General features: G+C 42.9%; 1 long non-coding RNA gene across 2 annotated transcripts; it reads right to left on the bottom strand.

Annotated features, from left to right (window-relative positions):
• Nucleotides 1-28,360: 28,360 nt before the first annotated feature.
• LOC116595621 lies at nt 28,361-70,425 on the bottom strand. 2 transcript variants are annotated; one of them, XR_004287776.1, is made up of 6 exons: nt 69,136-70,425; nt 55,261-55,349; nt 47,107-47,216; nt 45,436-45,562; nt 42,491-42,541; nt 28,361-29,469 (listed from the first exon to the last, which is right to left on the bottom strand). It is a non-coding gene; the product is annotated as an uncharacterized LOC116595621 (long non-coding RNA). The 2 variants fall into 2 exon arrangements; XR_004287777.1 differs by lacking the exon at nt 28,361-29,469 and adding an exon at nt 41,027-41,197.
• Between the last annotated feature and the right edge of the window lie 1,664 nt (nt 70,426-72,089).

Raw genomic sequence — 72,089 nt, 5'->3', positions numbered from 1 at the left:
AATTAAAGGTTGCAGTTTTTCTTTCGTTACTTTCCAACCCTGGAGTTTGAGAGGGTGGGTACGCGGCTTTGCTTCTCATCAGACCACGTGAATGTCGCGAGGTCTAAGCCCTTGGAAATGAATGTAGGCGAATGTGCACATGTGTGTGGTACCCATTCCACAGGGTCACTTTCAGAACGACCTAAGACTGACTCCTGGACAATGACTGATGGCTGAGCACTCACTTCTTTCCACAGGCGGAAGCAACCTGCCCAGAAAAAAGCCCTGAACATGCCGCTGGATAAAGGTTTAAATGGGCTTTCTGCCAATGCACAGCATTTGATAGTTGTGTGGGTGCAGCCCATGGCAGGAATCCACACAGCTCACAGGAGATCTGTGGGGCCCTGGGGTGTTGCAATGTCACTCTGTCTGGGTAAGTGACAGCCAGGATGTGGGATTTGGTGATTATTTTTGGTTTGGTTTGTTTCTAGCTCAGAAGAAAGACTATATATAACATTGAGAGAGGCATAACTTCTGGATTGTCAAGGTTGGCGCTAATAGTGAATGATACGCTAATATATGTTATATGGAACCACAAGCTTGCAAGGGCAATGCTCGTGCACTAGATGAAAGGATAAATCTTCTGTTGTGTAATGGGAAAAGAAAGCTGGCAATGGAAATGCAGTCTTAATTTCTTTTTCCAGCATTGCATGTGTAATTAGGCATTCAGTGACTTCCTCATCTAAGGAAATTTGACTTTAATGGGAGCTGTGTTGGTAACTATGGAAGGAGTCTTCAAAATGTGGGAATGGGGATGGGAAGGCATTAAGCGGTAAGATAGATTATTTTCCTGGCCTTGAAACAAACAAAACAAAACAAACAAACCCCCTCCTCCACCACCACCAGTCTGCAAAACTGCAGATAGATGCTAGGCTCATATTCCAAACCTTGAAAGTTAAGCCAGGAACAGAATGGTCAGATAATTTCCATCTCCAAATGGGTGTGTCCTGTTTTGATCATATAAGATCCCCCTCCAATAAGGGCTTCTGCCTTAAATAAATGCAATTTCATGCACGTCTGGAAATTGCACAGTTTAAGATGCAGTGTCGTGTTGTCTTGAGAAATAAAGGCATGACATTGGGTAAATCCACAGTTCACCATCAGGAAGAATCAGTTTCTAAAACACAGTTTAACCAAAGCTGATACAATAAAGGCACTCCCCATCCACTGCCCACCCCCACCCCTGCAAACTTTCAGAGAATCACTGGGAACAGCTGGGAGCAGTAACAGCCAGACCAGGAGGAGAGCCAGATCTAAGAGTACTCCGCAAGTGTGCCAGGTTCCAAGGAGGAGAGGGTTAAGAAAGACAGAAACTGAATTAAAGGTTGTAGGCTGTGGATAGTCCTCAAAGGCAACCGCTCATTTCCACAACCCCAGATGCCCCCCCATGGGGGGGCAACCATCCAGAGGGGACAACAGCACCGAGTCACCCCCAGCATATGGCCATAGGGCCAGGATCCCTACGTGGCTTCAGTACATGGTGCTTAATAGTTAGTCTATTAGGGAAAGGAATTCTTTCTAACTAATAGTAATTTTAAAAACGTTTTGGAAGAAAATATATTTACTGTTCCTCTTTGGGCATTTTACAGGAAATATTTTGAGCCGTCAAAAGGGGGCATCCTTGCTTTTCCAGACAAGAGAAAGAACAATTTGAGTTTGTTTTTCAGAGAAGCCTCGGTGGGAGTGGTAGTCTGTAGCAGGACTTGTAGTGGTTTCTAAATAGAACAGGTGTGCTATTAAGGATACACCTGGGGGCACGGCGCCTGGTATCTACAAACTCCCTCCCCAAAGCATGGCTACGGGCCAGCAGCATCGGCAGGTATCGCGGGGGATCCTGTTACAAGTGCGGATTCTCCGGCTGGGCCCAGACTCACTGCGTCAGAACTTGTATTTAATAAGGTCCCAGGTGGTCAGTGAGCACCTTCAAGTTTGAGAAGCTCGGCTCAATAGCCCCATTTCTTAAACTTCTAGGGGAACAAGAACTACCTGGGGTGCTTGTTAGAAACAGATTCCTGGGCTTCCAACTCTAACCTCCTGACCCAGGATTTCCAGCAGACAAGCCTGGTAATCTGTACACTTGAAAATGTTGCAGGTGACCTTGGTCATGAGTGAAGTGTGAAGACCGCCACAAGATACTTCTATATTTTTGAAAGAAATACATAGTGATCTTAAAAAGAAACTGCTTCCTCCAGGACACTTTTGAAAGATGCGGTCTCCTTTTTCCTTCTTATTCCTACTCTTGAAAACAGAAGCCTAATCCTGGGGAAGTGGGAAGCGCAGAAGGGCCAGACTGGCTGCCTGCTCCTGGCAGCAGGAGAGGCCAGAGGGGAAGGGCTCCGGGTGCCCCGTGAGGCTGCAGGAACAGAATTTGTCAGCAGGGGGCAGCAAAGCACGCCTGTTGTAGGACCCTGCAGCTAGAGCGGTGCCGCCCACCAGATGGAGAAGTGGAACTGACCTTATGCTGCCTGCTTCTGGGACTTTTTGGAACTGTTGGAGGGCACGCGGGTCTGGCTGGACCGACGCCACGTTGATCAAGTCAGAGGGGTCGTAGTAGACTCTAGCTGGGTCTGAATGGGAGCCGCTAAGGTCTGAGTCAGTGTTGCCAAATAGAAATAGCATGTGAGTCACGCAGATTATTTTAACTTTTCTAGAAACTACATTTTTTTATTTTTTAAAAAGGGACAGGTGACATTAACTTTAATAATACATTTTATTTAACCCAACATACCCAGGTAGGATCATTTCCACATTTAATCAATATAAAAATTACTGAGGTAGTTTACATTCTTTTCCCCGTACTGACTCTTTTGAAATCGAGCGTGCCTTTTACACACAGAGCCCATTTTGGTTTGAATCAGCCACATTTCAAGCGCTCAGCGGCCAAGTGTGGCCATGCCTACCATACTGGGCAGTGCAGGTCTGAGTAGTGGAAGAGCTGAGGGGAAAATGACAGGGCTCAGAGTGAGGGGGCAATTAGAACCAAAACCAGAGAAGAATTAAAATCGGGCCCAGGGTCAGACATAAACAACTATTCACTGAGGGTTTACATTTCAGCTGGTTCCTGAGCACGTACTCTATGCCAGCTAGGCTGGAGAATGAAGACACAAACACAGCCCCCGACACTGAGGACCCGGAGCAGACTCGTGGGGAGACAGCCCATTAGAATCTCTCTCAGCCCTGTGGCTTGGCTGCCGCAGCTGTCTGAGCCGGTGCTAGATGGATCCCGAGACAAATCATTTTGACCTGCCCTAGAGGAGAGGCTCTGAACGACAACAAAGTCAGAGCTGGGTTGGTTTTTTTGTTTTTTGGGTTTTTTTTTTTTTCCCTCCTCATAATCATTTTCAGGTTTGCTCAGAAATTGTTTGAAATACACATTTGTTTCTTCTTGTGGAAGAAAATCTGGCTGAGGTGAAAATCCCTGAGCTGCTTTAAGGCTCCCTGAAAGGAAAGCAAGGGCATCCTTGGTTAACTGCTACGCGGAAGCCATCGGGGGCATCCCTTTAACCTTTTACCCAAGGTTGGACCCACCACATGCAAGGTCTCTTGTTCCCCCAGCAGTGCTGTTCTAGGTTAATGCTATTTTGGGAGTGCGGTTCTTCATTTCAGCGTGAATTTCCTCATCTTTCCACACAAATTGAGTGAAATCCTTAGTGCATTTTTTTTCTTAGATGGATGGAAGCTAAAAGAGAATGGAAGGCCTCCAGCTGTTTGAGGCTCTGTCCTCAACGACAATCAAAATTCTCCATCTTTTCTTGTTCTTGGCACTTTCTGATTGAAATAAGATTCCAGCATTTATCTGCACCTGCAATTTTGACAAGAAAGGAAAATTTAAAAGACAAGTGAAAGAATTCTCTGAGGGAAGTCAATGAGTCGACAGTAGTCAGACGCCTGCGAATCTCTTTTTGCATTCCTCCGTCAATTAAGCTACAGTCACATATTGGAGAGCAGAACTTAAGTCTGTGAGTAGAAATGCAAAAATGTGCGTTGATCAGTAGCAGGAACCTTCCTTTGGAGCGAATATTACTTGGAGAGTAGCTGATGATCCATTTGGCATTGAAATGGAGAGGATTTCGAGTCAAAGAGGCCACTTTAAATTATAGATTTGAGTTTAGTTGAAGGTCAAACTTACCTTGCATGAATAAAATCTTCAGAGATTTTGGAATATACTCAGAAAATGCAGGCTATCCTGAGCACATAAGCATTTCCTTCAGGGGATAAAAGCAGTTTAATATGACTGCCCTCTGCATAATTATTGGTCGTATTAGCATAGCAGATACTGAAACGGAAGGCAGAATAACAATCTGATGACCACTTTGATTCTCAGCAGCGCCACGGTAAAGGTTAGACAGGAAGTTGCCTGGGGGCCTGGAGGATTGCTTAGGGAGTTTGGTAGTGGCCAGCAATTTCTTTTTGGCTCAACAGATGGCAAAAACGACCCCCTGAGAGGTGAAAGATTAGTTAGCTGATCCCACATGACAGAACTAATCTCCCATCTCCAGGAATTTGGGAACTATCTGTGAGATCATAATGTTGATTTGGTATCTGGATGTGTATGTCACCTGACTCCAAGCTTCCTGGCAGCCAACACGAAGAGGGAAATGTAGTGAGTTACAAGCCTGTCATTTGGGTCAGGGAGAAATGTACTCAGCTCTCAAAGGAAACTGGGATGTTCATAAGGATGCGTTCTAAATACGAATACTGTTTGATTCATGGCTGAAATATGTTTTTCCAAAAGGTACTGGTTCACCTTACAGATTCATGATTAGGATTTAGGAAAGCACTTTAAAGATTTGTGAACCTGTTCATATGAATTAACTTCTTGCTCAATTCCTCCTCCCCGAATGCTAATCTAAAGCCTCTGTGTTTTTCCTGGGCTTGCTGAGTTAATTGGATTACAGAGATAATCCCCCTCCCCTAAAAAGTAACCTCCGCAGGTTTTGGAATCTACATTCTGCTACATTTTGTAGGATTATCTCTCCAAGGCAACAGATTAGAAGCACTGGTGGTGCAAATAAACTGAAGTTGGTGCTATAATCCCTTCCAGGGAAGATGAGGCCCCTGGGGAGGCTTCCGGGTTACCGTGGGTGAAAGAATGCTGGATTAGCAGTCTGAACACCTGAGTCCTAATCTCAATGTCATCTATTAGTAGTGTAATGAGTGGCAAGTCACTTTTTTTCTTTGAAATCTGAAAACGAGAAGACACTACTAAATCAACATTCCTCAAAACACACTGGTGCTTCAAAATGTTAATAGATATTCCATGAACAAAGAACTGAAGATCAAGTACGTGTGGGGAACTCTGCATACCATGCTCTCCCTCAAGAGCATCACCATATCTATTAGAATAAAACATGGTTCTTGAGAGTCCTGCAATAAAGAAATGCTTTTATGTGTGTGTATCATGTATTTTACATACACTATATAGATATGTATTTTTTCTAATAAAGTGCTATTTCTTTTTTTAAAAAATTTTAATTTCAGTGTGGGTAATGTACAATGTTATATTTGTTTCAAGTGTACGATATAGTGATTCAGCAATTTCATTCATCACTCAGTGCTCATCCAGATAAGCATATATATATATAAGCGTGAGGGCATTGGAGGGGCAGAGGGAGAGAGAGAAAATCTCCAGCAGACACCTCACTGAGTATGGAACCCTAAGCAGGACTTGATCTCACAAGCCCTGAAATCATGACCTGACCTGAGCTGAAATCAGGAGTCAGATGCTTAACCAACTGAGTTACCCGAGTGCCCTTTATATACATACATACCTACCTATATTTTTTAAGATTTTATTTATTTATTTATTTGAGAGAGAGCACAAGCAGTGGGAGTGACAGGCAGAGGAAGAGGGAGAAGCAGGCTTCCCTCTGAGCAGGGAGCTTGATGTGGGACTTGATCCCAGGACCCTAAGATCATGACCTGAGCTGAAGGCAGATGCTTAACCAACTGAGCCACCCAGGCACCCATACATATATTTTTAAATGCAGGAGTTTTCAACTTTTTTTGGCCATAGTCATCTTTTCTAAAGCAGTCTTATTAACTTTAGAAATATGGTTGGCAAATGTTGGACTAGATGAGAGTTTCACAAACTTTTTTCTCAAGACTTTTAAAAATTGTTGAAAGCTCCAAGGATGGAGCCTTCAGGCTCCATCAGTTATTTCATAGTTATATATCATATTAGACATTAAAAAGGATATGTTTTAAATATTTACATATTAGTTTAGTAAAAATATAACAATAAAACATTGCATGTTATTATAAATAACATTTTTTTAAAAAGTGACTGTATTTTCAGAACCCAAAAATATTGAAAGAGTGGTATTGTTTCACTGTCTGGGTTGGTAAAAGATATCCGGATTCTTATATCTGCTTCTGCATTCAGTCTGTTGGGATATATTGTTTTGCTGACGTATATAAATAAAACCCAGCTTAAAAGAGATGTATAACTGGAAAAGTGAGGAGAATGCTAATAAATGTGGAATAGAAAGCAGTATCGATGAACTTTCCAGGCTCTGTCCCATTAAAACCCATCGGTCTATCTTATACTTTGAATGGATGGTTTATTCAGGCAGGATTTTATAATATCATGGTTTGTCATTTGGAAAATATTATAGAGTTAGGCAGATCATCTGATTGTTTACACATCCATTACACAATATCAAATATATGATACAAAATATAGAATATTTAAAAATCACATTTGTTAATAACATCGCCAATCTATCAGGAAAGCCTTTATTGTTAAAAAATTGTTTATTTTTTTAAGAGGAGAGTGGAGGGACAGAGGGAGAGGCAGGCAGAGAATCTTAAGCAGGTTCGTGTGCAGGGCTCGATCTTACAACCCTGAGAGCCTCACCTGAGCTGAAACCAGGAGTCAGGCACTTAACTGACTGAGCCACCCAGGCATCCCCAGAAGAACCTTTAAAGATTGGGAAGCCATCAAGCACACTGTGGTGGGTCCAAGTTTTCCAAATTTCAAACTTTTATTTGAAAGCTTGAATTTTATCCTTGGTAACAAATGCTGTCAATTGTTTTCTGCGACTTAGCAGGCTCATTTAGTTATTTTTGAGATGTCTGCCTCCTATCCAAATCTGAGGAATCATAGCCTCTTAACTCAAGTGTCAGGATTTAGTAAGATTAATAATTTTTACTGCTTCACCAAGGACATTCTTAAGCAACTCTGCCTCTTTTCTTTTTGACTTGTGCTGTGTAGCAATGAAGAATGCAATGACAGTTAAGCACCTGGGTGGCTCAGTCGGTTAAGCATCTGACTCCTCCTTCCAGCTCAGGCCATGATCTCAGATCATGTTGATCAAGCCCCCTGCTGGAGGGGCATGGAGCCTGCTTAAGATTCTCTCTCTCCTTCTACCCCTCTCCCACTCATGCTCATTCTCAATCTCTCAAAAAAAAAAAAAAGAAAGAAGAAAGAAGAAAGAAAGAAAGAAAGGAAGGAAGGAAGGAAGAAGAGGAAAGAAAGAAAAAAGTATTTCCCACACTCCACTTCTAATGGTCCCAAGTCTGCTGAAGATAGTGATTACCTCCTCTCGTTTTTTATTCTTCCCATCTGTTCTTCCCCCTTCTGCCCACAAAACTTTAACTACCTTGGGTGACCTGACCTTAAGACACCCTTTAACAAGTCATTGGTGATTGTAAGATACACCATTGATTTAATTCTAGCTTTTAGGAATGAGGGGGAAAGACGTACATAGACATACATTTTTTTCCACAAAATTATTTCAGTGTCAGAATGTTAAAGTAGAAAAAATCTGGAGTTCTAGAACCAAGGATATATAATACAAGGGGAAGGAGACTGAATGCCTTAATATTTTAGACAGTGCTATTAACACCTATAAAAAAGAATGTATATCTGATAAATGGACTGTACCCAGAACACATAAAGGACTCCTACAACTCAATAGTAAAAGGACAAGTAGCCCACTTAAAAAGTGATCTAAATAGATATTTCCCCAAAGAAGATATACAGATGGCCCATAAGCACCTGAAAAGGCACTCAACATCAGAGAAATGCAAAACAAAGCTGTGAGATATTACTTCATACTCAGCAGGATAGCTACAATCAGAAAGTCAGATAATAACAAATGCTGGTGAAGATGTGGGGAAATCAGCACTCTCCCCCTCAGCTGGTAGGAATGCAAAATGGTACAGCTACTTTGGAAAACAGACTGGTAGTTCCTCAAGAAATTAAACATGAAGTTACTATTTGACCCAGCTCTACTTCTGTCCCATCAAACAAACTTCACATTATTAATTCAGCATGACATAGGGGAAGGGTAGCACTTGGGTTGGGGGACTGGAATTTTCTGGCTTTTGGAAAGAGATAATCCATATAAAAAGAATCAGCTGGTATTCTGACTTACATTTCAGCCTCCTGTGAGTTTAGTTAGCTGGAGTTTACCATAGAAAGTCTGATCATCTTGGGGTTTGTGGATCAAGTCCATTTTCAAATACCACACAGCTGAGAGTCTGGAGCTAGGCAGTTATTTATTCATGAAAACCATCCAAGCAGTGAGGTCCCCTGAAGGCCCAGCAGCTGAATTTCCCTGTACAACATTATGACCTTTCTGCTCACACATCTTTCTAACTATAACCAATGTGGCCTCATGTTACATGTGTTGACATTGTTCATCAGTAGCCCAAGCAAAAATTCTGCCAGTGCTGAGGATCAACCAGCCAGTTTTTAAGCAGGACCCTTACTTGCTGTTGCCTGACCTGACACTGTGAGAATGGACCTGTGGTCATTTGTTTGGCTGCTTTGACTTAAACGAGTGAAAAATGCACTCAGAAATGGAATAGGGTTTGACCCTGTTGGTAGGCTCAATGGCCTAGAACTTGTTACTGAGGCAATTTTGTGCATGTCTCTTCTCTCCGCCCTGTCTTCTTGGCTGGTGAGAGTGGGCAGCAGTAGGCACAGGGAGAAACAATCCCAAGCCAGCAATGAAGAAGGAGATGAGTGGACAATTCAGGACATGGGTGGACTTGCCTGAGTGGGGACGATGGAAAGCCCATTTTGAGTTGTAGTATCACTTTGGGGATTTTCATTTATACAACAAATACTGACACAGTTTCAACCCTAGACAGCAAAGAAGACCAGCTACTTCCATCAAGGAGTTTGTGTTCTGAAATGTGTGTTAGGTGACCATAGTAACTAAACTGCTAGTGGAGACACCTAGTTGGTAGCTTTGTAGGACACATTGGTGCTAAATACTGAAGTCAGGGTGCTACCAGAAGGTTCAGAAGATATGAGTCTGGGGAGGGTGGGAAGGACACAGATGATGATAGAATTTGTATGCTTCACGACCGAGGCTGAGAATCCAGAGTGGGCTTGAGCAGCAGAATCCGGGCTGAGATTGACATGTTGACTCGCATACTCCGTCGAATGCATATACATATCGCATACAGACTACAGTTTTCTGCTCCCTTCTAGAACACCCCCAAAGAGTGCCATATTTGAGGAACCCTGTAATAATCACCTGATTTGCGTAATGTGCATCATGGGCGAGAACACAAAGCTTGATTTTCGAGGAAGGACAGGACCGGGGGCAGTGACTCTGGGCCTGTCAGAGGCTAAGAGAAAAGAACTAGAGAGAATGTAAATTAGTGGAGAATTGGAGACAGAGGTCAAAGGGAGGGGAGAAGCTGGTCAGAGGCTGGGCGACAGGGAGAGAAGGGGCCCTGTGGGGGCTCTTCACCAGCAGAAGGCCCTGCTATGCAATGGAAGGGGTATGCACAGCCTTCTTCTATTTGCTGTTCACCAGACTCTGTTGTTATTTACACTTTAAAATATTATGAGGTGCAGCAGAGAGAGAGGAATGCTATGAAATACAGCAGCAGTTTGACAGTAACAAATATAACTAGGTGGCAAAATGAAAACAAGAAGATAAGAATAGATTAGGATATTAAGAAAAACAAGGTATTTCTTTTTTTAAAAAGAGGAAGGGAAACTAAACTCAAAAGAGGAATTTAAAGAAGATGAATTTTATTCAAGCGCTGGGAATCAGAAGCTGGCGCAAGACAATAATTACTACTCATTGGGGGGCAGACTTGGTTTGGGGGGCCAAAAGCTTTAACAGTTTTGAGAGGGGGCTTTATAAGAGAAAGATGGAAAAATTATGAATACAGAATTTGAAAGAGGCCTTGGAGGGGGCTTGTACTGGAAGTGGGCCCTGAGCTAAAACTGCAGTAGCTTTGGAAGGAATCCTCCCCTGATGTGCTTGGGGCTTGCTGATCTCCCCAGTGCCAACCACCTTATCCCCCAACTCCCATTCCACAGGACCTCCAGCGCCATCTGCAAAAGGTCCCATCCCCTTCTTTCACACCCAGCCATTGTTTCCTGGGCACAGGTGAAGCTCCTCAGTGGGCACGCCAATCCCCCTCGGGGCCGGTCTGGTCCCTCCCATTCCCCATTGCCCATTATAGTTCACCAACCTAACATCACTTGCCACTCTCCCAAGAGTCTACCAATAACAAGCACTCATTCTATTGCCTCTGCCTAGAATGTTCCTCCATCCCCACTCTTCACCTTGAAGAAACCCCAGTCTCCCATCCCGGGCTGGGTTACCTAGCCTCATGCTTTCTTAGAATTTGGCATAGCTTTTATCATAGGACTTTCTACGTGGCATCTTATTTACCTATTATTGTCTGCTGCCTGCCCAGGCCATACACTGAGATGGTAGTTAGGGACATGGGCACTGGAACGGACTGCTCTGCTTAAAACTTTGGTTGTGCAACTTCGAGCAAGTAGCTTAACCTCCCTGATACTTCCTCACTTATAAAAGGGGAATAAAGATTGTGCTTAGGGTTGTGCTATCACTGTTAGAGGAGATAATACATGTAAAGTGTTTATCTGGTACTTGGAGAGTGGCCCTGGGCTCTGCAGTGAGTTATTCTTGGATTCCCTGTGCCTAGCGTATTGCCTGGTTTAGGATGCATCACTGAATTAGCCAAAATGTATACTTTGCATTAACCTCCAGATGACCAATTTAAATAACGGAGACACGAACATTACAAAATGCTCCCCCCCCAATAAAAATAGCTGTTTTCTTGATGGTAAGAACAGGCCAAGATGCAAAAAATACAAGAGTAAAGTAAAACTACCATATAGGTGACCATAGGGTGGCCATATAATTTATCATATAAACAAGAACACTGTTTATATGGTAATTGAATGGGAGTAAACAGGCGTATTCTTTTAATTAGACTGTTTCAGGTACACCGGGGAATAGGGACACCTACATATAAGCTCCAGCCCCCCAAAATGGCCATGGGTAGCATATTTGTTACATTGCCTTCTAGTTTTTTTCCCCCCCCATATATACTTATGCTGTAAATACTATTTTCCAGCCTGCTTTTCTTTTATTTAACATTATGTCATGAGATCCTTTCATATTGATGTATATCGGTCCTTACCGTATTTCTAATGGCTGCATACTATTCCATCTGGAAGTACCATAATTTATTTAATTCATCCTGCAGTGATGGATTGATTGTTTCTGATTTTTGAGAATTATAAAATATTCAAAAAGAAATTCCCTTATTATAATAAGTTGCTTATTATCACTCTGTGAATTGGAATTTTTGAGGGATAATATCCATGAGGCCAATTATTTTCCCTAAGCTGCTTGGCCCTCCATGGTGGCTATGTCTATTACCTCCAGAGGCTCAGTTACAATCTTTGGACTGGCATATGCAAACGGAAGTTAGTGTATCCTCTCCCTCAATTAAATGGGATTTTTAAATGTAACCTTTTTATTAAAGGAACTAAGCACAGACAGTAGCTAATATTATTGACATTTGTATTTAAATGGCTGACACACCATTCATTCAAGAAACTGTAAATGCTGATGTTTAATTAGGTACCATTCTTACATGCTCTTTATTCTATTGCTGCTGCAATGCTATGTTTTGCTCATTCATTCATACATTCATTCATTTAAAAACTGCTAACCATGTTCTCATGCCGGTCATAGAGAAGTCTTCTGCAATCTAAACCAAATACAGCAAAACCTCATTTGTGTGGTTTCCGCTGGTTCATTAGAGAAATTTTACTGTAATTATGTTTGGTGTCATTCATTCAAAGACTTCACTTTAATTGAGAATATTGGTTACCGGTCCTGCCAATTGCATCCTGTGTGGAACTCCGAGGTACAATAGCCTCTGGACGTAGCCAGATGAACTTTACAATCTCCAAATCCAGAAAGTCTGCAATAGCGCTTCTAGGGGATGCAGACAGGAGTGGAAAAAAAGCTGTGCTGAGATGTGCATGCTAGGCTATCAAACCCAACCTAGCAGGTCCCAGTGACGTGGGATACTGAGGATTTCCGTGGACTGAGGATTGAGCAATTGTTTCAAAGCAGGACAGGGAGCCAAGACTTGGGACCATAAAAGACAGAGATCGCCAAACCAAAAATGGGCAGATAGATGTGTGGGACGTATTGGGGGAGAAAGATTAGAGATGAACAAGCTAAACAGGAATGGGTCTATATTAAGCCCTATCTTAAAATTGATGTGATAGGAAGAAGCCCCAGCGTGAGCTCACAGCTGTAGGACTAAACCCATTTTCTTGCTGGATGTTGGCAGGGGTTGCTGTCAGTTCCTAGGGCTGCTCTCAATTCTGAGCTACATGATTCACTCCACCGACAGTTCATAACATGGCCACTTGCTTTGGTTGCTTTTTTGCCGGGCCCAAAGGGAGTGCCTCTTGCTGCTTCCTGTCTCTTTTTAGGACCCAGCTAATCAGATCAGATGCATCCAAGATAACCCCTCTTTTGATTAACTTGAAGCCAGTCAACTGATTAAGGACCTTAATTACATCCGCAAAATCCCTTATGTTATATGAGATACCATCCTCTTCATGGGGATCGACAGAAGGGTGTTATAGGATCTGTACACCAGGGGGCAGAAATCTCAGGAGGTACCTTTGAGTTCTACCTACCACATGAGATGAACCAAAACAACTAGAAAAAGCATTTTTATTGTGGGCCTTAAAGTGACTTGGGTTCTTAAACAGGAATGTGGTAAACACAATACATGCTGATATGGATGTTTTGGTGATAGCCATTACAAACCTTTGAACAGCATAATAAAAATCTCTAGGAGCCATGTCACCGGGCCATCCCTTTGGTTAAAGTGTCAGGTTGAAGGGGCAGTCAAGGATGGGGAATGTGACAGAGTTTGAGTGGAGGCACAGTTCCAGTTCTTTCTGCGGGGGCCCAGTGAGCTCATTACCTAAGTGTACTGGTTTAGTCCTGAGGGACCATTCAGGGGAAAGACCACTGGGAATGCCCAGGGCCCCTAAGAGAAGGTCTTCAGGAAATGAGCTCCTAGCAGAGGGTGGTCAGGATGGTGTGTGGTTTCTGGGGCTAGGCAGGTGTGTATGGGAGTGGGGGTGATGGGGAGACGTGGAAAATGTTCAATTTAACCTTCAATAGCCAAGACAGGGGTGCCCACCCTTAACCTCCACACTCACTCTTGATGGGCAGACATCGGAGATTTTGCATATGAAAAGGCCACTGACAGGGGACGTAGCTCTATCACTGAGCTGTTGTTCCCTCTTATCTGCCAGAGGTTCTTGTGGATGGACCAGTGAGGTACCATTGTGGAAGCTTTAAGAGTACTGGTCACCATTGTACACAAGACTATGTTTTCTCTCAAACTTCAACATTCCTTCCGTGGCCAAAACTGAAGGAGAGGGGAAGTAAGGGGGTGTCAGGCTGTTTTGATTCTGAAGAGATGCCCTGCTTAGCCAGACTCGAGCACGGAAGAGGGTCAGGGAGGGGAGCAGAAATCCTGGTCATCATGGGAACCACTTCGATAAATCCGAATGTAAAGACTCAGGCTTTGAGTTAACCACACTGGAGTTAACGGCCTCTGAAACTCCTCTCCCTGGTAGCCGCTATCCTGTGCTGTGGATTGAACTGATTCAACTCGGGTTCGCAAAGCCAGTGGACAGACTTCCATTTACAACTACTGGGTGCTGTCAGCATCACAAAAAGATCTTGGCGGAAACAAAAAGCAGCAAAATTCTGCAACACCAGGTCTGAAGAAACTAAAGCACCCACACAGGTGGAGACTTAGAGAACGGTGAAGCAGGGGAGATGCCTGCGGGGGGTGGGTGGGGGTGGGGTTGTAATCTAATGCTGGGCAATTGGTGGGCCTCACTTATTGGAGATGTTAGCACCCTCCCTGCTCCAGTGAACAGTGAAGGTCAATTCCTTTCTCTGCCTGGGCCTGTGCTAAGAATCAGAAGGGAGAAGGGGCCCAGCTCCATGCCTGTCCTCGAATGTCTTGCTGTCTGCTGAGGGCTATTGTAAGTGACGTCTGTAGGTATGCTTATCCCTATGTGACAGATGGGGAAGGTTAAGGCATACACAAGACAACCATTTGAGGTCATTATGAATAATATGTGGCAGAGCTGAGATTTGCACCAGGTCAGTGTGGGGTCAGAGTCCTTGTGCTCAGGGGCCAGGCTCTTCTGACCTCCGGCCATGCTGTGCTGCCTTATTCGAAGAACAGAGCCTTCACAGAACTTGAACCTGTTTCCAAGGCAGGTAATACTCACACCCAAACAAGGTAAGAAACATCTAGTGGACAGAAGACTGGAAAGGGGTATGTGGGGTGCCTGGGTGGCGATGATGAGCTGAAGGAGGTGTCCTTCTTTCTCTTCCATGCACACTACCTGCAGGATGACTGCGGCATTCCAGAAATGCCACTCTCCCCTTCAGGGCCGTTGGTACTCGCAGCGCCAGATGGCTGTCCTCAGGGTTCACTGCAGCTGAGCATAAATACAAAGCCCGCCATTTCTAAGGGAGGCCCCGACGATGCCCAGGTGTGTGGTTCCGGAGCCATTTTGCCTCAAGTAAATCAGTAGGTCCATATTAGGAGACACGTGTTAATTTATTACAGCAAGATTTTATGTCTTAGTCGGTCATTAGCAAAATTTCGTACCAGAAATTCTTTCCTCTTTAATCTTGGCGGGATTGGTATTACACATAACTCGACTATTAAGACAAGAAAATCTTGCAGATAGGGAGGTCGTTAATCTAAAGGGTTTTTGCAGTGTGAAATGCAAATGCTCAGTGACAGGTATGCTGGGATCCCCCAAAGCCTTCTTATTCCGCCATAAAGGGATCTAAGGAAAGGTTTGATTGTTTTGTTAACACAAATAAGAAGCCCTTCTGCAGCTCAGCTCTCTTTGTGGCTCCAATTCCTTTACCATTTGTTCAGATAAACTTTCCAGCCCTTGGAGGGCTGGCTCATCAACACCTTCTTTCCCTCTGTGTTCCCAACAGCAGACCTGGGATCCAGGGTCTACGTTCCCAGAAGGTGAGGGTAAAGCAAAGATGTGCCCTCTCGCTCTCTTCCCCCCCCCCCCATCCCCAGTATCTCTTCTGTGGGCTGCTGTGACCAGCTCTTTCTCTTGGGCTTCTCCTCCCTCTGGGGGAGCACACCTGGATCCTTCCACATATTTCTGGGTTGATGGCACCACTGGTCAATTCTGAGAATTGAGTAGTGTTGACACGTGAGTCATCCTTGCTTCAGGCCAGAAGTTAGGAGGCCCTGATTCTAAACCAGCTCTGCCACAACTACGGTTGTGTGACCTTGAGCAAGTCATCCCTATTGCCTCAGTTTCCCCCGATGGGCCTGATGCTTGCTGAAGCCCTTGCAGCTTTAAATGTGATTCTGCAACCTTGACTCCACAACACGCAGAGGCCTTCAGTGAAGAATCTCCTAGTTCTCCATTCACAGTATGGTAAGCCTTCTAATGTGTGTGACAACTGCCCAGACAATGGGGTGGTGGAAAGTCCGTGTTAAAAGGGTGGGCTCTGGTGTTGGACAGCCTTGCTCTAAGTAACCCTGGGCAAATTTTGTGACCTGTCTGTGTCCTAGTTCTTTCATCTAATAATAGTACTGACCTCACAGAGAACTTGTGAGGTTTAAATAAACAAATGAGCATAGACAACTTGACGGAATTCTTGGTAAATACTACATGTTAGCTGAATTGTTAATTTCACTATTCTCTAGAGTTTGGAAAAACTATGGACTTAAATTTCTATTACAAATATAACCAGCAAACCACTCGCCCTATCCAAAAAAAAAAAAAAAAAAAAAAAAAAAATTAGTCTTTCTTTAGAGACCTGTATAGGAAATTGTTGAACTCCCTTTTCTCCTCCCCCATTCCCCAAGTTCTTAAAAGAGTTTTGCCCTCACTTGGGAGGATGAAGGTGAGAACAGGAACTTTTTTGAGTTCTGCAAGCAAGCCTATCTGAGGCTGGCCAGTGATCTGCTCCAGCCCTGCCTTTTTGAGTTCACAGATGCCCATCCATGTTCCACAAGTGCCCCAACTATGTGTAGTTTTTTTGGCTTACCTACTCTCAAAACCTATGGAGCACTTATAGCATCTTCAATGGTCTTGAGGCCGTAAGGGATCTTTGTACTTTTCTTTTCCCCTTCACCATTTCCTCTCCCTCCTTCTTGGCTCTCTCCACCCCCTACCATTTTCCTCCCCAGGGAGTGCCTTCTGGTTCCTCTCTCCGTCTTCTCCTCATCCCCAAAGAGTCCTCCAAGGACTCATCTGCAATGGTCTCGGCTTAGTGCTTTGCAAAGAAAATTCTGTCTTTCTGCACCTTTCAGGAAAATGATCAGCCCAAAAAGTTTAGGGGAAAAAAAAATCATTATCTTTAATAGATTTTGTTACCAGCCCTGGCCAGGAGAGACCCGAGTTCCCAGGAAATCTAAATTAATAAATGCCCTACCAAGAGGCATAGAGGGGGGTGAGCAGGGAGGCCAACCAAACCAAGATATGATTTCTTTTTGAGCTTTGCCATGGTGAGAGTCTTAAACAGAAAACCTAAAGTGCTATCTAGCTAGGAAAAAGAATTTAAAGCATCCCCGAGAACTCCAGGACTGTTTGGAATCCATTTTGAGTAAAGTGGAAATATTTGGATGAGGGAAACGGCTGCTCTCTTTTAATTGGCATCTGGTTGATCAGGGACTGCTATCTACGACCAAGAGAGGGTTGTCAGGAAAATCAGCGTATAGAACATTTCACTAACAAATTCCTAATTTCATCTGTGCCAGCCACAAAACTTATTGTGCTCATTTTGGCTCTCGAATGAAAGAGCAACTGGCGGGTACCTCTGGGGTCTTGGAAGAAGATTTAGAGAGGTTTGTTAGTCTATTAGAAGGCAGAGGGAACCGTTCTTCCCTTCAGCTGTAAACTCGAGAGAAGTCTATTAGAAACTCTCCATGTGGGGCTCAAATCCCCTTCCCCTTTGATTCAATCACCCTGACTCATTAGGCTGGTTGAACACCGCTTTAGACTGTGCACTATAAATAATTAAAGCGTACAAACATGTACGGTCACCTGATTCAGTCCCAAGAGGAAGTGGTAATGCAGAGGACGTTTGACTTTGTGCCGAGCTTCCTGCTGATGGCTAGGATTTAAAAACTGTCTCCCGTCCTAGCCCAGTCCTGCGAGCAACAGCCCTACATCACACAAGCGCCATCCTGGCATTTGCTGCACCTGACAAACTCTGTCGAGTGAAGCTTGAAATCGCAACCTACTCCTCGAGGTCGACTTGTCCTTCTGATGTGACATTGCAGGACCAGATGTCCAACCTTCAAGCCACTGAGTATGGCCGACGGTATTCTCTAAAAAGCGCTCAGTATTAGTTTCCTATCGTTGCCCTAACACATTACCACCTATTGCAGAAATGCAGTCTCTCACTGTTCGGGAAACCAGAAGTCCAAAAACAAGGTGTTGGCAGGGCCGTGTCCCTCCAAAGCGTGATCCTTCTTTACCTCTTCCAGCTTCTGGGGGCTCCTGAAGTTCCTTGGCTTGAGCCAGCATCACCCTGGTGTCTGCATCTGTCTTCACACGGTATTCTTCCCTGTTCCTGTCTCTTCTGTGTCTGCAGATCATCTCCTCTTTTTAAGGACAGCCATCACTGGATTTAGGGCCTACCTTAATTCACTTGGACCTCAACTTACTTACCTTTGCAAAGACCTGATTACTAAGTAAGGTCATATTCTGAGGTCCGGGGTGGATGCGAACTGTGGGGTGATATCATTCAACCCGATTCAGGCTGCAACAAACTTACCCCTTCCATTTTTGCTTCCAAAACCTTGTCACTCTCCCATTATGAGGTGAAGTCTAGGCTCCCTCCCTTTGACATGGGTGGGCCTTTTTGACAGCGGCAACTAACGGAATGGCAGAAGTGAGGTTGTATGGCTTTTGAGGCCGGGTCATGAGAGGATATTCGGCCCCACCTACCTCTGTCTCAGAATGAACTGCCACGCAGTGAGGAAGCCCAGGCACACAGAGGAGACCACCCTTCCGCCCCAGCTGAGCTCCCAGTGACTGCCAGCACTGACGGTCCAGGTATGCGAGTGAGCCATCTAGGAAGAGGGTCCTCCAGTCTTCAGGCAGCCGCCCCTGCTGACCCTTCATGGAGCACAGACAAACCTTTCCTACCAAACCTTGCCCAAATCGTATATTTGTAAGTAGAATAAAGATTGTTGTTTTAAAACACGAAGTTTGGGGTGGTTTTGTGTGCAGCATTACACATCTGGAATACGGAGCCTTGTCACTCCTCTCCTCTGAGTCTTCCTTTCTAGCTCTAACCTGTTAACCTGCACGTTTCTTCCTCCCTTCTGCTCTCACCTAGCTGGGCACTGAATTTTTTCACTCTGGATTACATCCTTAGTGTCTTAACTGGTCTCTGGACTTTGATCCCTACTTTCTCCATCCTACTAAGAGATGTCAGTCGCACCTTTTGGCCTTGCCACTATCCTACTCAAAATTCAGTGATGCCTCTCCATTGCTTGGAGGCTTTCCCTAAGTTCCTTACCTGAGAGATAAGACTTCATTAATCTGGTCTCAATTTACCTTTGCTGCCTTATCTTTTATACTTTCTCTGTCTTTTTAGGCTTCCAACAAACCAGACTATTCTAAACACACCTTGAGCTAACTCTTCTGCCTCGTAAACTTGGTTTACCTTTTCAACATATAATGTTTTTTGAGTACCTGTTCATGCCAGGCAGAGTGCAGGAAACAGAAATACTGGACCACCACCACTTCATCTAACTGAAATTCTTTCCTTTTCCAAGGCTCAGCTCCAAACCTCACTTCCTCCATAAAGCCTCCCCAGATCCCGAGCTTAAATGATCTTAGCTTTTCTCTGAATTCTTCCTACATCTTCTTCACCAAAAAAACCAAATGACTTGCAGCTCTCTGACTACACCAATCTTTCCCAAGCCTCTTGGCCCTTGTGCATGCTGCATGTTTCTCCTTCACCCTTTTCTACCTAGATAACCCTCACTAACCTTCATACCTCAACTCAGATATCTTTTTTTTTTTTTTTTGAGAAATTTTCTGTAATTCTACCTGGTCTGGCTTAGATGTCCCAATGTATGATTCATCTAGGCCTGGAATGGATCCTGTGTCTATGGCCTGGAAGGCATGGACTGGGTCTTTTACTCCTGTATCCCGTGTACCCAGCCCACAGAGAGTGCATCATAAATATTTATTGAATGGCTGAATCTTGACTACTTGGGAAACTCACTAGAAAAGTCCCAAAGACCTATCAACATGGCTGGATATAGGGAAAGGATTTGGAAATGAGGCTTTGTTTAGCCATTAAATGTTCATAGCTGTATTTCAGGTTCCTTGAGCTGGGTTTTTGAGCTCAGCTCCAGGTAGAGGAACTCTACACACCCCTTCATTGGTGCCCAAGCATATTTTGATAGTGAAGAAACATTTTAACTGGAAGACATTCAATTTAGCGTTTTGCTAATTGTTCTTTGTCCTCTGTGTAAAAATCTTATCTCGTCAACAAAATTATAAAATTTTCAGCATAAGAACTGCATATTCTATTTTTTGTTGTAGTTCTCCCACAGCCCCTATTTTATATTGGGAACACATAAGCTCCTCAATATTTATTCAGCAGATTTTTGTGGGGAGATATAACTAGCCCCCCAAATTACTGATGGTTTCCTTTGAAAATCACTGTTCTTATGTATACCAATCTACAAAGTTGCTTCCTTGCTTTGAATGGATAATGAGGCTCCTAGACTCACTGGACTCTGGGAAGAAGAGAATTCTAAAGAGAACTGCATTCTGGGAGGAATCCTCCATCTCACACTGTTTAACTTGTCTTTCCTTTTGGGGGTAAGATTGTGAACCCAGAGTTTCCTGGGATGTCATTATACCTCCTGGGGTTTAATCATCCAAGACTTGCCCCACCCTGCTAAAGTGAGCCTGGGGACCATGAAGACATTACTGCGGAGAGAGGTAGCTTCTTAAAAAGAATGGATTTCTTTTTAGGAATCCAAGTCTCAAGTGATAGTTAGACAACCTCTCTTAGGCTCTGATGTTAAATCTGAGACTCTTGAGAACATTTGCGGAGGGAATCCATCATCCTTTTATTTTGTGTTTCCTGGGTCTTACTCAACATTATGACTCTAGGAGAAAAAAATGCCATGACTAGTACTTGAAATGCTGGCACCTATAGTATCTTGAGTTAATGTTACTTGCAGCTTTATCCACGAACAATTCTGCCGTGAAATACTCAGCTGTAAAAGAAACGAGACTACTGAGAAGGATTCCTTTGAGTGTCTCTGGCATGCAGAGAGGCGATGGGGATCTGTGTGTGTACGTGTGGGAAAGTGAGGGGGATGATAAATAGTGCGCTACCTCTCCTTTAAGAGCACGTCCTTTTATTCCTGACACTTAAAAAGACACTGTCAAAAAGATGTTTTACTGATTTGACTTTCTGTGCAGGAGAACGTGCAACAGTTACCTAGTAAGTGGTTTTATAGGGAGTTTCACCCACACGTTATAATAAACTGAGCCCGAAGATAACATATCTTTTGTGCTTTTACAGTGCTTGGATGATAACTGTGAAAAATTATCTAGTGGAGGTTAGCAAACTGTACCTGTGGTCTTTTTCTCATGACCTCTGTATGATAAAGTTTACTATCTTGGAGCATGAAGCATTGTCAAATAATAGGTTTGCTTGTCTGGCCAACAAGAAGTAATTGAGGAGTGTTATAGTTTTACAATCCATGTTTCAATGACTCTGCGGCTTTTGAGTTGTTAGACCTGAACAAAATGGGTCAATGTTGAAAGAATGAAGTTTTTTTTTCTCTCCCTCCCTCCCCCATCTCCTACCTTCTTTATGGAGGTGTTTTTGAAAGGGAGGGATGGGGTCTAGGCCTTGGCTAGGATAGTTCTCTGCCTTGGCATCCCCAGCTTCCAGTTAGGGTTTGAGGTGGGAGATCTTGGTTTTTCTAGCTTAATGGCTGAGAACAAATCTGGATTTTACCTAACAACAAATAACTATGGAGCACCCTCGTATTCCTTCTGTCTTCATATTCCTTTCATCCTTTATTTTGGTTTAAAGAGTCTTTGGACCTCAGATGTATGTCTTTAAGGAACAATCTTCCCCTCACAGTCTTTAGATGTATTGGGAGCTGGGGCACCCGGGTGGCTCAGTCAGTTAAGTATGTGTCTTTGGCTTAGGTCATGATCTCAGGGTCCTGGGATTGAGCCCCGTCTTCTTCCTTTCCCTCTGTCCTTCCACCCTCACGCATGCTCTCACTCTCTCAAATAAATAAATAAATAAATAAATAAAATCTTTAAAAAAAAAAAAAAGACAAAACTTATTGGAAGCAAATCAAAGCTTGGGTGATGGGACTGAGCCTGGGGCAGGTGACACATTAAAGGTTTTTGCCACATTCTATTTTCTTTGGGGCTGGGTCTCACCCAGCATTTTACAGAATGTGTTATATATAAAACTAGTTGCATGAGATGCTCTGTGGTGAAGTGACTTTGGAAAACATAGCACACCTAACCTGAACCCTTATTTTAGTGCCTCACAATGAAAATTAGCTTGAGGGAGTCCAACTGTAGAGAAGCACCTTCACTCTAGCATTTCCCAAAGATTACTACAGAATCCCACCCACCCCACCCCCAACACTCTGCAGAACTAGTGTGCTGCACAATGTATTTGGGGGGAAATTAAAATAAACTGAGGTTTTGGTGATTTATAAATATAGTTGTCATTCTTTCCAGAAAGAAACCATGGGGAGGCCAATCACTGCTTTGCAACCTCCCTTCCCCCACCAACATATACACATATACTTGTTTTAGCAGTGTTGTTGTTGTTGTTTTAAATAGGGCTATGAAGGGACACCTGGTTAGCTCAATTGGTTGAACATCTGCCCTTGGCTCAGGTCATGGTCCCAGAGTCCCGGGATTGAGCCCCACATCAGGCTCCTTGCTCAGGGAGAGTCTGCTTCTCCCTCTTCCTGCCATTCCCGTTGCTTGTGCTCTCTCTCACTCGCTCTGTCGAATAAATAAAATCTTTAAAAAATAAATGAATAAATAAATAAATACGACGATGGAGAGGAGAAACTGCAAGTTTCCTCATGTGTTATTTCATTGTTATGGGGACCAAAGAGCTTCTTACGGTAAGTGACTAGGATTTATATTTGTGTAAGAATGTTTGATGGACTTATTGGTGTTTGCTGATGATCATGGTTACTAAAGGTGCAAGGAGGTTGTAAAGGACTGGTATCTAAAACATGCAAAGAACTCTTAAAACTCAACAGGAGGAAAACAAACAACTCAACTAAAAGTAGAGGCAAAGACCTTAACAGACACCTCACCAACAAGATAACACAGAGAGCAAATAAGCATATGAAAAGAAGCTCCACATCCGGTCATCAAGGAAGTGCAAATTAAAACGACAATGAGATATCTCCACACATCTATTAAAACGACAATGAGATATCTCCACACATCTATCAGAAGGGCCCAAATCTGGAACACCGGTAACACCAATTGCTGGCGGGGATACGGAGCAACGGGAATCCTCGAACGCTGCTGGTGGGAGTACAAAACAGCACAGCCACTTTGGAAGACAGTTTGGCATTTCTTACAAACTAAACATACTCTTACCATATGATCTAGCAATCATGTTCCTTGGTATTTACCCAAAGGAGTTGAAAACTTATTTCCACACAAAAACCTGCACATGTATGTTGATAGCAGCTTTATTCATAATTACCCAAACCTAGAATCAACTATGATGCCCTTCAGTAGATGAATGGATAAACAAACCGTGGTTTATCCAGGCAGTGAAACATTTTTCAGCACTAAAATGAAATGAACTATCAAGGCCTGAAAAGACATGGAAGAACCTTAAATGCATGTTACTAAGTGAAAGAAGTCACACTGAAAAGGCTACCTATGTATGATTCTGACTGTGGAACATTCTGGAAAAACCACGAAGACAATAAAAAGATCAGTGGTTACCACGAGTTGGGGTAGGGGGAGGGATGAATAGGAGATGCACACAGGATTTTAAGGGCAGTGAAAATACGCTGTATGATACCATTATGATACATACACGTCATTATACATCTGTCCATACCCATAGAATATATGGCACCAAGAACAAACCCTAAAGTAAACTCTGGGCGTGGGTGATAATGATGTGTCAGTGTAGGTCTATCGGTTGTAACAAATGTACCATTCTGGTGGGAGGTGTTGACACTGCGGGGAGGCCATGCATGTGTGAGGGAGAGGTATGTGGGAAATCTCTATACTTTCCCCTCAATTTTGCTATGAACCCAAAACTGTTCTAAAAAAATAAAGTCTTAGAACAAAAAATGCAAGGAGGGGCCTACTGGGTCTGGGGGAGAATTTACTCTGAAGAACAAGTATTACATGTGATTCACTAAATTCAACAACAGGGCTGTGGGGGATCTTCTCTGGTGGTCTGGCTGCTACCTGCACGCAACACCCCAGTGGTGGCAGTCTCCCTGCAGAGGGACGGCTGTGTGTATAGTTCAAGTAGCTCTGATTCTGCTTTGGGATACATCTAAGAGATCCTAATGGAGGGGAGGACCGCTGTTAGATAGCCCAGTATACAGTGACAATACCAGGACCCCACGGAGTGTGATTCAGTCAGTATCCAAGAGGTGGACAATGGTGGCCTCAGAAGATGAGCCTCAGAGATACACAGTGGCAGTTGTCTGGCATGTGGGAAACAGACAGGATTGAGTTGGGAGTGTTGTGGGCTTTTCCCCATCCCCCTAGGAAATTGAGAATTTTGAAAGTGGGCCTTGGGGCCAATAGAAGCTAGCTCTATTAAATACAGTAGAACTGAATTTTACTCACAGGGTCAAGGCCATGGACAAACTTCCCATTACTTGTTACCAGCCAATCCAGCCCAACTGTTTCAGAAAAACAGATAAGAACCTCAGGGAGTGCAGTCAGGATATCATATAAGAACTCATAAGATGGTTGTATTAGTAATCTATTGCATTGTAACAAATTATCCCAAATCTTAATGGCTTAAAACAATAATACATATCTCACTTAGTAGGTCACAAACCTGGGAGTGGCTCAGTTGGGTGATTCTTTCTCAGAGACTCTTATGGATGCAAATCAAGGAGTTGGCTGAGGCTGCAGTCTTCTGATGCCTCAATGGGCAGAAGGATCCACTTTGAAGATGGTTCCCTCAAAATGTCAGGGCCAAATCCTGGCTAGCTATTGGTAGGATGTCTGAGTTCCTCAACATGAGAATCTCTCCATAGATCTGCCTGAATGGTGTCGTGATGGCAGCTGGTTTTCCTCAGAGTGAGTGATCCAAGAAGAAGGCCACAGTGCCTTTGATCCTGCAGACTTGGAAGTCACCCACTTCCCTTTGTAAGAAGTGTGTGTTACTAAGTCCAGACCACACACAAGGAGAGGGGTATTAAGCTCCACCTTTTGAAAAGAGAAGAATTGAAGAAATCGTAGACATATTTTAAAACCACCACAATGGTGGTTCACTTGTATTTAATCTCTTGGATAGTTTAAAGGGTTAACAAGGATGTCAGGAAGCATGGGAGAGAAGGACTTTATTTGGAGAAAGGTGTGGATAAATTTGCTAGCCTTCCCAGAGGTGAAATCTATTGTGAGTCAGAGAAACTCTTTTTTATTTATTTTGAAATCAAAAGATGGGCTCCAGACATGACTGCTTGTTAAATTGGATGAAATTAAAAATAGCTTAAACGTTTGGGAAGTGGGGGGAGCTGATTAGTTCTCAGGATATATTAAATGTCCTCACATGAGAAGGGAGTCAGCTATTGGGAAGGGCTGCTTTGGAAAACATATGCTGTGTCAAACTCCGCCAGCAGATGCAGAATCTGCTGCTAAAGTTAGCTCCCTGAGAACAGAGCTGGATGGGCTGCCATCACAGATGTCTCTGGAACCAGCACCCGAGACAAATATAATTCTTACCACTGGAAAGCAAGGCCTCACACAAGAGCCTTCTCGCCCTGGTTGGAGGGAGGTGCGAAGGCAGATTTATGACCCCAAATGTTGACTCTTCTGTGATTCTTCAGGATAACAGATGATTTCAAAGCCACGAGGCGTCCTGGTATTTTGCATTTCTAAATTTGAGAATCCCTCATAAGGTGAATTCACGTTACCTTAAGCGGAACCCATGCTATGTAAAAATCTGAGGCCTGATTGGAAAAGTTTTGAAACGTGCATTCTGAGATTTATAGTCTGAAATGTTGGATCCAGACGAGTGTTCCAAATGCCTAAAACAGCAGAGGGGGAGTTAGAAAACCACAATAATGAGAAATGATTTAAATTATTTCATTAGCGCAAGAACCAAATGCTTTCCCCAAACAAAAAGGGGACCCAGTTTCACGGCCGACAAAAGACGGATGATGTCATGTGCTGAGCTTCCAGTACATAACGGAGCGGGATTCCTCCAAAGTGGGTTTACAGAATTTAGTCTCCAGGGATGTCTCACAAAAGAAGGATTCTCTGATAAATAATGCTGGGGAATGATGCAAACACAGTTCCTCTCTTGAAAGGTCATGGGGCACATCAGCCTTCTAACGGCCCTGAGAAGCCCTTAAATGAAGAAATCGGCTTAATTTTGTTTGGTTCCTTAGTTCCCAAACCTATATCCACGGATTTTTTTTTTTTCTCCTCTATATTCAATTAATCTCCCGTTTTCTATTTCTATCTTTTTAGAATATGAGCTCCACATGGGCAGGTCTTTTATTCATGATTGTAACCCCACATCCTGGAATAGTTCACAAAGGCACCATGAAGTAATAGAGTTTAAGCTCTGGGATGTCCCTTCCAAGGCCCAGGACCTACTTTTGTATTTACAATTCTGTGTTCTTTCATTAGAAGGGACCTCCGTGATTGTGTGGCTTCTGGTCCCACAGAACCTAAATCTGCGCCTGCCTGGAACACATGACGTGCTCAATAAATCCTTATGGAATAAAGGAGTAAGCGATTTGGTGCTTCAAAATCACAGTTCCTTGGAATACACATTGGGAAATGTCTTCGTAGAGACAGGAGACTGCGGCAGGAGGGCCCAGTAGTTACTGATCACATTAGATTGAGAAGGTGGGAGACAGGAATAAAATCTCTCTTGGGATAGAAAATTACTACAAAATATTGGAGTTGGAAATAAAGTCCAATTGATTTACGATGGATGATAAGGGCTTACCGGTGTCTTGTGTTCTCACCAGTTTGGATTTATCTGATACAGCGTTAGAGAATTTCATTATGAGGGCTTAGAGGGCCAACAAAAATCACAATGCAGTATTTAGTCATCTCGCTTAGCCACCGAGGTTCCCAAGAAACCAAGTCTTCGTGCTCCTGGACAGAGACCCCCCCAGTAGCTCCCCATGCAGGCCACTGCTCTGCCAGCCTACAGCAGGTCCTTCTCCAATGTGGTAAATTGGATTCTGGCAGTTTTGGATAATGACCAGAGTTCCATAAAACCCAGGGGCTGTCCTGTTCTGACCCTTCCTCCAGTTTTCCCCGCTTCCAGTTCTGAATGTAAGTTTGGCCCTTAAGGAATGAGGCAGATTTTTAATAGTTCCTCCAGACCTCACATGTCCAGGTGAACATTGTTTTTAAAGACAGTACTTTGGGGAGCAGTGCACAGACTCCAATACAGCTGTTACTAATAAAAATGTTGGGGCCCTCTTTTAGAATTGCCACTGTGTCGGTTTTGAGGCACATGAGATAAATCCATCCCCTCGGCCATATGTTGTTTTTGACCAAAAATGGTCTTACCCAGCTTATCTTGCAAAATGGCCCTGCATATTCAGCTGGCTTGATTTTAGAATCACTTTAGGATTTTTATTCAAACTCAAATTCACTGTCAAAAGACAAAAATTTGCCAGTACTGAGATCATTCCAAAATATATGCCATGCGGTCTGAAAGCAACTCCCCAAGAGGAGACCAAAACCAGTTTCAGCAAGGACAGTGTGGAGAGTTTCTGGGAGGGCTGGCATCTGGGGCATAGTCTTTGCTGTCATTTGTCAAGTTCTAATAGAGTTTTGAAAGTTCTGATTCTGAATCCTGGCTACACATCAGAATCACCTGGGGAGTTTTAAAAACCTTTCCCCAAAGGTTCAAATTCCGCTGGAGTAGGGTCCAGGGATTGATTTTGTATTTGTGTGTGTGTGATTTGAATGTGCGGCTAGGATTAACCTCTATGTTGAAGAATCAACCTTATTAACTTTAGTCACATCTGTTCCTGTTTAATTTTTCTGTAGAGATAAAAATCTGTTATGACTAGGCCAAGAAGCACCAGTGAAGGTTAATCGGATGGGGGTAAATTGGGGGGGTCTGAATTGTCATTAGCAAAACTGGCACTGTGCGCCACAACCACTAGAGGGCAGACTCTAGCGCTTATTGATAAATGTGCAAAGAAAGTAGCTTTCATGAAAAACAAAAACAAAAACAAAACTCCAGGAAACAAAAGGAAAAGTGTTCTGAGCTTTTCCTTGTGATCAGATCCTCCCCTTAGATGTCTTATTTTACTAAGTCTCCTAAATACCATGATTTCTTCAAAGATACCAGTCATGGAACTGCCAGTGCTAACTATGGAAAAGGGACTGGCAGAGAAAGAAAAGCTACTGATGCTTTTTGAGCTCTGTGGTGTGTCAGGCACCATGTTGAGTGCATTGCATCCATTATCTCATTTAATCCTAGATAACGCTATGAAGTAGCATTATCAGCTCCTTTTTATAGATGAGGATATTTTTTATGGATGACTGAGGCTAGAAAGGCAAAGTCTCTTACACAGCATTACACAGCCATTAGGTATTTTTTTTTTTAATATCTTATTTTAAAGAGAGAGAGAGAGCACTCACAAGGAAGCACAAGTGGTGGAGAGGGAGAAGCGGGTTGCCCATCAAGCAGGGAGCCAGATGTGGGCTCAATCCCAGGACCCTGGGTTCATGACCTGAGCTGAAGGCAGATGCTTAACTGACTGAGCCACCCAGGTACCCCACAGCCATGAGGTATTAACAATAGATCAGAGTTTCAAATCCAGGTCTTTCTGGTCCCTAAGGCTGCGTTCTTTCTTTACTCACACAAACTTTCGGGGGACAGATGTTGTTTAGGTATGTGAATTTTCATTTTTGTTTTTGTCATCACAGATCAGATGGATTAAAGTGAGTGGTGGTGCTATTGTCATTCTTGTCAGAATAGCTGTAAGTGGTGTACACAACTGCAGATGTACCATTTTCTATAGATGAGAAGAGTCAAATTTGTTGTCCAAATACCAGCTGTGAGATTTAGGGGCAGAGCGCTGGGCTGTAAATCTTTGTGAAAATGGTCCACTTATGGCCTATGTGCCCTGAGAGAATAAAAACTCTGAGGGGAGGGCTCTGTCTTATTTACATACTGCTCAACAGGTCACAGATATACAAAAATATTCATCAAATATCCCAGTTGTGGAATAAATGTATACAAACATACATGAAAGTTTTGAGATCTAAATTGCATTTTTGGATCTAAAACAGCCATTGTATAAGTCCTGTCTCCTCCCTGGACTACAGCTTCCTTAACAAGTGAGTTGAAGTGATGATTCTAGCTGACATGTAAGATTCCTTCCAACACTTCTAGAACGCAACTTTCGTCCTCTCATTCGATAGACAATATGAGGAGGGGCTCTGGGCTTCAGCTCTGGTGTCAGAGATCTCCAGGCAGGGAAATGGTAGGAAAGACCCTCATAAGGTGATGTGGAGAAACCCCACCCTACTTGCTGATGGTTAAAAGGTCTGAACGTGGAAACGGGAAGTGACAAGAGAGGAACTGGGAAAGCATACTCATAACGTTAAATGAATCTTTGTTGTTTTATCTTTTAAAGTCAAAAGGAGATGGTGGGGCTCTAGATGTTGAATTCTTTATATAAATTAAGTTTAATTACCAAATTTCACTATGATCTGAAGGAGAGTGGATTGGTTTCATTTTTGCTTTACATATTAAGTCATGGTAAGGGTGGCTCAATTTCTCCTATCCTTGGCTTCCTTGACTGCCATCTAGGGCTGCGCCATCCATGTGGGACTGTCAGTGACAGTAGAGCCTGGAAAGAGGGACAGGGAGGGCATTGCTTATTAAGCTGGCTTTAAAGAGCTATTTCGACAAGTTCTCTAAACATTTCTCAGCCTCCAGAAAGCTGGTTTCAGCAGAGCGTGCAGCACATACGATGCCTTCATCATGTTCAAAGAGTCTGTGTAAACACACAGTGATCACCAATAGATACTTTTGAAAGATTAATTTAGTTCTTATGGACTTTCTGATTTGTCTCCAGACACACCAAAAATAACTCACTTCTCATCCTGTTAATGAACATAATCACAAAAGCACATGAAGCATGGCTTTACATCATCAAGGATGGAACCTTGCAGGGAGATACCCCCAAACCCAAGTAGAATATAATTGAGAATATATATTGGCCATTTTTTCCCACCCATAGAGAAGGAGTTTAATAATTCAAGACCAGCTTTCTGAATTCAGCCCTTGTTTCTGCCACAACCAGCTCAACTTTCATTCATTCAAAATGTAGTAATACTAGGTAAAAGTCATTAGTTTCGGACTATGTGTCAGACACGTTCTAAGCACTTTAGAGCTATTAATTAGTTAATTATCACAACAACTTTATGAAGTGGGTACTATTATTGTCCCTATTTTATGGAAAAGGAAACAGGGAAAAGAGATGTCAAGTAACTTACACAAAGGCACACAGTAAGTGGTGGAGCCACTGGCTTCAGGATTTGTACTCTGAACCACTATAGACCTTCTCGAAAAACATTTAGTAAGCACCATTGTATACTGGACCAGGACCATGCTGGGAAAATAGCCTTCAGAGTGTCAGGCCAAACTGGCTAGAGTTTGGGTTGTGTCCCAAGTATGCCAGGAGCTAGGAGACACACGGAGAGTGGAAGGGAAGCCCAGTTGTGCAGACTAGGCATAGGAGATTGGAGATAGTTATAAGAGATCATGGATCCATGGGTGTGCAGGTCTTTAGGGGGTCTTTCCAGGAATAAGGCATAAACTAGCCCAGCTCCCTGCAGATCGAGGCTACCCCCAACTCTGATGCCAATCACCATCTCATTGGCTCAAACCTTGGGGAAGGGCCTATGAGGTAATGGTCTTGGTAAGGCTGGGATGAGGGGACAGTTTCCTGCCCATGAGAAATTGGGTTGCCCAGAGTCCCTGGAGCTCCAAGCCTTTTTGACCTTCTGGAGTTCATGTCATTCTTTCAGTGCTGGGATATCATGAGTAGGAGGAAAAGTCAACATCACTTTTTTCCCTGTAGCTTTGGGTCAGGGGCAGCAGATTTCATGGATTAGGGTCCCTTCTAGAAGCCATTGATGTGGCTGGACTAGATAGTCTTTTTTTTTTTTCTTTAAAGATTCTTTATTTTTATTTATTTGATACAGAGAGAAAGAGTGAGAGAGAAAGAACAAGTAGGTAGAGTGGCAGGCAGAGGGAGAGGGAGAAGTAGTCTCCCCACTGAGCAGAAAACCCAATGTGGGACTTGATTCCAGGACCTTGGGATCATGACCTGAGCTGAAAGAAGATGCATAACTGATTGAGCCACTCAAGTGTCCTCTTTTTTTTTTAAACCAAATTAGCATTAGTTTTATTTAAGTTGATAAGTGAAAGAAACATACTTTGTACACAAATATATTAAATATTATATACTAGACACTGTCTACTTTGGTGACAAAATATGTTTTAGTGTAGGTTGAAATATATTTATCCATTATAACTTATAAGTGCACACACATTTTCTGATCTGATATTAGAAATTCTATATATTACAAATGAAAATAAACTTTTTGAAAAAATTTCAGTGTAGTTAACATATAGTGTTACATTCATTTCAGGTATACAATATAGTGTTTCAGCAGTTCCATGTATTACTCAGTGCTCATCAAAATAAGTTTACTCTTAACTCCCTTCATCTATTTCACTGCCCCCACCCCTACCCTGTACTAGATATTTAATTCTTTCCTCCAGATCTCCGCCTTTATCTATGTCCTTGAAAGGCAACCTTGGCAGGTTGATTACCCTAGTTTCATTGTGCTCTGGCTTGGCCAAGAGGAGTCATGGGCAGGCAGACAGAAAGCTGGAGGAGAGCGCTCTGGTTCGAGTAGGGGTTGTATCACTCTGTGAAGTTAGCTCCAGCCTGGGGGCCCCCTCCTCCAGTTCTCACTGGCATTCAGCAATTCCTCCCCTGGCCCCTTGAGGGAGGATGGAAAATGCCACCCTCTTGGCTGCAATCTGGGGCCTTCACACTCATTAAGGTTCACTTAACTCTGACTATGCCTCCCTAAAGAGGCCCTTCATTCAATGCTTCAGTCAAAGCTTTCTAAGTGGCTTCTGATTCCTTCCAGGGCCCTGCCTGATATCTGGTCCTTGCCCCTTCTACCACAGCTGTCTCAGCTCCAGGTCTGATCCCTGATCTGCTGAAGCTGCTTGGCCTGCTTCTGGTTGCTGGTGCACTCCTGGGAACACCCATACTCTTATCATGGGACTTCTCTCCTCTGGCCTGCCACACAATTCCGTCTGTCCCCAGCCAACACCACCTTTGCTGGCTTTCTGCTCTGAAGTTTCTGTCCTGGCTCCTGACCCTATTTCTTTATGATAGATATATTTATGATAAATATATCTATGAGGCTCCTGCTATGCCTGGCATTATACTAAATTCATTTATACATGTTATCTCATTTAATTCTTATAATTATCATATCTGGTTAGTGTTATACTAAGAGATGAAAAAAACCCCAAGCTTCTGTTGCCTCTGCCTGACCAGCATAATTTCTCCCTTTTCTGCTAATAGCACTCCCAGTTTCCTCTGGGAAACCACTCCTCCCTCACTCTCAGCCCTTGTGATTCAGGTGATACCAGACCCACCCAGCTCCCTGGCCAGTTAGAGACACTGTGATGGGCTCGGACAAGTGTAGATCTCCTATGCTGGACCAATTAGAGCTAACTCTGGATCTCTGGTTAAGAGAATCAGAAAAAGGACTCTCCTTCAATGGGGAGTAAACTTGCTGGTAAACTTGCTGCTCCTGATGATACAATCCACCTGGGAAAGATGCCAGCTCTGGAGGGAAGCAGAGTCAAAGACTGAAACATCGTCACATGATTATATGCAGTCATTCTTGAAGCTAGTCGGCATCTTAAACTTCTGGGTTGGGGCAAAGCAGTAAATTCCATATGTAATTTAAGCTAATTTGAGTTGAATTTCCATCATTTGCAACCATAAGTAACCTTAGCATCACACATCTGGTAACTGATGGAGCTAGGCATTGAACCCAGGTTTGCTGGAAAGACTTGAGTTAGCTCCTTCAAGGGCTTAAGGTTACTAATGGTCGTGAAAGCCGCACACGTTTAGCTTTCCTCTCCAGTGATTTTCATTAGGGCCTGAAGCAGGTTGCATGAAATGGACCATTTCTTGCCTGGGTGTGATCTTGCTTCCAAGTGGTAGAGTAATGACTATCATGTTCATTCTTAGTGACCTCACTGGGAGCTCTACAGTCTTCCTTAAAGGAACTTGAGTTCTGTGGCTAATTGAGTCTTACTATACACTTCTTCTCTTTCCTTAGCAACAGAACCCTTCACATTTAGTTGTTTGCATGGTCATCCAGAATAGAGACCATAGTTCTTGGTATGGCCATGTGACTAAATTCTAACCAATGGGATGCAAGCTTAAGAGATATGTGCAACCCCTAAGCACTATCCTTAAAGAGAAAAATATGCATGTCCTCCAGAAGTTGATCCTTTATGTTGGCTATAGGTGATTATTGGACTCAGGCAGCCATCTTGGGCTGTGAGGTAGAAACCATACATTAAGTATGCAACAAGATAGAAGGAGCTTGTGTCCTGGATGACCATTAAGTTGCCATGTAAACCAAACTGTCCACATTTATATGGGGAGAAGTAACCTTTTCTTTCATTTATGCCACTGGTTTGGTGGTATGGTGGTGGTGGTGGTGGTGGTGGTTGTCACTACTTGCAACTGAACCAAATCCTAAACAATACAGGCCTTTTCTGTAAGTTGGATTCTGGGGAGGACAGGAGACTTTCACAGCTTTGTAGAAGGATCGGCAGACGGTTCCTGAAAAGAGTCTGGGCCTTATGAATGTCAGTGATTGACCAGAGGTGGGTTTATGTGATGCTAAAGATTTTTAGGGGCCTGTCCTAGAGGGAGCATTTTTATATTTGTAATTTGTATTGTTTTTTTCTTCAATATTACAAATTTCAGACTCCACAAAACCTGGATCTATTGATGGCACAGACTGTTGTTTTTGTCTTGAATTGTAAAGGCAGGAGTTGAGGGCACTTCAGGTCATTTTAGGGAGGAAGGCCTGACCTTGTGCCTAAGACCTCTTCTTCCCTTTTTCTAACGCCCATCCATCCTATAGGTTCTCCCCCAAATCTTGTCTCCTTCAGGAAGCCTTCCCTGCATAACAGAACCCGCTTGTGTCTTTTTCTCCTCCTGCTAAAAGTCCTCAGGATTCACCTCACTTCTTTTTCTGTTTTCAGCTGGATATTGCAGAAGGAGAACTGACCAGGACACCCGGGCAACTCAGTTGGTAAGTGTCTGTCTGCCTTTGGCTCAGGTCTTGATCCTAGGGTCCTGGGATCGAGTCCTGCGTCAGGCTCCTTGCTCAGCAGGGAGACTTCTTCTCCCTCTCCCACTCCCTCTGCTTGTGTTCCCTCTCCCACTGTGTCTCTCTGTATCAAATAAATAATAAAAATCTGAAGGAAAAAAAAAAAGAAGGACACTGACCTTGGAATCAGAAGACCTGGACTTGAGACTGGGCTCAGCTTCTGCCTAGACCTAAGACTTGAACCAACTAACGGGCTCTCTGGGCTTCAGGTTTTTCATCTTTACTGAGAGGTGAGAGCACTTGCTTCCACTAGTCAGCCAGAGGGTTAAATTAGATAAAATATGTGTAATTGCTTGATTGATGATGAAGTGTGATAAAATCAAACATATTATGATTACTAGTGTCATAATACTAATCCCCAAGGGTTGTGCTCTTCTTTTAGCTTTAATGGTATCTGATGAGCCATACAGACACTTGATCACCTGCTATTGTATATTGTTCTCTCATTGTTTTGTGGGTCCAATTTAATTTTCCCAAGTAGATTGGCAGGTACAAGACACCAAGGACAATACTTTATAACCTCTGGGCATCTAGAGTGGGGCTGGGCATGTGGAAAACAATTTAGGTACAAAAGGGGGTAAGGGGGAGTCAGAGTTGCTATTCAACCAAAAGATAATTTGTTGGTAAATGTACTGTTGTCTTGGGCCTGGCTCTTCACTGTATTATTATCAGAAGCTAATCGGACTTGGGGAGGCAGACTCACATCAAAAAAGCTCACAGGAGACTGATGTATAGCAGTCAGACATCTTCTCAATAGTTAAAGAACTGCTTTTTAATGACTGAAATGCTAGAGCTTCCTGCCTAGCTCCTTCCTGGCATCTGTGCTTGGGAGGCCTGAATTGTCTTGAAAGGGTTGTTTGGTGAGTTTGGAATGATGGTGTAGAAAAGTGGACTGCTTTGGGGGAATATTCAGTCTTGCCCACTGTGTGGCTTCATGAGTTACCTCTGCCCCAGAGTCCACTTCTCCAGGGAACAGGAAGTTCACATTCCCTGGTCTTAGTGACTCTCCCGCCTGAACACCAATGAATAAACAGGGTTAATTTCCCCCTCCAAAGACTTCTCTTTCTAAGTTCCAGGCTTTCTCCTAACTATGTATAATACCATTGATTTTTGTGTCTCCTTATTAAATCACAATTGTATTAAATTCTGCTTCCCCAAGTGCCTTAGTCAACTCAGGCTGCTACAACAAAATATTCTAGACTGGGTAGCTTAACAGAAATTTATTTCTCATAGCTTATGAGCCTGGGACTTCAAAATCAAGGTGCCAATTTGATTCCCAGTGAGAGCCCCTCCCAGGGTGCTGAGAGTCTCCCTGCTGTATCCTCAACATAGTAGAGAAGGAGAGAACTCTGGGGTTTCTTTCTCTTCTTCTAAGGACACTAATCCCTCCAGGAAGGCTCCCCTCTCAGAACCTCATCTAAACCTATTTACCTTCCAAAGACCCCACCTCCTAATACCATCACATTGGGAAGTTAGGGCTTCAATATATGAAATCTGGCAGGGAGTAGGGGTGGCACAAACATTCAGTCCATATCAATTATCAGTTGGGGTTTGAGAGTCCCAAACTTCTCAACCTCTTGGCTTTCTTCCAAAAATGGATAATCATACCAATAAGTGCAACTTAAAAAAATTATTTTAACTCTTGCAGAGGAACCTGATTTTAAGTTTTTGAGGATACCGCATTGCCATCCCTTCTGGAATCAGGGAATCTGGGACTACTTGTACATGGGATAACTGAATAACGTTCGTGGTGTTGATCACTGGGCTCCGTCCTGTCTTCCAGACTTATTGGCAGGGACTGACTTGCTGATTTTTTATTGCCACCTGTTTTCAGTCCACCTGAAATGGATCATCTGAAAATTTACCCAGTCCTGAGCCATAATCCAATGCAGTTAAAAGGCACTTTTTCTCCTGCTGAGAAATTAACACCTTCTCTTTTGTCCCAACTTTCTGGGATCATTTCCAATATGTCCTGGCTAGGAGTTAATTAAATCTGTGTTGACACATACTCAATTTCAAGTGGCTTTGCACATACAGGAAACCTGTTGAGATTTTCCCTTTCGAGTCCAAACCCACTGATCTATCTCTTTATCCCAGTTTTCAGGGTAAGTATTCCACTTGCCAGGAAAGGATGGAATTTCAAGTGGGAAATTAATGGGATTCCCCACTTTAAGAAAATCATGGTTTCCTATTTTCCTACAATGCTTCCCAAATTTTGAGACATGTCTTGTGTGAAAATTGCTGTTTTCTATTAAAACAACTGGATTTATGATTACAGGAAGCCCTCAGAGGCAGGGCAGAGGCAAGTAACAAGCAAGGTTAGAATCCTCAACTCCACAGCAGCTGTTTCAAGAACACAGTACTCAAAACCAGAGTCAGAAGATCTAAATGTAGGTCAAGTAATTTTAAATTCCGATTGGATATTGCAAATGCACAGCCGGGAGCTTTTTTTTTTTTTCCATCTAGAGTTAGAGATTTGGGTGGCTTACAGGAAAAGTTATTAGCAGCAACATCTAGAGTCTTTGGTTCACCCCAAGAGGCACGTGTTAGTCTCATCTGATGCTATATGCTTATTTTAGTGTCCGGAGCATGGTTGGTGAACATCCAGGGAGAGCATCTTTCCACGCTGAGCTGCGGCCACCGTGCTAAAATTCCTACATATGCTGGTCCTCACATAGCTAGTCTGTCAATGCTGCTGTGTTACTTTGGGGCCGAGGTTGCAAACTAGCAGGTGTGGGCTGTATTTAGACTGCAGGTATGTCTTGTTTGGCCTATAAGGTATTCATTCGTTTTAGAAAATGAGCTAACTTAAAAAAAATTAGAACACTTCCTACAAAATCTTTATTTGTGGGGTTGTTTTTTGTTTTTTGTTTTTTTTTTTGTTTTTAAATTTGGGTGTTCTGGTCATCCTGGCATCACTGCTTGGTAACAAAGGGCTGTTGCTGAGTGGGGCTGCCCACTTTGGATGGAATGTGAATCTCTGGTTTGCCAATTCCCATATGGCTTACTTCATTCATATACATTTTCTGCTATATATAAGAATTCACCACTCTGCCATCAAGCAGTGTCCTACACAAATGGCCTGATACTCTTCAACAGCACAGGATAGATGCTCATGGCCCCTGTTGGATCAGAAGACGCATGTTATTCTCAGTTATTTACATGTAAGTCCAGAAGGAGCATGTCAGAACTGTTGGCCTTGAGAAAATGAGTCAAGAATTAAAGGCTAGGGGTTTTGGTGAAGAGATATAGAAGGAAGATTGAAGATTGGAGTAGGGGTGGGAAAGAAAAGGGGTGCCTCTGAGACCTGGGGGAGGGTCGTACCAGACGGGAGAAAGGAAACTGAAACTTTTGCCAAGAGGACTCTGAAAAAGCTTCCGGTTGTCTGGGATTATGCCAAGGAAGAGGTTATGATCATGAGATATTGTGCACCATTATTTGAAATAGTCTCTTCTCCTCAAGAGACTGTGTATTCCCTCAAGTCCAGAGCCCTAGGCAAAGGCCCTGTTCCATTTATTTTTGAGTATGGTATCCACACTAGGGGCTCAGTAACAGCCTTCCAACGGGACTGAAATGTATGCCTGTGCATGTGTGCACATATCTGAATGTGGGAAGGGGCAGGCTGGAGGTGTGGATGAAGGGGGGACATTAACAGAGACAGAGAGGAAAAGTGTCTTGGGAATACATAATATGTGCCAAGAAATACAGGGCTTTGTCATCAAGATGACAATGGTTCATTGAGAAATATTTCTCCTCCTTTCCTAAGGACAAGGAGTGGTGACGGTTAGTGGATTATATTCTTGCCCCTAAGGCCCAGGAATGCACAGCAACAGCTCTGAGTAATGGAGACTGGGTTGAGCGGCCTCATTTGGTGAATCACTGGATATTCACCAATCCTCTTTTCACATTCATTTTGTTTAAATCTGTCTCTGTTTCTAACTCCGAATACTCACTCTGTCCCTGCTTCCCCTTAGCTGCGTGGCCATGCCATGGGCAAGCTGCTTGCTAGCTCTGCTTTGGCTTCTTTGCTGCAAGTGGGGAGAATCACACTTCTTACTCTTAGAGAGGATGTGAAGAGGAAAGAGAGCCTGGGATTTAGTGAGTGCTCAATAAATATTCCCTATGATTATTCTCAAATCGTGGACTTTCCAATCTCTGACTTTTCTCTAAGATGATTTCACACTGTTCTACACCATCAGAAGACAACTGGCCTGGATGTTTCAGATGAAGTGCAGTAGTTGGTTCCCCAATACTTCAATTACTTTCCATGTTTTGGGGTGTAGATGTGCTGTGGTGGCCCATGGGGATATGACAGAGCAGACTTCTATTTGTGTGCCATGACCCTTTTCACCTCGGAATAAGGAGTTGGCTCTGGTCCCTATTGTGTCACACCAACTCTCAGATCACTTACCCTTGTTAAAAAGTGCCATCTGCCTCAGTCCTCTTTGCAGAAAGCTTCCCTGACTCCCATCGGGGTGTCCCAGGGAGCTTCCTGACCACACTGCTCAGGCCTAACCATGCTGGCTGCCCACATCACAGCGGGAGGGGTTGGCTCAAAACCTCACACCAATTTTCCCCTCCTCCTCCTTTAGAAACCTGGGACGTCTCCCAAGTGTTGACAGATACCCACTTTGGATCTGAACTAGAGAAAATTCCTTATAGCCCAACATATGAAATTGAAGACTCTTTCATGCTTTGCCCATCTCCACCCCTCCCCCGCCCCTTCCCCATGGTAGAAAGGGAAGATGAAATGCAGCATTAGCCCGGTTCCTACAGCCCAGCTCCTCGGATGAGCATGTCAGGCTGGATACTGTAGCTAAACATAAATGAACGGTTATTAATGATGGGCATAATGTTTTCTAGCAGTTAGCTGGCTGTGATTCTAGGATTTTTTTTTTCCACTGTGTTTTGAAGGGTTAGGTTATTTAAACTTACCATCAAATAGAATCAAATCAAAGTGAGCTAATTTTTCTTAAACACTAATCATTTTAAGGCTATTGAACTAAATATAGAGGCAGTTCATTAAATCATTAAAACAGCCTGCAATAATGCTCACAAAGTCATTATGGAGCTATTCCCTAGCCAGAGAGGTAGTGTTGCCTTAAGCACAGTTTAATCAAATTAGATGGTGGGCTATGTCATGGGGTTTCTCCTATTGATATTCATTAAAAATACATGATTTATCACTAATCTCTGTGAGGTAGATCCCACTCTTCCAAATGAATTTTGTAAATGTCAAGGGGAAGAAAACAGAATGGCGTATTGTTATAATAATTTAAGAGTGGTGTGATCACATTTACATTTTATATACTATGCAGTTTAGGAACAGATAATAGCTTTAACAAGGCTAAACTTCTCCTTTTAGTTAAAGTTAGAACAGAAAAGCTGAACCCTGAGGATTAGCCATTACATTAACATAGAATGAGCCCCAACAGTTGAATGATCTCTAAGTATAATGGTAGCTTGTCCCATTGTTCACCAAATGCTTTTCTCCCATTCTTGGGTGGAGGGATTTCTACATAGATGTATGCTGTCCTGTTTTCAGATCCTGTCCTGATTCAGCAGCTGGGCGAGGCTGGTTGGCTTTTGCCCCTGGGAGCTCTCCTGCTGTGTTCACACTTCATTTCCTCCAGAGTTCTCTGGCCTCCAGACCTCTCCTCACAACCCTAGTGAAATTTGCCCAGCTCCTTCCTCCTCAGTGGACTGGAAAGGGCTGATAACAGTTTAAAAATGTTACCCCACCCAGAGGTATTTGCATTTTAACTGGGATCAAAGCTGAAACTAAAGGGATTAAATCATAATAGTAGAATTTTAAGCCATCAACCAGTGGGTGGAAGAGGGATTTTCTGCTGCTGAAGGACTCCTCCCTCTGGCCTCCATCCGAGAGGAGAGTGGTCCTTGGTGGGTAAGGTCAGACCAGAGATGCGGGAGGGAAGTTTGGTGATACTACTGCTTTATCCTTTTCTAAGTTGTATCTTTTTTTTTAAACTGGGAAATGAGCTTTCTCTGTTTCAAGAACTTTCTTCTGAAACAGATATCTTTCTAGAGGGTACACTTTGAAATATTGATATTCTGACTTGTCCTCTAAACATTTTTCCTCCCCAAACTGAGGACTAACATTTGAAACTCAAAATCACAGTTTGGTTTAAAACTCTCAGTCTTGCCTTGAAAATACCCCGGAAGGAAGGAAGACACTTATAGAAGGAGCAGCAGTACCTTTTCGATATGAAAATGTGCCGGTTCTTAGCAAGACACATGAGATGTCTCCCTACAGTTAAGACAATTATCAAAAGCTTTTCAGAATATGACTAACAGCCAGAATGGTCAGAATCAGCAGACAGAGCCACTTGACTCCTGGACGATAGGAAGCTTTTAGCATCTTGGCCATTTAACCTAATCTAAAAGAGAAACCCAGCTTAAATGAAATCCTACTTATTTTACTCTGCTGTATTGAAGAATAATGGAATGCCCACCCCTTTTCTGCACAGGAGATCTCTAACTTGACTCTTGGCTCAGTGGGATGCTCTCAGAACCATTTCCAATGCCAAACTCAAGATACAAAAGGGTCTGGCCATTAGCCCTGGAATCTCCCGCCCGTGGAGTAATGGAGATGTGAACAGGACAGTACTGAATTATCAGCAGGAACTGACTTAACGTCTCAAAATAATAAACGAGGGTCCTAGCAAAGCGTCTTGTTAAGTAGCTAAATGTCTAATTCACCTGGGATATTGTTTCAAAATTCATTTCATCTTCAGTAATTTGATGAAATGAAGCTCTGTACTGGTGCTTTCTCTCATGCAAGGCTGCACGCACCTAAGGGCAGGGCACATTTATTTTGATGATTAATACCTGCAGGTTTCGTGGTTTAATGGGAAAATGCTAGATATATTTGAAATGATACTGCCTTCTCCCCCCTCTTCATTCATCAGGTAAACACCTTGATTACTTGCCTTCCAACTTTGAGCTCAGTAGAACTTATGTTATCCACTGACACTCTGGAAACATTATTCTTGCATATTTGTGGTTGGAGAAGCCTGGGAGTCACACGGTGACTGATTTCAGGTGGGCAGTGTTGGGTGTGCATTGTTTAACTCACAGCTCTTTTCAAAGATGGATAACAGGAGGCTGGGAGAATAAATGGAATGTGATAGAGTATTTTTCCTTCTGCTCTCACCCCTGAAATCTCACCCAGAACCACAGGGGTAGCTTCTTTGCCAGTCCCTTAAAGGCTTTTGCCCTGATTTTCATAGGTTTATTTGAACTCTGTTAGAAGTGAGAGGACTCAAATTAGAGGTCATGGAATGGAGGAGGATGAACAAGAGAGAGTGAGCAACTTATCCAGGGTTTAGCCCAGATAGTCCTGCATCTGGAGACTGCCCTCAGGCCTAGGTAAACCACCATGAAGGGCGACCCTTGAAACTCTTCTGCTTTTGTCCTCCTTAAACTCCATTTTAAACAACCTGCAGGAGGGAACTGAGTCACATGCATTTTAAATATTATGTATCCAGACAAAGAACATCTCCTTTTAAAGCCTTCTTCCACTCTTACCCTTAGTAAATTGAAACATTTAAACAGAAAGCTAACCTATTAATAAAAATTGTTGTTTACATCCATGCTCATGTTCATAATTGAAAAATATTTTCATGTTATTGTCCCATGTAATCCTCAAAATTTAGGCAACAGCCCCATTTTAGAAAAGAAAGCTGAGACTAAGACTGTTCCTGTGTCCACTCTTCTCCTGCCCTTGGGTGATGGAAGGCAGCCTTGCCCATTTTTCTTACATTTGAAGAGCTTCATTTGGCAAGTATTCACAGAGCACGCATTCCACTCCTGGGACATACCAAGGTGGACACCGTTTTCAAACCTGCCCTGTTGACTCCTTGTCAAGCCCTTCCTAGTTGCGATGCGGAAATTATGACCTTGCTTTAAAATCTCCCTGTAAGAAATCCTAAACCCTCTCCAGGCTAGGCTGCTGCATTTTGGTATCTTCAAATGGGTTTCACGCAATATTCAAAAGTTAAGTTCTCCCAATTTTAGCTGATGCCACAGTCATTTGAAAATCCAAAGAGAGTAGAATGAGTCTCCTTGGCAAAGTGCTTGGGGTGTACACAGATGTAAGGGTGTTTGTGTGTATATGGCTTCTAATACTTACTCCTTTCCATGATTGTATTCGGTGCACCCAAGGAGCAGTTATGGTCAATTATGTCATTGTTTTTAAAAAAAAAAAAAAAAAAAGGTCTATCTCTTTGTTGATACAACATAGACTTTTCAGTATGTAATAGTGTCATTAACCTTCACCTTATCACCTTGCACTATATCCCTGAGTGCAAGCTCGTTGGGATGTAATTAACCTCAGACCCATATTTACCTCTTTTTCACATGTTGAAGCTTCGTCCAAGACCCGGACCCCACACTCACCATGGGCCTTTGAGCTGCAGTTTCCTGTAGAGTTTGGTGTGTGCCAAGGTCCTGCAGGGAGAAGAGACACACACGTGCTATTAGCAAGAGCATCTACCACAGGGCTATGTACAGGTGGCAGCTTAATACGTACTCTTGGGTGACAGAATTGAGTTGTCAGGCCCTCTGTTCTCCTGGCTATTAATCCTTTTCTGTCATGGTTTAAAAGACAGGATGAGACAGCCAGAAAAATAAGAAACCAAAAGCTCTTAAATCCTAGCCTTCAAATGACCAGAATAGAATAAGAGTATTTCAAAAAGATGAGTGAGGTTTGAGTCATTTGCATAGAATGAATGACCACTGGACTCCCAAAGCCTGGGCATGGTCTCAGAAGGCAAGTTTTTAAACTGAAAGACAGGGATTTCCTTTCTAAAATTTACCTCTTCCCCTTTTTTCTTACATATAATAACTAGCTTTCATGGTCAAACGCATATACCCCCCTCCAGGATAGCAGGGATTTGTCTGTCTTTTCAGTGCTAATTCTTAGTGCTAACCAGTGCCTAGCACATAGCAGGTGCTCAATACATGTTTTGTTGAATGAATGAATGAATGAATGAATACCATAAGCCCTGGCAAAAAAAAAAAAGGAGTAAAGATAGTATTTGTCACTTACCTACTTCTGCAACCCTACACTCACTAATGCTAGGCAGTAGTTCTAATTATAGACTACTCTATGCAATAGCAGGCAACAAAACTGGATTTGTATGAAGCATGTTTGATGAAATCTTGACTGTTGGGTGGTCACATTAACCACCATTCACACTTCTTCATCTACTTTAATTAAGCCTTGAAATTTCTTCTGAGCAAATACTACAACTACTAAACAAATACACTCTGGGGAGTAGGACATGGATTCTGTTTAGCATTTGACCTATAATACAAAGAGTTAACAATGGACACAACATGGTATATGTTCCTAGAATGTTGAGTGATAGAGAAAGATAGGTTGGTGTGTAGCCTTAGAGCCAGACTTGGTTAGGCAGGCAAGAAATACTTAGCCAGGTGAGTGACAGCTTCCAGGAATAGGGCATAAATCCAAGCTTTCTGCATATGTCTACCAAAAATAAGAACTGTTCTTGCTCAGGGTGAGCTCTCTTTATAACCTCCTGAGCTATTTTGACTCCCAGATCAGAATCAGTGTATCACAGATGGAACGCTGGCCAAACACATCCACATTTGTTGTATGGGGAGGGGCATGGGAGTGTCCCTAGGGACAGTGGCTTTTCAACATCCAGTCTAAGAGATATTTTGTGTTCCTCCTGAGTCCTTCCAGAACACAGCCTCTGATGTTCCTGTTTTCCTTTAGATGACGGCAAAAGATGCAGTGAAGAGGAGTATAATGCTGAATACTCAAGGGAAAGGGCAGTTGTTTAAGGAAGATGGAAGCAGGAATTGAATTTAGGTTAAAGACCAGAGGGAGGAGAACCCAACCCAGAAGGTTCCAATTCTGTGAAATCAAATGCAGAGAAAATACAGTCGACCCAAAATGGACAAGGCCAATTTGGAGCTGTCTTCAACCACAATGTGTATGAATGGCATTCTGAATTGCATCTTCTCCCTTAATTTTTTGAATTGCATCCTTTCTTATCACCAACATCCCCCTGTAGATTAGAGTCTACCACTGGGTTTGAGGCTGGGTGAGATCTACCTACAAAGACATTGTCACTTACATCTTCCACCTAATGAGACAGCAATGTCAGGGGAGGTGAAGGTGAATTCCTTTACCTAAAGGCACATAAGCAAAAGACAATCATGGCACCCCTAAGAGGACATCAAATTGTGGCTGCTTTAAGTCTCCCTTCTCAAAAGGGAAGCCATGGTATAACGATGGAACTGAACTTGAACCTTTCTAGAAAGCCTCTAAGGTTTATCTCTTTTCCCCTCGAATATGAATGCAAGAGAACAGAAAGCTGCCATCCTCCGTGGTCAGATCTCTCTGAAAGATGGACAATTTCTTGATCATCACAAGTGATGAGCAGGTGAGTCTGTGAATTTATGTGTCAGTTAGGAGAGAAGTTTTATACTAGATGTGGTTCTTGCCATTCAGGGAATGATGATATTTACATTAATTGAAAATCGGAACTATGTATTTTTACTCAGTGAAAGCTCATGGCCTGATGAGAACAAATTTCTTTATATCCTTAATTCAAACGGTTGGGAACAATTTATCAATGTGATGGAACTCCTTTATGGCATGTGAAAAAGATCACTCTTAGGAACAAACAGATACAGTTTTTGTAATCATTAAACATCTTAGTTCATAAATCTTTTTTCCTCCTGACCCTCAAAGCTGAATGAAAATAAATGCAGTAAGGTCCATGATTCTTGGAACTTCGACACTAAAAACAAACGCATACACTATAGCCTTTCCATGTTAAATACCCTCTTGGTTTTTAAATACGTTTCCTTGAAAATGGGAGCAAAATGTGTCATCCATCGACATAGACTCTGGTTTGCTTTACAAGATTTCTCATTGAGAGTAATTAAAATATACTAACTTAGGAAAGTCAGCACGTAAGAACTATTTTTATTAATGTGTTTAAAATACAGGTTTTTCCTTTCTATAGAGGAAGACATTAGAACAACAAGGATATTATAATCCCACTCTTGTAAAGTGAAATAATTACATGTGTGTTTAAAATAATTACATGTGTGTTTAAATGATCTACACCCAAAAAAGGTACTGAGAGTGGTTGCCTAGGTGCATGAAATCGTGAGCGTTTTCAGATTTCTTCTTCTTTTCTTATTTTCTCTTTTATAACGAATATGGATTGTTTGCAATAAAAATTAATCAGGATTTTAAAAAAAATACTTAAAATAATACTCATGAACAATATTCATAATACACATAAAAATTGAAAAACAATACATCATTGATTTGATATGTGTGACTTTTCTTCCCTTACCTCCTGAAGTTCTCTGAGTATAGCCAGCCTTTCCTTCTGCCTCCTTTTCCTGTGTCAGCAGACTCTGATGCTTAAATCTTTTCCAGTAGGTAAGGCAGTTCTCTAGAAATGGGAACCAGGAGCTGGCCTGGGACATGGGACAGCAGTTTACTTAGTGTCTTCCTTTTGGTGGTATTGGTACAAAAAGATAAGCTAAATCCAGTCTCTCTTTCAAAGCTTCACTTGACACCAGTTTTGTTTTGGCTTGGTTTGGTTTTTTTGGTCTGTCTTTCTTCTCTCTCTTCATTTCCCCCTCCCATTCTTTATTTTTCTCCTACTAAATTTGAAGCTTCTTTAGGGTAGGGGCCTCCTCTTAGCCTGCTGTCATGATGCTTCATACAAGGTAGCTACTCAATAAGTATTTGTTGAATGAAGGCCCAGAGATATTAATTGATTTGGCTAATGTCACACAGCTGGTTAGCAGCAAGGTCAGTACTAGAATTGAGGCAAAATGAGTAAGTCCACTGGCTACAGAAAGCACACTGTGCCAAAATAAAAAGAATGTTGGTGTCGTAGGCAGTACGTCTATGTTAGTAAACTGACAGGGACATGGGTGAGATATAACATATGTCATCAGGCTAAAGACAGAGATAAAGGGAGTAAAGGCAGGAATCGAGTTGATATACTTTGGTGCATGTTTGCCAAAGCTCTGGTTATTATTACAATTGTGCCTTCATGGAATATCTATATTTAACTATTGCTTTCAAACTTCTCATAGACAAGATGGTATGTAACTTTGTAAAAAGTGCAGGGAGAACCACCATTATATTTTTGCAAAGACCATTCATGATAAATTTATTCAGCAAAGGGAAAAAATAAATCCATCTGCACTGAAGTCACAATGAACATGTCTCCATTAAAGGCCCCCAAGAGATAGAATGCCAAGTGCAAAAGCAACAAGAGTGTAGATGAGAGATTTCTCCTCATTGAACTATCTACCCCAGGAGGCAGCCAGTGCAACCTTCACACTCAGGAGGTGAAGAAAAAATCATTTTGTTGAGTAAAAGTATTCTGAGTAACTGCCTTCTTTGAAAATGGAAGAATTTCATTTTTCCATCTGACAAATGGAGAAGAACCTGTTTGCAGTGAAGACACTAGAGTTAATCGTCCCAGGATAATGGCTACCTTTGACCAAAGACACAGCCCCAGGAGTTGTGGCTTCATTCCCTTCAAGTGTTGATCAAGTCTCAATCTTCGGGATGGTTGTGACATATTCTATTTCTGAAACTCCCTTTGAGAAAAGCATCCTATAATTTTTCTCTACTTCTCGTAGTTGCTGCTGATGGTGATTTGTATCTCCACTAGAACCATGCTGGGTGGAATTGACCCTTTGTAAGCATCCCTTCATGACACAATGAATAGGAAAATAGAGGGGTGGAAAGAGGAGAAAGCAAGCAAGCAAAGGGGGAGGTGAGAGAGAGCCCTGGGATGACAGAACCAAGAAGAATCAGGATCTCTCGACAATCTGACCCTCACATGCCTCTGCACCCACATTCAACTTGTTTTATTAAAGACATGTTGTTTTTAAAAGCCTCTAAGTACCTCAGAGCTGGGTTTAGGGTCATGAAATCACCCCAGGCATGCCAATAATTTGACTTCCCTTTAAAATAATATTTTTAAAAAATTGCTTACCTTGAATTTAATAGGATGTGGAAGACACTGATTTTCCAGAAATAAAAACTGTAGTCACAGGCCAATTTTCTTACTAATTCAGTTCTACTGGCTGAAGCAGGAGCACTGCTCTAAAAGAAATCCAATATAATGTTTTTTAACCTTTCTGTTCTTGTCCTCTTTTCTGTTTTTGTTTTTAGTGATTTTCTGAACTTGACCACTCTCTGGAGAAGTCTTAAAGTATTTAAATTTTAGATAAAATATATCGCTTGCTCCTGATCATAGCACTGTGCTATTGTGTGCTATTATGTAATTTTAGAATTTCCCTGAATGTGACCATCAGCTGACTGACCTTGGGGGGTATCTCTGTCAGTGTGCAGCTTATATGGATGCGGCGCAAAGATACTCAAGAGAACAACATTGGTGAGAAATGTCGTTCCAAATATTTCTGTTCAAAATATTTTATTTTGAAATAATGACAGATGCACAAAAATTTGTAAAAACACGAGATGTCCTATGTACCCTTCCCCCACCTTCCCCCAAAGGGGATATCTTGTGCAGCTATGGTATAATATCAAAACCAGAAAATGAACATTAGTATATTTCTGTTAACTAGACTACAGACCTTATTCAATTTTCACCATTTAAAAAACCTACACTCATTTGAGTGTGTGTGTGTGTGTAGTTCTATGCAATTTTATTCCACTTGTAGATTTGTGTAACCACCTCTATAATCAAGATCTGGAACTGTCCAATTCATCCTTACCAGACAACTCCCACATGCTACCAGGGATTTCTTCTAAAATTTCCTTTCCAGACAATTGTCTATTGATGCAGGGATTGGTTTGCTAGGGTGGCCTTGACAAAGCGTTACACACTGGGCAGCTTAAACAACAGAAATGTATTGTCTCACGATTGTGGAGAATGAAATAAAGGTCAAGGTGTCAGCAGTGTTGGTTCCTCTTGAGGCTTTGAGGGTGAATCTGTTCCATGTTTCTCTCCTGGCTTCCTAGCTACTGGTAGTTTGCCAGCAATCTTCGGCCTTCCTTGGCTTGTGGAAGCATTTTCTCAATCTCTGGTTTCACCTTCATGTGGTGTTCTTCCTTTGGGCATATCTGTATTCAGATTTCCCTTTTTTATGAGAACACTAGCCATAATGGATATTGCTCACCCTAGAGACTTTGTTTTAACCTGATCATTTCTTTAAAGATCCTATCTCCAAATAAATTAGGACTTCATATAAATTTTGGGGGGGATATAATTTACCCTATAATAGGGACTAATTTATATTTCTGCAAGCTACATTGAGTCCTGGGTGAAATCTGAGTTAACCAACATCATATTTCCAGATTATTCTGTGATGTTGAAATGGCATACACAGATTGGTATTCTAGGCTGCTGCCTGGAAGGCCTGATCCAAGTATCCCAATGAAGGAATTCTCGGGATCTAAGAAAATTCCAACACTTGAATAAAAAAAAACAATACAGAGGAAAATGATATGTTTATTTGGAAGCTCGATAGTAAATGGAAATTTTCCATACTAGATTGCTGGTTCTCACCAAGCATGAGGTAACTTGAATCATTTCTATGTTGTATGTTTCTGAGACACCTTTTTAAAAAAGAACGCACTTTTTTTTTTAAGCTTACTTATTATTATTTATTTTTTTTTTTTTAGTAATCTCTACACCTAACATGGGGCTCAAACTCACGACCCTGAAATCAAGAGTCACATGTTCTTTTGACTGAGTCAGCCAGGTGCCCCAAAAAGACACTTGCAACAACAACCAAACAACAACAAAAAGAAAATGACCTAATTCAAAAATAGAACTTAAGTAGACATTTCTCCAAAGAAGATTTACAAATGCCCAATAAGCACATGAAAAGATGTTCAACATCATTAGAGGAATGCAAATCAAAACCACAGAGAGATCCTATTTCACACCTTCTAGGGCAGCTATAATTTTTTTTTAAAAAAACAACAAGTGTTGGTGAGGATGTAGAGAAATTGAAACCTTGTGCACTGCTGTTGAGAATGTAAAATGGTGCAGCCGCTATGGAAAGCAATTTGGCAGATCCTCAAAAAGTTAAACATAGAACTACATATAACCCAGAAATTCCGCTCCTAGATATATATTCAAAAGGACTGAAAGCAGGGACTCAGAGAGATACTTGCACACCAGTGTTAATAGCAACATTATTCACAAGAGCCAGAAGATGGCGAATATCAACAGATAAACAGATATACAAAATGTGGTATATTACACGTGATGGAATACTCTTCAGTCAGATAAAGGAATGAAATTTTGACACATGCTACAGCATAGATGGACCTCGAAAACATTATGCTTAGTGAAATAAGCCAGACACAGAAGAACAAATTGTGTATTTATATGAGGTAATGAGAACAAGCAAGTTCATAGAGACAGAAAGTACCATAAAAGTTACACAGGGTGGAGGTTGGGGGAAGGGGAATTATTGTTCAATGTATCTAGAGTTTATGCTGGGGATGATGAAAAAGGTTTGGGTGTAGACAGTGGTGATGGGTACATGGTATTTTGAATATATTTAATGGCACTGAATTGTATACTTGCAAATGGTTAAAATGATAAATTTTATATTATATATATGTTTTTCCACAATAAAAAATGTAGCAAATGCATTAAAAAGATCTGTTTTGGGGAAAATAGAGCTCATAGGCTCATCTGTTTCTGCCAGATTGGTTAAAAGGACTCCTTGAAGTCCTATTCAGACATGGCTTCTCTTCACTTCATTAATTTATTGTAACTCAATATACCGAATGCTTATTCAGCACTTACTCCATATAAGGCACTGTCTATGTTCCTAATTAGTTCACATAAAGGATGGGAATTGGTGGAATGAGAGAAATATTAGCAAAGAACCATGGAAAAGAAAGGCTAACTCCAGTCCTGGGATAGAACCAGTTCAGAGAATCATTAAAGTTTTGAAAAGAAATTGATCTTGAATGGTGGATAAGATTTTACCATGTAGAGGAGAGTGGAGAGAGCATTTTGGTCTAGAGAGTGTGAATACCATGGGCAGAAACCTAGGAACAGCAAATAGTCAATGTGACTCTGAATTAGGGTGTGCTGAGGGAGAGTGAGGAGCCGAGCCTGTCAAATATGGTTGGTGGCCTATCATAGAAAACCTGGTCACTGGGTTGAGGACATCATACAGCCTTTGGTAGCCAGTTGTGAAGAGATGAAATGATTGGAATTGTGCTTCTGCGAGACTCTTAGTGGAGTTTGCTGGGTTTAATGTGGTAGTTCAGACAAGGGCCTCAAATACGGTGATGGCAGCAAACATGGAACAGCCCAGAGCAAGATGATGGATGTTCCTCAGAGGAATATGTCTTTGTGTGGAGGGTGGAGAAAAGAAAGTAAGAAAGTCTCAGGAAGAAGGCATTTGAGGAGAGAAATCAGAGAGTCTGATTCCCCAGCAAATGGATTGTGAGGGCTTCCCATATTGGAAGCACTACAAATGCATACTTTTAACCTTAACAAGGCCTTTGCCCATCAGTTTTCTCTCTCATTCTCTGAGGAGCTATTTCAGGCCTTCTCCACCTTCCTCAGATTTCCTCCTGTTCCACCATTTTCCTCCTCATTCTCAGCCTCCAACTTTGCCAAGAATCCTTGAAATCATCAAATCAGCATTCCTTCAGCTTCTTGTCATCTTGGCAACAAACTGGCCTGCACCTGACCCTGCTCTCTCCCTTTCCCTCCTGCCCCATGCAACTGAACCCCCTTGGAACCTTAAATGATCAATTATTCCCACTGTCATATGAACATTGATCACTTCTCTTCTTACTTGACTACACTTGGGTTTTTCTTTTTAACAGATTGATTGAGATATTATTTATATACCATACAATATATTCATTTAAAATGTCCAATTAGTATATTCACAGAATTGTGTAACTATCTCTACGATTCATTTTTTTCAGTTATTGCTTATGTATCTTTTTTATTGTGAAATACACAAAACAAAGTTTACCATCTTAGTCATTTTTAAAAATATATTTATTATTATTATTATTATTTTAAAGCAATCTCTACACCCAATGTGGGGCTTGAACTCACAACCCCAAGATCAAGAGTCCGATGCTCCACCAACTGAACCAGCCAGGATCCCCATCATTGTAGCCATTTTTAAATGTATGCTTTAGGGGTCGCCTGGGTGGCTCAGTGGGTTAAAGCCTCTGCCTTCGGGATCAAGCCCCACATCGGGCTCTCTGCTCTGCAGGGAGCCTGCTTCCTCCTCTCTCTCTCTGCTCTCTCATCTCTGTCTGTCAAATAAATAAATAAAATATTTAATAAAAAAAAAATGTATGCTTCAGCATGTCACATTGCTGTGCATCACCATCTTCTCCAGAATTCTTTTCATTTTGTAAAACTGAAACTCTGTATCTACTCAACAATAACTCTCCCCTCCTTTTTCTCCCTAGCCCCTGGCAACTACAGTTCTATTTTCTGTCTTTATGAATTTGGCTACTCTAGCTATGTCATGTCAGTGGAATCATACAGTTTTTGTCCTTTTGGGATTAGCTTATTTTACTTAACATAATGTCCTTAAACATCCATGTTTATTTAGAGTTTCTCCTTCCTTTTAAAGGTTGAATAATATTCCGTTGTATTTTGTTCTTCCATCTCTCCTTTGATGGGATCTTGGGTTATTTCTACCTTTTGGCTATTCTGACTAATGCTACTTTGAACATTGGTGTTCAAGTAAATTCCCCATTGCCTATTCTTGGTTTTGTTTTTTTTAAGACTTTATTTATTTAGAGAGAATGAGCGGGGGGGAAGGACAGAGGGAAATAGAGAATCTCAAGCAGTCTCTGCACTGAGCATGGAGCCTGGTGAGGGCCTCAATCTCATAACCCTGAGATCATGACTTGAACTGAAATCAAGAGGCAGATGCTTAACTGACTGAGCCACCCAGGCGCCCCTTTATTCTTGGGTTTTTGACACTAATGTTTTTCCTTCCTTGAAGAACTCTCTTGCATTGGCTTCTAGAAAATGACCCTTTTCTGGTTTCTCTCTACTTCTCTAGTTGCACCTTTGCTCCATTTCCTCGGTCATCAGCTAAACTTTGACATTTATCTGAATTCCATTCTTGACCCTTTTTTCCTCTCATTCTATACTCTCTCTGGGTGGTCTTACTTATTTTCATGATTCCTATGGTGATTTTCAAATCTCTATTTCCAGTCCTAACTGCTTAAGGCCACATCTAATTTGTTTTTACTTCCTTGTTGGCTCTCACTCTTTTATTCTAAATCCACCGGCTTCTCTCCCTCTCCATTGCACTCTCTGGCTCTCAACAAGCACCATCCATCATCTCTTGGCTAGATTACCTCACTGCCTCCTACCTGGTCTGCTTATTTCCAGTCTTTGCCTTTTTCAAATATACATAGTTCCCAGAGAGATTTTCTACAGTGTGAAATCTGATCATCTTGTTCCACACTAAAGAACTGCTTCTCCAGTCACTTCAGTAAGTTTTTTCTTGCCTTAAGGTCACTACACGGGCTGTTCCTTCTGTTTGAATGTTCTTCTAAACCACCCCCCCCCACACCTGATTATTGACTTCACCACCTATGTCGGCTTATACCTCACTTTCTCTGGAAGGCTTTGTCCTACCCCCTACCAAGGCAGGGTGGCTCTGCTCACACCCTAGTCATCCACTTATTCTCCTGTATCTCCTACCTCAATGCAAGCTCCCTGTGTGCTTGAATGGCACACAGTAGGCCCTCAATATATATTTGCTGCATGAATTTTTGACAACTGTTTTCTAGCACAGAGTTGGAACTGTTGCTCTGGAACTTGATGGAGAAGACTAGTTTGAGGATCTAAATGGGAACCTGAGAACTAAATGCATGCAGGAAACAGTAGAAGCACTGAATTACAGTCAATGTTTATTGAATATGAATATATATATCTTACTAAAAATAAGTATGTCAATATATTATTAGTATGTATTACTAGCATATGAAGTATATGCTACAAATAGATATGTATATATAAAATAAGTATATATGTTGTTATTAAGAATCTGAATATATACTCTACTACATAAACGTTGCTGCTGTCAGAATTTTAAGGCAAGTGCCAAGAATTTTAAAGACTCTGTTTTCAAAATTTCTATATTCGTGTTTTAAGCCCAGAGTCATTAATAACTATTTGGGCAGCTCCACATAGTCCACGTTCAGAATAGACTTGTTCAGTCTAAGATTTAGGGCATCCATTCCAGTGAACTGCATGCTTACAAAATCACCTTTGCCTGTTGTCCTGGGGTGCCTGGTGGCTCAGTCAGTTAAATTTAAATGTCTGCTCTTGATCTCAGCTCGGGTCTTGATCTCAGGGTTGTGTGTTCAAGCCCTGCACTGGGCTCCACACTGGACATGGAGCCTACTTTAAAAAAAAATTTTTTTTTAGATGCCTAGCCACCAAAAGTATGATGATGCTATTCCTAAGCCGTCACTGGGTGTATTTCATTTCCATGTCACATGTAGGCCTCCCAACAGCCCAAAGAGATAGAGATCGTTATGCCATTTCACAGATGCAGCTGCTGAGAGTTAGACAGGTTATGTAGTTTGCCCAAGGTCACTCAGCTTAGAAATAGGGAAGCCAGAATTCAAGCTTCAGGCAGGTCAGACTCAATGCCTAGGCTCACCAGCCCTGTACTGAGAAGCTTCCTTTGCCCTGAAGCAAAGCCAGGCTGCCTGGGGTCTGATGGCAGCATGGATAAAACAGTACAATGGCAAGCACATGGCAAATGTACAGTGTTCCTCATTCATGAGGAGCTTCTAATTCCATCACCGCTTTTTGTCTTTACAAGAACCCCAGGAGTGCGAGGACAGGGCCATTATCCCCATTTTAGAGATGAAGGAACTGAGACACACAGGCAGGTTAAGCGACTTGTCCACTGTCTCACAGCAAGGCAGCATACAGCTGATATTAGAACCCAGGTCTCCTGGCTTTTAGTTAAAAAGCTTTTTTCCATTACAGCACAACCTTGTGGCCTTCAGCTTTCAGACTCCGATTGAACAGCAGCATATGAATTAACTAAGGTTACTGTATTATCCCCTAAAATGATGGCTTCCCATTTAAAAAAAAAAAAAAAAAAGAACAGCAAAAATTCACCAATGGAACATGTGCAAAATACATTTTCACAAGGTCATTCTTACCCAGAGCTGTTTTTAAAAACTATTATTTTCCATTTGGGCTTTTGGTCTATGATCCCATGGTATGTGCAGTTAAATTGTAAATTAAAATTTTAAACAAACAATGTTTCAGAATTGATTTCTGGTTAACAGGACTGGTTTGGAAAGATGGTGGGTTTGGAAGATGTACGCTAAAAGATGTTGAGAAATCGGTTCACCTGCACAGTGAGGGAATTTAGAGATGTTGATTTGGAAAGAACCACCCGAGGAGTTCTAGCTGCAGGTGGGTTTGGTGATCCTGCATGCCAGTGTGATAGACACTATGTGTTAGGGACGTGTATGTCACAGAACAGGCCTGCATGACAGGCCACAATGGGGACGGCAACAGTGACACGGTTACCAAATACCGTATATAACGTGCACCCTTAGCACACTTGTTGGGATTGGCGCTGGTTTAACTGAAAAACATTTTTGTTTGTGGAAAGTATGGTGTCTTTAAAACACTTACAGCTATATCTGTTAGATTGTGATTCAGCAATATTGATTGGGGCCCCATTCTGTTCAAGAGAGGTGCCAGGTCTTGAATCAGTATTTTTGATGTTACATGAATCTGAGCTTCAGGCAGGATGCAGGAGCTGGCCCGGTGCTGCCTGTGCCCCATCTCCTGCCCCCTGCTCTTTGTGGGGAACTTAAATCCTCACCTCATCCATAAAGGTGCTTGGGGGATTCCCAGTTTCTGAGCTTCCAGCAATCCAAGAAGCAGATGTTGGAAGGGAAGCCCCACCTACCTTTCAGCTTTGTTCCCAGGCCAAATAAAACCAGGAAAGTCTTTCTATTTTGAGAAAAGCAATTTATTCTGGACTCATGTTTTCTCCCACACTTGGGCAGGTGAGATAATCTTAATGCAGTTTTATCAGCCTTAACTCTTGAATTCTTGGCTGCTAAACTTAAAAAAAAAAAAAAAAAAACTCAAAGAAGCATAAACCCCCCATTTCCATACCAAAGAGCGCTAGGCTGTTCTTGGAAACTTTTATCTCTTTCATGGCGGTGCTTGTCTCATATTCTGTCGCAGAATGGTGAGAAAATCAGCTATAAGAAGAGAAAATAGTGCGACAGAAACTTAAAACTAACTCACTGATAACAATGAACCAATAAGCATATGTTCTTTCCTCTCCTCTTTCTTCAGCAAGTTTATTGAGAAGAAAACATGTCTTACATAAAGCAATCTTTCACATCTCCATACATGAAGACTCAAAAACATAGATAGACTTGACTTCGCAGTGTATGGATTCAGAACCACTTTTGTTTTCAGCTTTTGCTCAAGTTCTTAAGAAATGCCTCTCCAGATGGATTTCAATACAAAACAGGAAAAATTAAAAGGTGCATCTGAGGAAGTAGAACACAAATCAGGGTTCATCTCCCACCAGAAAAGCATGGGTGTTTGCGTGTGGTGGAAGTTTTATGGATGCTCCGAAGGTCACCCAGATGTTAAGGGAAGTCTGCAGCTACAATTTCACGTCTGTGCTTATGTGCTATATGATAAATCACATTTATCTCTCCAAACATTTCAGCCACTTGTTATCATTTTTCAATTATTTTTACTCTGTTCTAGGGGGCTTTCTCAGGGATAATTTGTCTCTTAAATCTCCTGTTTTTTATTTGCCCCCAGTGAGAGAAGCAGGAAGTACACAGCAGATCTTGGAAATGAAGGAATTGGCTGTTCCCCACGAAACTCTGAGCAGCTCTTAACCCCTTTCCCCCAACGAGGTTGTTTTTTTTTAATCTGATGAGAGAATGGCCAACAACTGAATGGATCAAAGGATGGGAATATGAGTTCAAAAACCATGTACTTTCCCAAGTAAAGTCGTTTATACATGGGGAAGAATCAAATATGGCCACAGCTCTAAGACCCCAAAGTACAGTAAGACTAAAAACATGTAGGAGAGTATGTGAAATTTATATTTATGATTTTCTATAGAGTCACAGGATTTAATTTCTATTTTTATTTTTTTTTAAGATTTTTATTTATTTATTTGATAGAGAGACACTGCGAGAGAGGGAATACAAGCAGGGGGCGTGGAAGAGGGAGAAGCAGACTTCCCAGCAGAGCAGGGAGCCTGATGTGGGGCTTGTCCCAGGACCCTGCGACCACGACCCGAGCCAAAGTCAGACGCTTAACGACTGAGCCGCCCAGGCACCCCTAATTTCTATTTTTAAATATTTAAGCAAAACTCTTTCCTTTCTCTCTAATTTGTGAATATCAATATTGTCATACTTAATCTGTAGGAGATTAGTCAACTCTATTGAAGGTGGTAAAGTAGGATAAAAATAGGACCTCCATGGGGCTGTGGGTGGATTAAAATATATAACGTGTTTGTAATAGGGTAGCACAGAGTAAACTGTTCAATATTTGTTGTTATTATTATTGTTATTTTATTACTTCTAAATGTATTCCCATATTTATTTTTCACACAATGGGGATCAAGTTAAATGTACTCTTTGCCACCTACTTTTATTTTTTTCCAACATAATAGCTTTTAGACAGCTTTCCATGTTAACAACTGTAAATTTATATTTTCTTTAAAAGAGAAAAAGAACAAAAAAGAAAGCAGACAATACTGGATATTTGTTGGACTCCACCAGTCTTAAAAATAAACGCCACAAATTCACCCAGTCATTCTCCTCTAGATTCCTATCATATGATTCAGTGTTGCCAAAGAGAGCAAAATAAATAACATCCAGGGTCTGTGAGCTGACTTGGCAGTCAGACCCCAAGCAAACAGAAAGCAGGTGGTCTGCAGGAGCATCTAAGTGGCTCATCTACACCATGGCAGGCACAACTTCCCCCTGAAAATTTTGTGATATCCTAGGGTGACAACATGGTGGAATTCCTTCTTCAGCAGAATTCACATTTCATTATTGTTTGGGGACTTGAACTTTCAACTCAGGTCCTATCCCCAAATAGAAGCTGATTCTGAGGGGTAGAGGCAAGATACTCCGGAAGCCAGCTAGCCTTGCTGTCCTGTCCATGACGCTGGTTTTCATCTGAGAGGCTTCTAGAAGGGGCCCATGGAAGGGAGAAAGGGGACTGACTACATGTTTGATGGTAATTGTCCTCTGCCCAGGGTTGAATAGTGTCCCCCAAAAGTTAGTTCAAGTCTGCCTGGAAAGTGTAAATATGACTTTATTTGTAAATAGAATCTTTACAGATGTAATCAAGTTAAGTTGAGGTCACATCGGGTTAGTTTGGGCCCTAAATCCAACATGACTTGTGCCCTTATAAGGAGGAGGAAATCTGGGCACAGAGACACACCCGGAAATGCCATGTGACAATGGAGGCAGAACTAGCAGTTATGCTGCCTCTAACCAAGGAGAGCCGGCGTGGGACTGCTGGTAACGACCTGTAGCTAGGAGAGAGACACTGAACACAATCTCCCTCTGAGCCCCCAAGAGGGAACCTTCCATGCTGACGCCTTGATTTAGGATACCTGGTCTCCAGAACAACAAGAGAATACATTTCCATTGTTTTCACCAGCAAATTTTTGGTAATTTGTTATGGCAACCCTTGGAACCTAAAACACCTTCTTATGAATACATGCATATTGGAATGGAAATATGCAAAGGACATACCCTGATCAGATAGACAAGTAAGAAAGGAAGGGAGGAAGGAGAGAAGGAAGAGCAGAGAAAGAACAAGTGTCGAGTTGACCAACACTGTTTAATCAGAGGAGATCAGATACTGCTTTGTTAAGATGCTAAGGCTCAATTAACTCCTCTAAGAATCTGGCCCTGAATCCACAACTGATGGAACACACACTCTGGTGGAAACCCCAGTCAGCTATAGTCAACATGTTTGATTAATAGGGGATTTATCTGTAAGCAGTATGCTACTTAGATGCTCTGTGTAAGTTTACTTTCCCACTGTTCACCCACAGCCCCCTCTCTTGAAGACCCAGGCACAAGACTGGTGGCCAGGAGGAGGCCCTTCTTGAGTAATCCTCAAGGTGCTCACTCTAAAATTACACGGAGCTCTCTTCTTTATGCAAACCAGGGGGACTTGCCCCTGCCGGTGAGAGTGTTCTGGAAACACTGGCAGCCTTGCACCCAAACTCAGTGGAGTCCCGAGCTTACTCTGGGCCCTGCTGCTGCTGCACAGAATCTGGGTGCATACTACTCACCCTTGCCTAAGAATACTTTAGCCTCTGTTAGTCCAGACCCTGCAGACCTAAGATTTAAGAGTATTTGAATGAACCCCAGGCAGATAAATGACCACATTGAAAGAGAAACCAAGAGTTTTTGTTAAATGAATTTTAGAGTGTCTTTGCTTTCCAATGAGGAATAGTGACTCTGTTATTTTACTAGGGCTTCCAGACAAAGTACCACAGATTAGAAGGCTTTGACAACAGAAATGTATTGTCTCACAGTTCTGGGGGCCAGAAGTCTGAAATTAAGGTGTTGACAGAGTTGGTTCCTTCTGAGGGCTGTGAGGAAGAATCTGTTCCAGGCCTCTGTTCTTGGCTTATAAATGGCCATTTTCTTCCCTGTGTCTCTTTGTATTATCTTCTCTCTATGCATGTCTGCCGCTGTGTCCAAATTTCCCCTTTTTGTAAGGACACCAGTCATATTGGATTACCCCAGTGACCTAACTCTAATTTGGTCACCTATGCAAAGATTCTATCCTTAAAGACTCTGAGAGACTGAGAGTAGATTACAACATATCTTCATGGTGAGGGGATGCAAATTCAGTCCATAACACTAACTGAGCTGAGCAAAGAGCCTGTACACTGCCCAAGTTCATATCCTGACTGCTCTTTACTCACTTTGAATGTTTAGGTAAGTTATTTAAGCCCACGGGGCCTCAGTTTCCTCATTATACATGGGGATGGTAATACTAGAACCTGCCTTTGAGTGCAGCTGTGAAGAGTACTTGTAATAGTACTTGTCACATGCTTAGTGCACAGCAGGAAGCTACTAAACACTCAAACAGATATCAGTATTAGTATAAGGGAGGTGACAGACTGAATTGAAGAACAAGACATTAGTATGATGATATCAGGCCAACCCGATGCAAGCTGATTTACTGTTGACTGTTTTCTTAGGGGGTGGTACCCGTAGGATCATCCCAGAGTTCTTATGGCCCCAAGTCCCTTGAAGTGTCTGTGCTTTTGGAAGATTCCAGCAGGTATTCATATTACTTCCCTGAGGGTTTGACCCGAGTCCTAGTTTTACCATCCCAAGTCTACACTTGGGCTTTGGGGTGCTATTGGCTGTCTTAACTAAAATCCCCATCAAATCCAAACCAAAAGAGGTTATGTGTGTGTTTGTTCTCTTCCTTCTCCAGGAGATGGCAGAGTGCCTTGCGTTGGTATTAGAAGAGGCTCTTCCTCACTCCAGCACACAAGACACTCACTCTACATTCCACCCCTCCGTTTCTTTAAAATATATATAAACAGACAACACTTTAGATGCTAGGAAATGATGTGACCTAGAAAGTGAGATGACAGATAAAACGAGAGAAGGATCTCCAGGAACACAATCTTGTCGAGGTAGATCTTGTCAGAGCAGATTTTCTGTGACCATAATAAAGGGCTTTTAACACGAGCTGGGTTGCCTCATTTCTGAAGAGTAGAGGCTAGAGAGATTCTTAAAAGGGAAAAATAAATATTGCTCTAATTGGAGCCAGAGGTGAGGCAGGGTGGGACAATGAGCAAGCAAGGACTATTTATGTTGGAAAAGGGAAGCGTTAGAAACGATGTAGCTGAGGAATTCAGGAAGATGAAGGGCTTGGTCAAAACCAAAGCAGTCCCTCTTGTTTGAGAAGAAAGGACAGGGTCCAGGAATGAAGAGGAAGAATCAAATTACAGGGCAGTGGATGTAAGCCAAATGAAAAGAGAAACCCCTGCTTTCTGCAGGTATTGAGGCTAGGAAATTCAGTGTTAAGACAGAGCGTGCAGGTTGAATCTCCAAAGTTTGGGGAAAATTTCATGCTAATGAAAAATGTTTGTGGTTAATACAGATTAGATAATAGTTACCTGAAAAATGTTTGTGGTTAATACAGATTAGATAATAGTTACCTGAGCAAAGGCCAAAGGTATTTTAAAAGACTATCCCCCACCAGACTAGAAATTTCTAGAAAGCTGATACAATGTTCTATATTTTTCATTTGTATTTTCCCATACATGGGGAATGACACACTGGTCATTGCTACCTTTTCTTTTTTTAAGCAGATACATTACATGTTTTATTTCTAATTCTTACCAACAACCCCCCTTTTATATTTAGGGAAAATGAACAAAGCTCGCAGAGCCAAAATGAGTTACTCACTCATGGTCCTTGGGAGGCAGAACTGAGATTCAAACCCAGGTCTGTCCCGTACCTAAATGAGCACAATTTCTCAGTACATTTTATAGAACTTAGAGTACTTGAAACATGAAGTAGAAATTAGAGACCATACAATCTGGCCACCTCTCCTCCTATTTTACAAATGAAGACGTTCAGTGTAAAGATGTGAAGGGATTGGTCTAAGCTCCCATAGGAAATGGCAGAGCAAAGTCATTTGCTAAATAAATTAATTCACAAATCTGTGGAATTTCTAGCAACTAGAAGAAAGATATTTGTACACCTTACAATTCCAAGTTCCCTCAAAATCCACGTCTGGATAAATAAAAAGGAAATTATACTCTCCTACTTTTAACAAATCTCAAATAATAGCACTGGAGGAAGTAAAAAATTTTCTTAATCTTTCTGCCTCTGCTAGTCTCAGTTTACCAGGATTCAATTTACATCAGGATTCCTCTTGGGAATAGAACTAGATTAAAGATGGAATGTTTGAATCAAACAAAAGTGTGATTATAGAAATCTTGAAAATATTCAACAACTGGAATCTCTTTCAGCTAGCACACTTAGCCACTAATAACTCTATATGCCATGCTAAGTGTTAGGGATACTAAGTGGAATGGAAGAAGATTTCCGTCTTCAAAGTTCTTATAGCTTCATACAGATCTTTAATACAGAGATAAGTTGTCATGTGGTCTGAAAAGTGTTATTAAAAAAAGAGAGAGAATATACACAAATAAGAATTTAACCTAGTAGAGGTCCTTAGGGAATCTGTCAAATGAATACATAAATATAACTCATAATTAGCAAAGGTATATTTGTAAATTAGTGCTCCAGAAGTTCTTCAAGTGTGCTTGAAATTTTTTTTCTTTTTCTTTGTGAATATTATCCTATCTTGCTTATTGCTTTGGTTGGTTATTACTGTGTACCAAATCACAACAAAGCATATCTCACAATATCCATGGATCCGGAACCTGGGTGTGGCTTGGGTCTCTCACAAGACTGCAAGGTATTGGCTGGGGCAATAGTCATCTTAAGGCTTACTTGGGGCGGATCCACTTGCAAGCCCACTCAAATGGTTGTTGGCAGGATTCAGCTGCTACTCTCTCTCCCCATGTGGGCTCTCCATAGGGAAGTTTACAATATGGCAGTGACTTCCCTCAGAGTGAGTGAGTGAGTGGAAAGGTAAGAGAGAGAGAGCGAATGATACCAAGACAGGAGTCACGTGGTCTTTTATAACCTAATCTTGGAAGTGACATCCCATTTCTATTGCCATATTCTATTCATTACAAACAAGTCACTACGTCTAGCCCACAGTCAAGACAGGGGTATTACATAAGGGCATTAGTGCCAGGAGGTGATCACTGGGGACCATCTCAAAAAATTGCCTATATACTTATCCTGTGAATTGATTTTCTTTATGAACAATGTTTGCAACAACATCCTATTGGCCCCAACCGATACCTTACCCCTCACCCCAGTGAATCCATCATGATGCCTTTCCATTTCTATTCCACCTTCTAAATATCTCTCAAGGTCACACAATCAGGAGGCTCATTCTCTCCATTCCTATTGCCACCACCTTGGTTAAGGCTCTCATCGCCTCTTGCCTGGATCTGGATAGAGACCAAAATCTCAGTGTTTTTCCTGGCTCCAGTCTGGGTTCCTAAAGCCATTCTGCATACCGGGCTGTACCATCATTCTAAGGCACAAATCTGGGTAGGGCAGCCTAGCTTAAAGTCCTTCAGTGGCTCCCACAGTCTCCAGATAAAGCCAGAAGTCCTCAGCATGGAGAATAAGGCCCCTCATTTGGTGCTGCTGACTTCTCTGAGCTCTCTTCTCCCTGTCATCCAGCTTTTTGGAACAACTGGCATCTTCCAAACTGCCCATGTATTCCCTGAGTCCTTGGGATAGCAGCTCCTTTTTCTTCCTCTGAATAATTCTCACTCAGGGCACTACTCAGAGAGGGTGTTCTCTGAGAAGCCTCCTCTCTCTTCCCAAAGCAGGTGAAGGCCCCTCCCAGGGCTCCCACCGTCCCTGGGCAGACTTCTCATGATATTCGCCACCCTGCACTGCAGTGGCCTCTCTTCACACGTGCGGGCCCAGCCCTCTCCAGTCTCAAGGTTCACTGACTTCCCCAACTGTTGTTGGGGAAACTGTCTCTTTAGTCGTGTATCCCCAGAGTCTTTTAGGTGCTTGGTAACTATTAGTAAGGGAAAGAGTGATTGAAAACTCTGGGAAACTCTGCTTCTAGGTTCTCTCAGCTTCTTTTGTTCCAGTCATTAGGGACAGCTGCATGATCTGTGGGCCTGCTGCCAAATGAAAACGAGGGGTCCCTTGCTGAAAAACCATGAAAAAAGCCATTTCCTTTCTTCTTCCCTCTCTCTTGATCCATGGAGGTGTTTTCTATTGCTAGTTAACGTTGCACACCCTTCTGTATGGGGATAGTTTCAGGGAGAGTGAAGACCCTCACTGGTGGCTAAGGGTTTGTACCCCGCTCCCCAGCCCCACTTGTGCCCATGCCCTCTCACTCACTCCCTCTGGGCAGGGCAACGCTTTTTGGGTGGGGTGAAGAGGGAGGGGCCAAGAGCCCCTCCTGGGGAGGCAGTAGGAGGCAGGCCAGCATTTGAGCCAAGGCTCCAAGCCCTTGGTGCCTTCTCCATTGTCCCATCAGACTTCACTTACAAAATATAAAGCCAAAGATGAGATTGACAGTTTTAAGACTGTGACCACAGAGCTGTAAGCCCCAAGCACAGGACTCCTTCTGAGCACAGGGTGTTGTGTGACCATATGGGTCGCAAGGCCATGAAGCCAGGCCAGCCAGTTATCCCTATGTTACTGAACCCCTTCCTATGGAATTTGGGTCATTCCCACTGTTTTTGTTTCTGCCTCCATCAGTTTTTGTAGGACCAGGCTTTGGAAACTTCGTGAGGCAGATAGATCTGCGTGCTTGGGAGGAAGTAGCAGTAGCTTTACAGGGAATAACAGAGAAGACCAGAAGCCTTGAACACATCCCTGAACGCATCCAGAAGGCCCAGAGTTCTCCTCCACATTAATGAATTATTAGCAAATATTATCCTCAAAGTATAATAAGATAAGATTAAGGCAGAATAGAATGGAAAAACCTATTCCCTCTGAAAGCCACTTTCCATTAATTTCTTCTGCCTTCCTCCTTGTGTCTAAGCTAATCCCTCCACTCTGGGCTCTGGACCCGGTCCCCTGTTCCCTTCTCAGTAACACTCCCCTGATGTTACCCTGCACCTTCAATCTCAACCCTCTGTGGGTTCCTCTCAATGCTCCAGTCCCTTCTATCTTAAACTCCCAATCCCCTATCCACCCAAAGTCTCCCTACAGCTATCCATGTGTTTCTCTCTTCCTTTCCCAACTGATGTCTTGTAAGAGCTTCTGCTCTAGCGTCCTCTGCAGTCTACCTCTGGCCCCAAGCCCAGGAACTCCAAGTACTCTTGCTTCTCCTCTTTCCTCTCTAGTGCCCCCCTCCCTCTTTGCCTGCCCTGTCAGCTTCTTTTCCTCTGCCTATATTTTAGAACATGGTTTCCCCAGGGTTCTTGCTAGGACTAATCTCTTCTTGCTTATTCTCTGGGCCAACAGCCTGCACCCTGGTTCCAGTTTTGCCCTAATGTTCTTTTCTTTTCTTTTCTTTAAGATTTTTATTTATTTGACAGAGAGAGACACAGTGAGAGAGGGAACACAAGCAGAGGGAGTAGGAGAGGGAGAAGCAGGCCTCCCGCTGAGTAGGGAGCCCAGGGGCTCGATCCCAGGATCATGAGATCATGACCTGAGCTGAAGGCAGATGCCCAATGACTGAACCACCCAGGTGCCCCTTGCCCTAATGTTCTTAGTGACCTTGTGAATCACTTGAACTCTCGAGGCCTCAAGTGTCTTTAAAAGAGGGTTTCTGAAACTTGGCAATATTGACATTTTGAGCCAGATAATTCTTTGTTGGGGGAGACTGTTCTGTGCATTGCAGGATGTTTAACAGCATTCCTGGCATCTATCCCCTGGATGCCAGTAGCACCTCTGGATGTGACAACTAGAAGAAATGTCTTCAGACATTGCCAAATGCTCCCTGGGTGGGGGGGCGGAAATCCCCCATTGAGAACTATTGCTCAAAAATGAACCAGGCTGTCTAAATTTGTTTGCTATGGCTCCCAGAGCAAAGTGACACAAATCAGGGGGCTTAAATGACAGAAATTTATTGTTTCACAGTTTTGGCAGCTGGAATTCCAAGATCAAGGTGTGAGCAGAGCTGGTTCTTGAGGGCTCTGAGAGATTCTCACGCATATTTTTATTCTACTTTCTGGTGGTTTGCTGGCTACCTTTGAAACTCCTTGGCTGATCTCTGACTACACGTTCATGTGTGCCTGTCTCTGGCCAAATTTCCCCATTTATCAAAACACAAGTCATGGGGCGCCTGGGTGGCTCAGTGGGTTAGGCCTCTGCCTTCAGCTCAGGTCATGATCCTAGGGTCCTAGGATTGGCTCTCTGCTCAGCAGGGAGCCTGATCCCCCCCCACCTCCCCCTACCTTGCCTGCCTCTCTGTCTACTTGTGATCTCTGTCTGTCAAATAAATAAATAAAATCTTTAAACACACACACACACACACACACACACACACACAAGTCAAATTGGATTAGGGGGCATACCCTATTTCCATGTGACCTCAACTTAACCAATTATATTTGCAATGACCCTATCTACAAATAAAGTCACAATCTGAAATACTGGGGGTTAGGACTATAAATTAATTTTGGAGGCACACAATTCAGCCCATAACATCATCATTTATGCTCCTTGTGAGCTCTAATGTTCTATAATCTAATGAAAAGAAAGGAAATATTGGTCTTTGCAGACCCAGTGTAGATTCAGATTCTTTCTGCTGAGTTTCTTCTTGCACCAGCCACATCTTTGGACACTTCTCTATGGGCAAACCATTCCTTCTCACTTCAGATAAATTTCAAAGGAAGTGATGAAGAAATGGGAATTTCAACTGCAGCTAGTCTACACAGACTCTAGTAGGTAAGACTGACATGGACCTCAAAGAATGTGATGGGCTACCATTACAAAGCTCATCTCCCATCCTGTGTTACTGTAAATACACATCACTGAACTAATAATATGAATTAGTCTGCATATATGTTATAGAAATTATGTTTTTTGGAATTATTCAATGACCTCCCTCCACCCCTCTAACTTGCATCCTCTCTCTCATCACAAAAAGGATACAGCTACAGATCTGCCCAATCTGTCCAAAGAGACACCGTTTGTAGAGTAGAATGATGAACAACTTGGTTGAAGTATCAACATTTGGGGGCTGGTTATGCTTATGTACTAATCACTCCCCTCTGCTTAGTCTGATAGGGGCACTTCAGAAACACATAAACAGTATACAACAATAAGATAACTTCACATATAGAGAAGTCCTTTGAGGAAGACAAACTAAGGTAATGTGGTAGAGCATAACTGGGGAGTGGAGCTGGAAAGGATGTCTCAGTGAAGGTGACATCCAGTTGAGACCTGAACAATAAGAAGGATGGAACCATGTGAGGATCTGAGAAAAGAGCAATCAAAGCAGGAGGAAGAGCAGGTGTCAAGACCCTTGGGCTGGTAGAGGCACATCTGAGAGTGGTGCATATCTAAAGACAGACAATAAGTGGGTGAGCATAAGGACAGAGCATCAGGGGCCAAAGTATGTATAACCCTCCAGAATTTTCTATTTATATTTTTATTGCAATGGGAAGCTATGGGAGGGTCTAAAATGATGGGGAGGAGGAAGCTCTGTGATTTAAGCTCTAAGAAGATTCTCTGGTTACTGTGTGGAGGATGGACACACAGTATGGAATGGAGGGAGAGGGGAGCTGAAAGTGTAGTTGAGAGATGGTTACGGTTGTCCACATGAAAGATGGAAGTGGGTAGAACTAGGGTTGTAGAAATGAGTGTGGTGAGAAGCAGTCAGGAGGGCAATGTAATTTGGAGATAGAGCTAATAGGACAAATTGATGATTTGTTTTGTGGTTTCCCTTGTGTTGACTAGGATGGAGAGTACTATGGGGAGAGGTCATGGAACAATTCTGCCTGGGCCACATGATATCTGAGGCATCTTTTGGACATCTGTATCTCTCAGAGTTTAACCAGAGAAGTAGAGGCACTAGAATATGTATCTTCTAGAGCAGGCATCCTGCAGAAGCTGGGGCCCTTTGTCACAGAGCTAAACAGACACCTGACTCAGGATCCAGAGAAGCCAAAGGAAGGCCCAGAGGAAGGTAGAACAGTTGCAGGCCTCACTGCTGTTTCATGCCAAAAACTGAGCCAGTAGGTCAGCAATAATCCCTGGGAACTAGGGATTGTTGGGGTTGTTGCTTTCCTTCCACCCTCCAAAATCTTCCAAGAATCTCTCCTGTACCCCAGCCTATCTGGAAATATAACAGAAAGGGTAGCCTTGGAAATGTAGCTCAGTCTAGTCAATAGGACTCATTGCAAAGCTGCCACCATAGCCACATGGAGTGGTTGAGTGAGTGTTTGGAAATATGAGTCTGGAACTCAGGGAAGAGGTCCAGGCAGGAAGGAGACATTTGGCAGTCATCATGAAGCCAGGGTTCATGAAGCCATGGAGCTGGAGAAGGTTGTCTAGGGAGAGAAGGAGGACAGAGAATAAGAAGAACAAAAGACAGAGCACTGAGGCACTTTAACATTTACAGGTTTATTAGAAAAGGAGGAAACATCAAAGGAGAATGAAAAGAAGCCAGCGAGGTGTGAGGAAAGGTAGGCAAGTAAAGTAGCATGGAGGTCAGGGGAAGATAGGAGGGTGTGGTCACACACATCACACACTTGGAAAATGGAAGTCGGATGAAGATGTTATCAGTATGACTCTGGGAAGATAGCACTCAAGGGTTACTTAAGATGTCATCTGCTATAGTGTGCATGTTTGTGTCCCTCCACCCCAAACATATACCGTGAAATCCTAACCCCCAAAGATGATGGTATTAGGACCTTTAGGGGATGCTTAAGTCACGAGGTGGAGCCCTCATGAATGGAACTGATGCCTTATAAGCAAGTCTCCAGAAAGATCCTTAGCCCCCTTCCATGTGAGGGCACAGCAAGAAGGCAAAAGCCACGAGCAAGGAAGAGGGCCTTCAGCAGCATGGGACCATGCTGGCACCTTGATTTTGGACTCCTCAGTCCCCAGAACTGGTAGGAGTAGATTTCTGTTGTTTATTAGCTATCCAGTCTGTGGTATTTTGTTTTAGCAGCCCAATGGACCAAGACATGATCCAAGGATAAGTACAGTATTGAATAAAGGAATCGTAGGGGGTCAGCAGTGGGAAGGATCAATCTGCATGAACCTCTGAATTACTGGGGAACACCTCAGAAACTAGTGCATGTTTAAGAAGGGCTCAGAAGGTCAGGAGGAATTGGAGCATCTGTGACGAATAGGATCTGCAGGGGCTTGTTCATCTCCAAACATTTTCAAGAGCCACTTAAAAGTCACAAATCCCTAACCATTTCCCAACAACCCACACAGAGACCTCTCAGCCTCCTATGCACATCTAAGAATAGCCTACTTGGCTGCAGTTGGCCTGAAATTCTTGCTTTTTGCGTCAAAACACTTGGCCACTATTTTCAGGCTGACGCTCCCGTCTACAAATGAGAAGAGGTGCCATTGCTCATTGGAAGTGTTCTCACTTATTTGTTGTTGGCAAAGGAATGTGTCAGAACCTGGACAGTAAGTCAAAGAGTTTGCTGAAAGGAATCACTTTGGTTCTCTGCCTGTGGGAGAATCTTGATTTCAGTAGCTCAAGAACAGGCAGAAACAGGATTAAAAGATTTTAAAAAAACCAAAAAACCCAAAAAACCTCTTAGTTTATTTAGCTTCCAAGTAATCCAGAAATCTCCAACAGGGCCTTTCAAACAAAAGGAATCCTCGATTATACATGTGGAAGCACCACTAATTTTTTGGGAAGCCCACTTCTGCACAATGGAAGACTGTATGAGAAAAACAGAGGCAGACCCAGCCTCCTTTATTATAAATAAATCACTTGGATGTGTTTGGGTGAATAAATTTAGCACATTTTAAAATTCTATTTAGAAATATTGGTTTTTGACAGATTTATAATAAGTAGCCAGAATGGCTGTTTCAAGATTGGTGGATTGTTTAGTTCTGCTTTAGACTGTACGTTCTTGTCTGTCTTATCGGTCTAGAATTGCTAAGTGGGGGGTGGGAATCCTTGTGATCAGTGCTACTCGAATCAAGAGTGCTTGTGACTTTAGGGCCCCTGGCACTTTTGCCTTTGGGGACACCTTCCTCCATTTAAAAAAAAAAAATCTATCTATAACTACATTGGTATAAAGATGACTGTGATAGAATTATATTTTAAAATATTTTCTTTTTTTTCTTCTTCTGAAATTCATTTTTTTCTTCTTCTGAAAAGTACACATTTTTTGCGGGCCCCGTGTTAGTTTCTTCTTGCTGCTGTAACAAATTACCACAAATTAAGCAGCTTAAACAACACAAGTTTATTTACCTTACAATTCTGGTTGTCAGAAGTCCAAAATCCATCTCAATGGGCTGAAGTCAAGGTGTTGGCAGTTCTGGTCGCTCCTGGAGACAATCAGGGAGAAGCTGTGCCAGCTTTGCCCGGCTTCTCCGAGCTGTCCACATTCCTTTGCTTGTGGTCTCTTCTTCCATCTTCAAAGCCAGCAGATTAACATCTTGAAACCTCTCTCCAACCCTGAACTCTGTTTCCATCAGCACATCTTCTCCAACTCTTCCCCTCTGGCCTCCCGCTTCTAAGGGGCTTTGCAATTATTTGGCGCCCACCCAGATAACCAGGGATAATTTCCTTGTCTCAAAATCCTTAATGTCATCACACCCACAAAGTTTCTTTTACTGTGTAAAACCTACAGGTTCTGAAAATTAGGATGTGGACATCTGTGGCAGGGGGCATTTTTAGGTTACCCCTGCCCCTAACCTTATTGTGGGACTGAGGCAGGGTGCCTGTTGTGACTAAGGGATAGATTGGTCCTGACCCAAAGTGCAGATCCAGGAACTCTTTGCAGCCGAATGTAAAATGCACTGCTTCCTTCACTGAGAAAGTCTTGCTATGAAAAAACCGCTTAGTGACACAGTCTATTTACAGTCTGGTGCGAGCTCCTCATCTCCTAGCAGGCCAGGAACCAGCGATTAGGGGGCTGACAGACTGACGTGGGTGGATGAGGTCTGTGTTAAATAGCTACAGGAATCTTCCCATTATATTACTCGCTCTCTTTCTCTGTGGTGCTTTGGGCTCTCCTCGGGTGCACCTGTGAGCACACTCTGTTTCCTCGCTGGCAGCCTGCACTGGCGATAATGCAGGCCTGATCTCTGGTTGGTGCTGGGCCCTGGCTGGGGGTTCCACTGAGGCTTGTCGAAATGGGTGAGTGCATAGATTCAAATGAATGGAATTCGAGTATCCAGTGACTCTGGGCCCACCAAGGAAGTAGTCTGTTTCCAAGTTGGTCTACAATGATCTTGAAAGAGAGGAAAGTTCCGTGCAAACGTCTTAGAGGCCATGCGTTGGGGAAGAGGGTGAGCTTCTTGGTCGCCTGGATCGAGGCTTCCAAGTGGTGGCGCCAGTGTGAGGCCCCTCCGCGTCACGGCCTTCCAGGCTGCGTCTCCACCCGTGGAGAGGGCTCTCTGGCTCCCCCAGGCCAGTGGTGGCGGCCTGCAATGCGGTGGGGGGCCGGGAGAAGAGGGCGCGGTGGCAGCGGCGGTGGCCGCGGAGGCCTAACAACACGTAATTTTCTTCTCACTTCACGCGTCCTTCTCCATCCGACGTGGCAGGTGCGCTGAGAAGGAACGGTGTGTGAATCGATTCGGAGAGGGTCAGGGACACGGCAGCGAGCCCCGGCCGCGCCCCGAGCCATCGATCGCCTCCAAATCAATTTGCACACCGCTCCCACTTAGGTCACCTGCCATTTCAGACAGGGACGCAACCGTGAAGTGAGAAGGAAATTATGCCGGGGTGTCCGGGGACCCTCTCTCAAGAACGTGGGGGTCAGCCTTCAGCTGCTCTAGTATCCGCAGCCTTCAGAGGGGACAGAGCTCCCCAGCCCAGGCACCTCGCTGTCGCTCAACCCCGCCCTGAAGGGAAGGGAAGCTGGGAAGCTGGAAGGCTGCAGCAAAATGGGGCCACTCAGAAAATCTATCAGCCTTGAGCTCACCTCTGGGGTTTGGGCTGCCACAGTCATAATCCTAAGAGCTATTTCAGAAAACCCAAATTGCCAACAGTAATAATCTCTCCGCCGCGGGACTGGTTTTCATTTGTGCCTCTCAATGCACTTTACAATTAATTCTCACCAACCCCTGCCTCCCATGAGCCAGGAGCCCAAGGGGAGCCCAAGGCAAGGCTAGGAAGCTTCATGGCTCCCCCACTGAGAGGGCAAAGGGCTTTCCCACTGGGAAGACAGGCACCAAGGCCCAAGTCTTCCTCAAGGAGCCAATGACAGCAATCTTTTTTGAGGGGAGAGAAGACAAGGTTGGATAAGGATCTGGAAGATGTCTCTGGCTCCTGGTATGTCCAATCAGCCTTCCATCAGTTGAGGGAAGGGCATCTTAACTACTTACAAGGCGGAAGACCTGATCAGTAAGCAATTTCCAAGGATGCTGTCCAACCAAACCCTGACTGTGCTATGGCAATGATGTCTTCTCCAGAGCTATGGAGAGATAGGGGTCCACTACCACCCTATTAGGTCACAGGACTCCCAATAAACAAAATGGAAGATGATTCCCTGCCTGCAAGTGCTCAGCACAGTGCAGGACACTGAGCGGGTACTCAGGAAATGGACACTGAATCTGAATCTGCTTCATGTTGACTTGGTCCCCTGCCCCACGTAGACGGTTTAGATTATCAATACATTCCAGTTGGCTAGGCAGCTTTTCTAGGCAGTGGGCTTCTTACTGTTACTAATTCCTTTTGTCTACCCCACGGGAAGCAGGACCAAGGCAGGTACACAAGAGATCTTATGGCAGGAGCAGAGAAAGCGCAAGGATGCACCCACCTTGAGTTCTAAGAAGAAAACAGGAAATTCAACTCACCTACCTTGTGCCTCATGCAGTGCTCAAGTACACTTGTAGTGCTTTCCTTTGCTGTGAAGGCAATGCTGATCAGGTTCACGCTGTCCTGCCAAGCCCCCTCCTGCTTGTGCTTTGGATTTGTCAGAGCTCCAGGAGAAGGTTGGGGTCAGGATTTGCATTTCTGGAAACTTGCATGGGGGGCGGGGGACACGGAAATAAAGCAATAGACTGTGACTCAAGAAGGTCTCACTCGCCTGCTCCCCAAATCAGGCCTTTTGCTCCCCACAGGTTGGTTTGGTGAAGCAGGGCTCCTGAGTGCTCACTGCCCATACCCAGCCACACTGGCAAGCTCACATGTGTGCGCACACGGGTGCGCGCGTGCACACACACAAACACAGACCCCTCTGCTCAGCCCAAGGTCAT

The sequence above is a fragment of the Mustela erminea genome, chromosome 7 (assembly GCF_009829155.1).
Source record: "Mustela erminea isolate mMusErm1 chromosome 7, mMusErm1.Pri, whole genome shotgun sequence".
Lineage (NCBI taxonomy): Eukaryota > Metazoa > Chordata > Mammalia > Carnivora > Mustelidae > Mustela > Mustela erminea.
This window is presented reverse-complemented; position numbering and strand designations above follow the sequence as displayed.